We start from the raw sequence: 54,101 nt of genomic DNA, 5'->3' as shown, positions 1-54,101 counted from the left end.
ACACACACACACATAGAGGTTTTGATTTGACTACAAACCGAAGCTGAGATAGTGGGAAAGACAAGGGGAGCGGGAGATCGAGAGAAGATTGTGAGAATAAGAGAGAAAGGAGGGAGATCGATAAACAAAGGGAGTGGGAGAGAAACCAAAAACTTATTTTCGGTATAGGTTTTTTGCTGTGCCCAACATGGATTAAAATTCCCATGTTGGCAACAACCACATAAGCCTTTGATGACATGGCGGGGGTTTTTATAATTTGAAATGTAGATCCAGTTGTCAGAGTTTTGTTGGTTTTTGGACCAACATTCAAACTAATTTTAAATGTACAACCGACTTTGACTATAATTTCCCTTTAGGCTGAGTTTGGAAAAAGTACAAATGCAAATATGTAAAGTGCAAAACCTTATATTTTGTATTGTTTTGTATGTATTTGTGCTGTACATATTTGCATTTGTACTCTTTCCAAACTGAGCTTTAAATTATATATTTCATTTACATTATATAAAATATTTTTTACTTTTCACACTTAATTTTTATTTGTCTATGGTATCATTTGACTCAAACCACTAACCCACCATTTAAAAATAAAAATTGTTTGATTTCTAGGTTGACATTAAATTTTGTATTACATTTCCATCATTGATAAAATTATTTCTTATGTATAAAACTTATGTTTGTTTAATATAATGAATGCATAATATTAGAGATGCACCCAATATTTTATTTTTTATAAATATATAACATTAGATGTGTGCCCAAAATTTTCTCTATCTTTTTTTGTGATTCTTTGTATTTTTTATTATTAAAAAAATTATTATTTGACTATGACATCATTTAATTTCTAGGTAGATTTTGAATTTGGCATTCCATTTTTATCATTAACAAAAATACTTCTTACATTTCATAGTTATTTATTATTTAATTATGACATTATTTATTAATCCATTTGACCCCAAATGATCGAATTGCTTGCCCACCATCGGGGGGGAAGAAAATTGTTTTGTTTTCAAAATATTTATTTTTATACTATTAAAATTAATATTGTGAATTTAAATACAAGAATTTAATGATGAGAAAAATATATATTGAATACAGGATTTAATGAGAGAAAATAGGAAAACATTTTTATTTTCAATTGGTTTTAAATTTTACATTCCATTTCCGTCATTAATAAAAACATTTATTACTTATCATACTTATTATTATTTAATATGCATGTTAAAAATGTTTCCATTTTTTTTTTCATTTTATCTATTCTTTAATTTTATTATTTAGTTGTGGCAACATGGATTGGCCCATTTGACCACAAATTGTTTAATTTTTTACCATCACCTAGATGAAAATACTATTTTTTCTAGCTAGATTTTAAAAGTATAAGGTTTTATGATATTGGAATTATTAATTTATTAAGTACGAATTTAATTAGTAGAACTTAATGATGAGGAGAAACAAAAACGACTTAAATACATGATTCAATGCACATGAATGCATGTTAATAACTTAAATGTTGGACTTAATGAGAGAGAATTGAATATCTTTAAATTACCTATTTTCAACTCATTTAATATCAAGAACCAATTACCCTATTTGTCCTCATTTTTTATCAATAAATTTAAATATAGAGGGATAAATTTTATCCTTAAAAACTTCCAGAAATATTCTTGAGGCCATTTATGATTTTTAAATACTGTATAATCTAATACTGTCTCGCAACAAACCATGTTCATGGAAGATTGGAGGATAAAATAGTTTTTTGTGGATTAATTAGTGAATGAATTGTATTGGACCAAGTCCCCTAGGTATGAACCAGTAACCCCCCAAATGGGGTCAATTATTTTCTAATTCTATGGGAGAAATGCAAAAGACACACTTAAGACAGGGAGTTGACATAAAAAAGAGACCACGCATAGGCTGAGCTGGGTTGTCTCCTTTCTGATGGTGCACTACTTCTATGCTAGGCCTCCAATTTCAAATCTGTTAACGTCATACTTGAATGTTTTGTCTGTGGTTTCCTTCTCACTGAATCAATGAAATGGACGATACAACTTACAATTACAAATGCTGATTGATGAAGGCTGTTTAGTCATGTAATTACTAACATACCCACTCAATATTATACTAGATAGAATGTGAGGTTTGCAACTCAAACAAACTCCACATATGGGAATTGGGAGTCCCAAACACAAAGCTAAGGTAAAAATCTACTGGACGACTGTGCCTGGTTAAACCGACTGTACCCTACAAGGCTACAGGTTTGATTGGGGAATTGTACATATGTAAAGGTGTAAAACAACTGACGGCAACTGTTGCCTGGAAAATTAACATAGTACTTACTCTTCACTACTACTGCTGTCAATAGATCGGGTCCTGAGTCTCCTGAGTCCTGACCTGATAAGAAAACACACACAGTTCTGTGTTCTGACCTACACACTCTAGGGGTTGTAAGTAAATGATCAGAACCTACTCTATTGTTTATTGGGCTTGTGGGGTCTCACCTCATTATAATAATAGATATCCTCATATATAGCCATGCTCATGTTTGTTTTGATTCTAAATTAAACCTGCTAATTTTCTCTCTCTCTCTCTCTCACACATGTGAATCTGGTTTTCCCATGGGTAGGGCAATATTTGCAAGCCCCAATAGATTGTTTATTCATTTAATGGTACAATAGGCCCACAACTTGGCAATCCAAACCTGATGAAGTGGTGGAAACAAAAAGATATGGATTCCAAGTTCCAACAGGTTGGCCGGGTTTGGGTATAGAAATTCGAACTGTCAACCACCAGACCCACCTGGGTCCAAATCATTCATCACCCTTGTTAATGTTCTGACTCCACCCCTGCCCCCACTTCTCTCTCTCTCTGAAATAATTCTCCTTGGTGGGACCTTGCTCATGAGGCAGACAAGAGTAATAGTTATGCACCAAGAGACTCAATCATGCACCCTCCACAACACCCCCAGCAAGGCACCATGACTACAACCTACTTGTGCTGAGCTCCATTTATCATCGATGTGATATTCCACATTAATCTAACCATCGCTCCCTCTACCCAAACAAGCCCTGATATTGAAAAGCCATACAATTATAGTAGAGGCAGCACTTTAATTTGGATGATGGATCTTTTATTTATATCAAAAGATGAAACCTTTGACTGATCTTTAGGTCTAAATTTAAATTTCAATTAGTGGGGACATCAAAGTTGTTTATTAAGGAGATTAAAGTAAAGAAGCACCATCTTTTGAAACATCCATCCCGCCATATTACAGTAGATTGGCCAACTCTCTTGTCACAAACAAGCTGGAAATCAATCTCAGTCAGTCTGCACTCTCATTAGGGCATCAATATTTATTAAATTAATAACAAAACCTAAGCTTCCCAACTGATAGACGTGGCTACTGACCATCGTCTGATGAACCCCATACCCATAGGAATGATAGAGAGAGATGTCCAACTCCAATCAAACCCCAAATCCAGCTGCTGGCCACCAGAAGATAGGAAGCAAGTGTGTCGGCAGCCATGCTGAGTGTTCTGAAGTGGGTGTCTGTTTTTTTTTTCTAACTAATTTATTTATCAAAAGGGGGTGGGGTGCATAGTTAACACCCGGCGTCATTTATTAGAAGGGGGGGGGGGGACAAACCAAGGTCCCAAGGGTAGTTGTCCTCTAATAATATTCCTTTTTATCTTTGATGTTTCAAATTTCAAAAGTTCGAATTTGAGAACAACTCAACTGAACAACCATTTGTTTTGTATTGATGGAGCCAGGAGGGAGGAGGGAGGAGGGAGGGAACCCAAATCCCTGCCTGCCTCTCTGTCCTTCCTTCTGTCATGCACTCATGTTCACGCACAACAGCACAAGCCTCCTTGAAAAAGATGTCTTCTATTTTTGCTTCTCAAAATTGAAAAAAAAAAAAAGAAACCAAGAGTCAAGAGTAACATATTAAATAAATAATTGCTTATCTGCTTCCCAATTGCCAGTTTTGGATTAACATCTTACATGTGGAATCATTACGGAGAAACATGCAGATAATATTGAGTTTAATGTTTTCTTTTTGGCAACTCAAGAATATGTCTGAAATTCTAAACCAGAGTGCCCATCCAAAAATTAAAGGAAAAAAAAAAGGTTCTAAGCCAGGGAATCCTGTTCCAAACCAGCAAAATCCAATTAGAAAATGCCATCAGCAGCCTTTTTCTTTCAAGCTACTCAAGTTACATAAAAACCCTTATTCAGTGTTCACAAATTAAACACATTATTAGTAAATCTTTGAATTTTTACTCCTTACTGATCAAGATAAATTGATGGTGCTGCAGCCAAATCCTTTCAAGGCAAAAAAATGTTACCATCTAACAAATGAACCTGCTAACAGTTAATAAAAAGGGTAAAAAAATAGATTTTAGGCTAAGTTTGAAAAGAAAAAGAGTATAAATGCAAATATATATATAAAATACAAAGTTTCCAACTTAAGCCTTAGTTATGGGGCATTCCGAGAATTGAACTCGGGACCTCTCGCACCCTAAGCGAGAATCATACCACTAGACCAAATGCCCTTTCTACCTACCCTGCTCTTCATTACATCTAATAAACGGGCATGTGCCAAAATCACTTCCCACGAAATAATAAGTTCGAAATTCAAAATTCAAGACCCAAGATTTTAAATGCTATGCAAAACAATAAAAAAAAAGAAGTGACTCAATCTGGGGAGGCATTAGAGGTTTTTTTTCTTTCCTTCATTTTATTATTATTTTTTGCTGAAGATTTAAACTTTAACCGCTATTACCCGTTTGTCTTAGGCATAAAGTTGTTAACATAAACCGGGATTTGTCAAATTGTCATTCCTTGAAAAGTGCATGCCCTAAACAAGAAAGGATGGGCATTTGCCATTCAAAGAATTTGGGGGGTACTTTCAACAGTCTTCATAAAAGAAGAAGAGGACAAGAGTCAAAACACTACTGTTGTCCATTTTCATGGGAATCACAATTGCTGGAAGAATGAAAAACGATCACGTGCATGCAGATTGCAGAGGATTTAAAGTATAACTGCAACCCATCAACTCTCAAAAGAAGGGGCTAACAAGTCAAAACATAAAAGAATATCACCTCTCTTTATGATGCATTTCATCAATATCTTTTGACCACAAGTAAGTCGGCTTTTGGTGATGCTGTGAACTGTGCAGTGAATATCTCCATGGCTCGGTCAGTTAGTTTTCTAGAAAGAAAAAACCTTTCAACTGAAACAATATGCAACAAAGAGTAGAGGAAATTTGGAAATTTGAGAGAGAGAGAGAGAGAGAACCAAACGAAAGAAAGAAAAAACTTAATTTTGATAATCTAACTGTATTCTTTTCTGTGTATATAATTTCTGTTACCAAATAAAGATGAACAAACAAACCCTTTTTAATCTAACTGGTGGAGTGGAATAAACAACGATTCTGAGATGTGGGACTGTTTCTTTCCTTTCTGAATATTACATAGAATAAAAAACCAACCAAAGAATGAAATATCAACAAACATCCCTGACTAGCAAAGAGAAAGAAAATAGAAAAGAATCCCCCCAAAAGAATAAAAGAGGAAGCTCAATTCCATTTAAACACTAGTTACAAAATTGAAAAGAACCCACATTATGTATATATTATAGCAAAACCCCTCAAGTAGACTCTACACAGAGTTACAAATTTTCTCATTTTCTTTCTTCTTTTTTTCTCTACAAGGGTAGAATAAATTCAGAGTTTCTATTCACTAGAAACAGAAGAGAGCATTCTCATCTCCAGAACTTTCTTATGAGAGTTGGAGTGTTTATAGCTCACAAAAGTGGGGCTTTTGGCGGGCCTATACTCGGGAAGCAACCTGCCCGACTTGAATCTCACCCCACATGCATTGCACAGGGTTTTGGGACCCAAAGGTCCTGCCCTCCACTGTGGGGTCTTCTGTGATAGACAATGGGTGCACCTCCTGGGCTGTCCAATGCTACCCTCCACTACGCTGCTCGAGCTGCCTGTTCTGTCCTTGCCCACCATCTTCTCCTCTGCTTTTTCTTCTTCATTTCTGCTGCTGCTGCTGTTCTCTTTTTTGGGTACAATGAGCTCACTGTCGGCCAACCAGTAAGTCTGGTGGAGTAAAGGAGGGTCGGAGGTAGTCACATGGAGAGGTTGGTTTTGTGGGTCTTGGTGAGACCAACTAATTAAAGGGGTGGTTGTGCTCCTTTTTCTTTTGCTTCTGGCCTTGCCTGGAATCACAAACTCTTGTAGACATGGCGTTTGGTGGATCTTTTTTGAGGGTTTGGGTGCTTGGTTTTCTTGGTCTTGGATATTTGTGGGTAGTGGTACGCAGTTCCCAGTGCTGGATAAACAGTCTTCTACAAAGATTGACAGCCATTCCATGCTAACATCACCTTCCTGCATGTAAGAAGACCACACATTCTTCAACAGGCGGAATCACAAAGCAAAAACCTTTAAGAGCCAGCCGACGATAGAAGTTGATAAATAATCTAGACAAATAACGCAAATAGTAGAACATCTACTCTTTCCTTGATAGAAAGAACCAGAGGAAACGAACAGGAAATAAAACCCACTACAAAAGCTTACAAAAGGAAAACAACAGAAGATTCAAAATAACCAGCGAGCGAGAGAGAGAGAGCACTCACAAGTCACAAAAGAAAATTAGAAAACCCGTGTATGAAACGGAAAGGTTAAACCCACAAGTGAAACCTCAAGTAGCAAAAATGAGCTAGACGAAGAAAAACTACTCACTGTATTCTCGCAAGAAAAAAGGTCATCCAGAGAAGTAGAAAAGGCCCCAAGCTTAGGGCAGGCCGGCGAAATAACTTGCTCCGGCGGGAGCTCTGAGGGCAAGCCAGCGGAAACTGACACATTCGGGAAGAAATCCATAGTCAAAAAGATACTGAACTACCAGAAGGAGAAGAAAGAAGGAAGCGGAACAGAAAAACAAGTCCCTCCCACCTATCCAACGCTCTTTATGGCCTCGTTTTCTGTCGGCAGAGTATGCAAAAACAAAACTATCGAAATAATCGGTAAGGACTGCAACCCCACATCTCTCTCTCCCCAAAATTAATATATATATTATATATGCTTCAATTTATACATTTCTGACTTTCCCCAATTTATACATCCCCCCAAGCAATGCTAGTAGACAACGAGTTTATGCAGCTCTTATATTCCCTCACCTTCAGAATTCAAACATGGTGGGGACTGGGGACAGGCGTCACACCCAATTTTGTTTTCTAGTGGGTCCCATCATGTGTGTATTTGGGTGGGCGATGAATTCAAAAGTTGCATAAATTCGTCGTTTACTACAATTCTTTCGCCCCCCTCCCCCTCTCCTCTTCCCTTTGTTTATTATTATACCATGAAATGATTTCCCCCTCTTCATACATTACAATTTACACATATGGATTATGGAATACAAAAATGCGGGACCCACCTGAACTGATGCAACGTTCCAGATGAGCGGTTAACTATGAATTTCTAAGAGATATAAGCCAAAAAAAAAAAGGAAATTATGTGTTTTGGACCGTTGAAATTGAATAGGTGCGGAATTGGTTCAACTATGTGGCTGGCTTATTAGTGGATAACAGACTCCTCTAATGAACACGCAATTCAGCAATTAAGCATCTGACACCCTACTTAATTGCTTATTCACTAAAAAAAAGCTGAAAAGCATTTAGGCTCAGCCAATTCAGCCGTGATCAAATGAACCCATGCGGGATTGGGCAAAATCCCATGTTTTATTTGAGAAATGCCAATAAACAACCACTTCTATTATGCAACTCTCAGTTTTCTTTACCCTAAAACAAGGTGACATCCATTTGTAAATGTGTCTTTTTAAACATGAGCCTTGACTGATGATTAGGGAGTCTTCCTCCTTTATAAATGTGCCCAATCATTCCCATTCTTATCAGTTATCATCTTAGAAATAAATACAGAAATATTATAGAAAAGTGAGCCTGCTTTTGTAGGCTAGTAATTACTTCTCTTCCTCCGAGTCACACTTCTTCTACTGAGTCCCTTGATTGACCCTCTCTTGTATACAATGCTTGGGAGTATAGGTATTTGAGCACAAAAGGATGAATAAAAAAAACGCAAATACGTACGCAATAAGCACTTCTTTTGAGAAAGCCCAGATTTTTGGCTTCTACTTAATGTTTTCTTTTCTTTTTAGTCGGGCTTCTCTAAAATGGGTCTGTTTTGTTGAAAAAGCGTTTATTGGGTTTTTTTTTTCTTATTTTTTTTAACCAAATGCCTATATCGGCCTTTTCTGATGCTTTTGAAATTTTTTAAGCAAGGCTCAAAGTATTGATATATATCATGTCAATGAATTATCGATACAATCCTCCAGAGGTTGTATCGGGTCAGCCACTAGTTCAGAGGGTAACCGAGCTCTAAATCGATCATTCTGAACCAGTTTCGGAAAAAATAAATAAAACTTAAAAAAAATATACCAACACATGGCATATCAGCTTGTATTGATATTTAGAACCTTAATTAAGTGCCTTTCCCACTAAACACTCAAAAAGAGCACTCCCAAAACACGGGCTTACTAAAGAAGCAGCTAAATTGCAAGCACCCAAATTGGGTTTGTATTTCAATTTTCAAATCGCCAAAGTTTTAATCCATCATGAAAAAACAGGGGTGATCAAATGTTTAAACAAATGGTCCATTGATATGGATATCTGGTGTAGACGGTCTTAAAATGGGGTTGGAACTTGTAATGGAATGAAACAGACATTTAAAATGCTTACTGTGGTAGACAAGTGGGCAATGATCCATTGAAAGGAGGGACCCCTGATTGGGACTGGTCGCTTGATAACCATGTGCACTAATTGATCCGTAGTACTTGTTTGAAGAACAACAGTGCAAATTACAAAAAAAAAACAGGACATCACTTCATTCATCTCTTCACTGCACAGGTTGCGGCTAGGGATTGGTTCATCTCGGACACCACTTGATGCATGGTATCTACAGTTCTACTACCAGCTTGGCTTTTGAGAAAGGGGAAAGAAAAAGCTTGTGCGACCGGTAAAACTTTGGGCTGACAGGCTTGTCCACTTCATTTTAGAAATGCCCATATGGTTGAATTCAATTCCAATTCGTTTCTCAGGCTTCAAATGGCCGGGAACCTCTAAACATTTCACATTCTTGTATTTTTCAGGCGGTTCTTCTGATCTTGTCTGCACAAAGTGATGAGAATGAAGATTGGATTTTCCTTGTTGCCGTTGTTTTAATTCCAATAACTGAAATTGTACACGTGGCAACTTGTTTAGGTGCTGAACCCAAAAAAAATGTTGGGGTGTTCTTTCTCCTTCCCCTCCATTTTTAATCCTCGGTTCTTCACCGCATGTTTTCAGAGAAGCCCAAAGCCCTTGTAATAGTTCTACTCTTCTATCATCAATTCATCACCATTATATAAAGGGTAAATTATAAAGACCCCCCCGTGCTATGGGGTCTGTCACAAAGGGCCCCTGTACTATATTTCACAACCAAGACCCTGTTGTACTATGACAGAGACAAAGACCCCTTTAATTAACTTTTCGTTGAAATCTACCGTTATAATATTTTTTAATCTTCATATTACTCTTATCTTGAATCGATTTTTCAGTGGTAAAAATGGGATCCGGGTATCTGTTGTTGCAGTTGACTGGGGCTATTTTCAGATGAGTTTTGGCAGGAAAGCAGACCCCAAATCAGGGAGATGCAGGAGAACGGGTAGAAAGAAATGGAGATGCTCGAAAGAAGCATGCCCAGATTCAGATTCAAAGTACTACGAGAGACATATGCATAGGGGTAGAAACCGTTCAAGAAAATCTGTGGAAGTTATTACGGCGAACACCTCTACAATAATTTCATCAATACCCATAAACCCCTCCGCCATTACCAACAACTCCTCTGCAAATTCCTCTTCTTACTCCCTTCACTCTCTTCATCAGTTGCTGCTGAAACCAATCACCAACACCATTCCAAATCATCTCTTCCTTTATCCCCATTCGTCCTCTTCTAGACCTCCTAGCAATGGGTTCTCGCTTCAAAACAACTCCTGTACCCATTTGTTCTTGGACTCTGGATCTTACTCTCAGGCCAACAAAGATTACAGGTTTGAATAGAATAAAATTACAAAACTAACGGCTCAGTCATCTTGAAAACCCAACAATGGTATGCTAATTTTTCTCTGGTTATCTGAACAAAAAGAACAGGTATTTTCATGGATTGAAGGGGGAGGTGGATGAGCGTTCTTTCTCTTCAGAAACTTCTGGAACTGCTAGGAGTGCACCGGATCCATCGCTTAATAATTCGTGGCGATTTACACCGCTAGCTCAATCCAAACAGAGGAGCTGCGCTGCTTTACAAGGTAACTACTCTCAGCCGCAGTTGCAAAGCCTGACATTTCAAAACAGCAAAAACAGTAGCAAGAGCAGCACTACTTTGTTTTGGGTGCCGATTTCAAATCCGAAAGGCCGCAGAAGATGGAGAGAGAAGAGGAACCCCAACAACCTCTTCGCCACTTCTTCGACGAGTGACCACCAAAGAGCAGAAACTCGTGGCTCGATTTGGAGGACGACCGATCAAACCAGGCCTCATTCTCCACAACCCAGCTCTCGATCTCCACTCCTATGCCATCTCTCGACTTCACAATCTCTAGTTCCTGAACCCAGAATGGTAATTTGATTCCGCCAAGAGAATATTGTAGATATTGTTCCTTCGTATGTATACTATATGGTGAATAATTCATCTAAAATTTCAGAATCAGTTTGTGTCGTTTTACTTCAAAGAATCTTTCGGTTATTTGAGAAACCTATGCATGGGTTCCATGGCATAGTGATGAGGCCTTGGATTTATCATGGTCGAATAATAAGGTTAAGATGGCTCTTATAGAAGAAAGTGCATTTTCCTGTCTGTTGGTCTACTTTGTTACTATTAGCTGCTGTAATGAATGGCTGAGAGGAATGGAAAATAGAGGAAAGCGGGAACAAAAAAGGGAAAGGGGAAGAAGAAAAATCGAAAGAGAGATAGAAATGTAAAGGAATCTGAGGTAGAAGGGAAAATGAACAGTATTTATTTTCTTATAAGAGCCATCTTAACCTTATTGTTCTGTTCGTATGTCGTGAGGACAGGAAAAATGAACAGTATTTATTTTCTAATTTAAAAAATATTAGGGAAGATGGTGTTTACCTCACAGTCATAGTACAGGGAGTCTTGTTGCAAAACAAAGTACAAGGAGTCTTTGTCACAGACCCCAATAATACAGAGTGGTCTTTGTAATTTACCCTTATATAAAAACCGGGATAAGGGTCTTATTATAGACATATTATACTGAAAAAAGAAGAGAAATTTAAAAACCTCGCTGGATCATCACTGCTATGAATAATGCTATTATGTTGAAATTTGCCCATTAATGGAGAGAGGGTGGCAACTGGCATGAGTGGGGCTGTCTCTGTGATGGGGACCATGGGGTCTGGATTCATAATACAGAATCAGGATTCGTAATAGATGTTCTGTCTGTGACGACTAACTAAGACAGTTGGAAGTAAGAAAGAGATTACTTTTCGGTTTCTTCGGTAATCTCCTGCAACACTAAATACTGAAGAGCCGTGGAGAATTTTGCAGATCGCTTGTCAGAATGAAGGATCCCGATCCATCCCCTAAATCCAAAGACTCAATCTAATTACATTCTTTTATAAGTCAAACGAAGAAAAAAGAAACTGGGCGGAATTGGCGAAGTCTGGGAAAAGATTGAGAAGTTGCTAATAAACATGGATGGACTAAGAAAAAATGGGTTGGAGGGTTTTAGGGATTTGGGTTAGGGTTATTAATACATCTTGTAAACTAACCTTCGACGGTAAAAATGGAGGGAATCCATCTATTCTAGATGAACAATAACCTTGGAGTATCGCCATGGTGGGTATCAGATAACAAGAGCCTGCAAGGCTCTCCTGACGCCAAGCTCTCACTGTTACATATAAAGAGCTAAGAATCAGAAGAAAACAACCAAACAGCACTCCATGCATCGAAAATGTAGACTATGGGAACAGAACAGTTACTTGGCATGGGTGATGGCATCCCGGCACAAGGCCAGAGTTCGAACCATGGCAAGGTCTCTTCCTCTTGGATTACTCAGTCTCTCTTTACAATTCCTGCAAGTAGAAGTGTGGATTATTCATCATTTCCTCTATCTCTTAGAGTTTAGAGGTTGGAGCAAAAAAGGCAAAACCAAAACTGGGGTAGTTCGCAGTTCTGAGGAGCACAAACACAAACACATGACTGACTTGACTTGTCATCGAAGAAATCTCCGAAATCATCGATTACAACGGCTGCTGGGTAGGTTCCGAGTTGGTGCAGGTGAAATCCAGCCAAGTACTTGTTGATCCCCTCGTAATCTTCTACATACCTGGCAACGAACAGAAACGCTTGGATAGGTGTAAATTATTAGTAAGGAAAAGGGAATTTCTTGATATCCCAGTGGACAATGCTCTCAGTCACACTCACTTCATCCGTATTCAGTTAAACACATCCGACGAGGCATCGATGCCCTGCAAGCAGCATTCAAAAATGAATTACTGATTACATTACATACAGATACAGGTTAAAATGGAAAGAAAAACAGAGAGAGAGAGAGAGAGAGAGAGAGTAGTAATAAATGTAGAATACCTGGGATAAGTAAGGGGGTTTGGACTCTAACTTGCGGCGGTTGCAGATGAAGACGACATGACGATGGGCAGAGCTAGTGTAAGCGGAATTAAAAGCGAACTGGAAGAGGAGAGATGTCTTCCCGCAGGAGGGAGGCCCTGAAGTGAAAGGAGCATCATTTGGCTGCTGCTGCTGCTGCATTTCTTTTCCTTCTCGATTTGTTGTTTCTTGGATAAGAAAAAGAACCTCCCTACCATTCTCCCAGCAATTTGGTTGTGCACGTTAAGCAGGGTTTGGGGTTTGCCGAATTCACAGGAACTAAAGAACAAATGAACTCCGATTAAGTTACACTAATCTGATTCATTTCAAGTTTTCAACTGTACCAGTAGCACTAGGATTGCAATTTGCAACTTGGGCGGGAGGGAAGTGGTCTTAGTTTTAGAAATTCGTAAATTTTGAATGGGCCTGCATTCGATGTTGTTGAAGGGCCCGTTTGGGAGTGGGAGGTATGAGGGTTGAGCTGCTGATAAGCTCGGGATCAGCTAAGCTGCTTCAGCGGCTTTGAAGATTCTACTTTGGCTATCGGTTTTCGGGTCAGTAGTTAAACCATCCGGTCCAATGGACAGTACATTATACATAATTTTAAAAATAAAAAATGGCTAAAACTATTGTCCGGGTCAAATAGGTGAATGGATCAACCACCCAGGTCAGCAGGTCACTCACCAAGCCAACTGTTTTTTTGGCAAAAGAACAATTCAGGGGTGAAACAAAACCGGTTGCCAGAATACTTTTCAGGCCAAACGGTCCAACCTTTTGGGTCAGGAACGGTTGCCATTGTTCAGCTAGCTGAAGATCGTTTACATAGCAGAAAAAGGAAGACAGATGTCCGGGTCTGGGTCTAGTAGGCACAGCATAGTAATTACACTCAATTGCGGTGAACAGAAGTGGCAATGTAATTTTTCAGGCGAGGAATTGTTGGTGATTGAAAGAATCACTTGAACGAACCGCTAAGTGCTAAACCATGAACAGAAAATCAGTTGCTTTTCAGCTTTTCTGGGTTGGTTTTAATTTTGAAAACACTAGCAATTAACCCAACACCAGGCTTCAGCCATTAAGCAGCTCACAACCTTCCTCCTGGCCCCGGCCAAAAGACATACAGTTCAGCCACTTTAGCTCTCATTAGTCATTACTCATTAAAGGGCCCTCGGATCTGTAGTATGAAGCTTAAATTCATAAACATCTATTTGGGTTGAGACTTGAGATAAACAATGCATGCATTATTTCATTAATACACATTAGGATTTGAGTTGCTATACATGAACTTTGTATACAATTATTTTTGGTAATAAACTTTGTATACATTAGGAAACCAGAAATTTGCCAAGAGAAGTTTTAGTAAGATTTGCAACAGAATACATGACAACTTTTCAAGGCACCTTAGTGAGAAAGATTCATGATGGTGACCACAATATTACTATATACAGATTATATGAATGTAATGTAGTGCGTTGGAATTATGAGTTGTGTCATGGTTCTGAAGATGGCTTTGCTAGGTACTGGTGCCACTCCTCAGGGGTCCCCTTTTTCATCCTCAACATCTTTATAGCTGCTGTTGTCAGCGGTATGGTACGTATGTCATACTCTTTTGGGGCCTGCAAAATTAACAACTACTCACCTCTTTTGAAGTTCCACCCTATGTTGTCAGACTCTGCCCCTTCACAAACTGGGTTATGGCTTAAATGCACATTCAATCTTAGCTTAATGGGCATGCTATTGCTTGTAAATAGAATGCCATAGGCTTTAAATTTTTTCACCAATTGGGGTTATTAAAATCAGGACACTTTTCAACAGTTTGTCCTTATCATTAGTGGGTCACTCATATAAAATCTGGCATTCTAAAAAGTAAAAACCGGAAAGCTCACTGGTTCGGTTGGGGTTATAACGGTCTTGCTGTCTAGTCAGTTTTAGAGCCTGACAAATTCGGTTCTATCTATAGTAATTAAAGAAATAGCACAAATAGGGACAAGTATCCGAGACCTTTGGAACCTTGACCAGCTTCATATTTGCTTCTTCTAAAGTCTTCTGACCTTTTCTTGAATTGCATTTTGCACAAGCTGTAACCTGGAATCAGGAGAGTTTGCATTCTTATGGTATAAAGATTAAAGGGAGCATTCGGGAGGGCAATCATTCATATGCAAAGCTGAAAATATCAAGAATATGACATGCATGAGCATCTGGTAGCTTACTTGATGCATGTTTTAAGTGCAGGACTGTGCATTTTTGGCCATATATAACCACTTGATTTTGTATTCATCAGTTACTCCAAGTTGATAGCTGATACTAATAAATGGTTAAATAATAAACTACAGACTAAGAAATCCTTACCAAAGGAGTTAAACTCTCCAGGAACTCTCTAATCTGAACTAAACATGTTAAGTCCTTGACTATGTTTTTGGTAAAATTTTAATTTTATTTTGAGTGCTCTCAACAATGCCTTGTTCCCATCTTTTAGAGTCATCCAATCGAGTACTTTACAAGCAACAAACATAATTAAAGCGCAAGGGATTGTACAGCCTCAGCTGTGACTTGTGAAGCACATGGCAAGTCACGTGACTAAATGAACTAAGGTGCCACTCAAAAATAAAAAAAATAAAAAAGTAAAAAGTAAAAGAAAAACTTAATATATAACAATATACAAATCTAAATTCTGAAAGAAATAAAATCATGTTAATTTAATTGGCAATAAAACATCTCCCCACTATATCATTCTCATATAATGTTAAATAAATAACATCTTCTGGATGCTCTTACCAGATTTTCCCATTTCCACTCTCCACCTTTAGAAACTGGCAGAACATGATCAATTGTCAAGTTCTCACGTGAAGAACAATACCTGTTGACAAAAGAGACAAATACTTCCAATTATGTATATTACTACATGTAACTGGGAAAATCGGTTCACTCTTTCAGAGATAATAAATTTGAAAACTATAGGCGAGATCAGCTAGGCCAATATTTCAAAGCAAAAGCCTCATACTATATAGACATTCTTAATTTGGGCAATCCATAAAAAATAGAACCCCCAGGTATTCTAGTTTCAAGAGAAATGGATTCAAATTCCTTTAAAGTTCTCTTACCAGGGTAAAATCCTTTAAAATTTTGGTTATAGGAAACACAGCACGATAAATCCACCCACAATCTCAAAGACTGCTTAAATTTTTTGCAACACAACTAGGATTGGTAAAAGAAAAGATCGAAGTCATGCTTCAGTAGTTTGGAACCCATTTAGGGGATGCGTCAGTTAAGTGTAACTAGAAGAAAATTTTACATATTTCATTGACTACTTACTGACAAGTGAACATATCCCGGAAAAATATATTTTTACGGCTAAGGTGTTGTTTAATTCTTCTTCTCTTGACAACCTGCAATAAATGTGGAACCTGGGAGTAGGAAAAATCATAATCAGTTAAGTGAACTAAACCTAATTTGGAGGAAATAAACATACAAAATTGTCAGGAAAAAATAAATGAAATAGTTAGAGATCATTAGTAAGTAGAATTCCAAGTAGACAAATAAAATAATTCAATATCTTTTAACATACTCTAATTACATACCCTTAAAACAGCTGGTATATAGAAGGATCCACTGGGAGAATTTACTGTCTGATCATAATATTCTAAGACATCAGCCTGAGTGAGGAAAAAAAAAGTCAAGATCTAGCTTTACCAAAAAAAAATGTCAAGGTCTAAAATCAGAAAAAAGCATGCAACCTCATTACTCATTCTTAATTAAGCTAGGAATAATTTTCCACAGTGACAAAAATGAAAAATCAACTAATTTGTTTGGATTATCATGGATATTTATATCCCAGTAAAGACAACCTCAGGAAAATAAGTTTTCTGTTTAGGAAACAAGTCCAACATAGAAAGAAAGGGGTTTTTTCCTTATTTTTTATTCGCAACATAGGAAGATTTATCAAAAGACGGAGAAAAAGGTGAAAGAACAATATAGAAAGGAAAAGTGGAAAGCAACAAACAGAATTTCAACAAAAAAAATCCATATTCTGCAAATCTTTATTGCCATATGAACTATAAAGTAACTATATTTGTGTTGGCATCCTGTTAAGCAAGAAATCTTAAAAACATTGAACCTAGACCATCAGAAAACTTTTAAGAATGATTTGGAACAACCGGAGATGATCAAAGCCACTTCAAACTTTCAAGGATCCAATTTGAAGCATGAATGAAAGTCAGTCCCCAAAAGACACACAGTGGAACAATGCAAGCATTGTCCATTCACATCTAAGGATTGTTACATAGTTATCTAATTTGATGATTCATTTGATTCAGTTCTCAAGCAACCAAAGCATAAAAGTGCATATATTCATTGAAAATGTTGTTTTAATAAAATATTAGGAATAACTCTAACACAAGAACTACATCAGCAAAAATAGATAAATAAATAAATAAAAAGGATCTAAAACAGCAAAAAATGCATCAAACAATCGACTATCAATTGAACATTTGAAAAATCTCTATTTTATGGATATCAAGCTCTGCCAACCCTACCATCAATCTTGTATTGTGTTAAAGACCAGGCCACACTGTATAATCCCCATTTTCCATTCTCTTCACCATTCAAGTTCTCCAAATTTTCAAAACCCAAACCAGTGGATACCTCATATCAGGCACCTTCCGACATTTCTGAACCTTCCCTGCCAGCAACTCTTGAGCTGTGACCATAGTAATTTATATGTATATTCATGTTTTTTTTTTAAAGAAAACATCCTGAATCACAATTTTTTTTCAAATATATGCATAATATGTGTATTCTAATAATGCATACTTTAAATATATTATACACATATTTACATATATAAGATATGCCAAATTTTTTACTTCAAACTGTTAAAATGAAAATGTAGTAAACATGAACACGTATTTGACCGATCTTTTACCGTATTATGTTTATTTGACCAAATTTTTTGCTGTATTTTTTGTTCTTGGTCCCAAATTGTACACGAGTTTATCCCATATTACTTATACGAGACAATATTTACTAACTATAGCTGTGACATCTTTGGTCTTTTCATCAGTTTACTAATTTGGCACTTATACCTTCCCTTTGAATTATCAATGATGAGGAATGACAATATAGAAATGCAAGGCCAATATAAGTGAATGCAGTTGCTTGTAATAATTCTCCATGGAATTGGAGTAAAAAGGAGAATTTACTAAATAAAATAAAAGAGTTAAGAAATTTAACAAAGAGGTTTAGAGACAAAATGAAAGTGGAATTTAATAGATAAGAACATCAAGGTACATGGTGAGTTTCTCTAAACAAGTTTTGAATTTGCATTTAAGTTTTAACAAATTATAAAGTTTCTCGATAATGAATATGATTGTTGTTTTGACAATCAGGATTTATTTAAAAAGAATTTAAACTGTAGATCCATTGAAATTACGAATCATAAGAAATAAGATATAAATCTTATGGTATATGAAAAACTAAACTAATTATATATCTGAATAATCATACTGACAATTAATGAAGTATCTTAATGAGGACTTTTATAACAAAATCTGGAGTTCATTAGGAAGTTCAACCTCCATGATCCAAAGAAAGCAGGCTTTCGCACTGGTAACTTGGAAACAATTCTCAATTTTCCCTTCACCTAATAATATATGTAACTATGCTCCTAAGTCGTATTGATCAAATATGACTTGAAAAGAATCTCCATCCTGTTAGAGAAACAAATGTGGGACCAAAGTTGAGCAGGAAGGCTGGTCATAGGGCAAAGAGCTAAAAATATTGTGTTCTTGGCAAGCTGATTAGCAGTGAAAACTTGATCTCTTGGGCTGTGTTTGGTTTGAAAGAAAAGGTGGTGATGGGGCCGTAAATCAAGCACAGGTTGAACTTCCATGTGGACTGCTGGCGTGCAGACAATTGTCCGAATCGAAGACCGTGGCGTGTCCTGAACTTGGACAATCTAAAGAACACATGACATGCCTTTTCCCTGAAGGCTAACATTGGTGCATGCCACAGCCCTTAGATGAAGTGGGGACACGTGGTGAATGCCAGAAGAAGCCCGCGACTCCACCAAGATCGATACCAACATCTCCAAGTTCCTCATCCCTTCTCTTGCGTAGAACGTACAACATACGCCCTTAAAAACTCAGTTGAAGACAACCTCGGGACCTGACACATGTCCCACAAAAGAGTTGAAATTATCTACACAATTTTGCACTCTATGCTCTCTAGCTCCCCTGCCTTTTAAGCTCTTAAGATCGCTCGGCTACGACTAGCTTGTCTGAACTAGCTTGGCCTAGACAACCTCTTTATTCTATTCACTAACTTGAGCATTGGAGTGCTTCTCCTCAAGGAACCACCCCAAGGCCTCTGACCTTCTATGTACACAAGTAGTCGAATCCAGAACAGCTTGTCCATCTCATCAGGACATTTTCTGCTGCTCATCCACCTCAGCTCAGACAGCTCATCAGGACATTATCTATATGTGCAAGGTTTGTATAGGTTTCCCTACCTTTTATTTCATACCAAAGACAGACTTAGTGCAAGCAATGTAAAGAGCATTCCAACACCCCCCTCCAATCCAACAATCCATCCCTTGGAAAATAATGGGCAGGGAAAGAAGCATTGTTAATATCTACCATGTAAATCAGAATTAACATATCAAAGATTTCTAAGTTGTTCTCCTTTTCTTCTTTGTTGGTGAGCAACAGAAAATTTAATAAAACAAGAGGAAGAAAATGTTGCAAGAAAGAAAAGCCCTATAAGCAAAGAGGGTTGACTATTAAATACAAAAAACAAATTTGAAGAGAAATAATCCACTAAACATAATCACCCTGCCAAAATTTTCCATCTGTAATGTTGTTGGTCAATCTAGGCCTGCATCACAATGAATAATGCATTCTGGATGCAAATAGATGGACCTCCAAACACAGTTATACCGCCAACAGAACCATCTATCTTCAGTAGTTAAATGAACATCCAGTAATAGCCCCTCAATGCCCAAAAATTGGCAAACATAGGACACAGAAGTAGGTGTTAAGGGCTTAGCTCGGCACCAACAATAGCAGGCCCTCAAAACATAGATCGAAGTTCAATACCACATGTATTAGTCTAGAATCTAATTTTCCTCTACCTCCAAATCTAAACTAGCTCCATGAGCTCATCAAATTCCTCCTCACTCATACTCTTAAACAAGTATACCTCTTTTTAACTTGATCCATCTTTCCATTGGCCATAACTCCCATATAGGATTCTAAACCAACCTTCAAGGATATTCTCCTACCAATATTTGCCACAATAGAAACCAGACTTTATCCCATGACGGCATCTCCCCCTCCCAAAATGATCCTCCATAAAGAAAACATTTAAGTCTAATCTAAAAGGAAAATGATCGGACCACAGTACTGCTCGAAAGGTCAGCAGAAGATAAACAGAATGAGTAGGAACCGAAGCTTTAGCCTGGTGGCTGGCTTACAATGGACAGGTGACCGTTTAATTGGCTCACGCTGATCCACAAATTATGCTCTGAAAAGATGAACAACGAACCTTTCAGAGCTGGTATCAACTGAACGGAGTAACCCAGCTGATCGCTAAATAATAAGTAACAAATACAATAATACTAACATTAAAAAAACAACTTCAATAACTAAATAAGAATAGAATCACAAATAAATCAAATAGCTTACAAAAAGCTAGCACCTCTCAAAAAAAAAAGAAAAGAAAAGAGAAATGGAAGTAAGGAATACTAACCTGTAAGAGATGTCCAAAACCAAACCTCTGAAACAAGACAATTCATCATTCTCAAACTGATCATCTTCATAAAAAACCAGGTCAACTTCGCCACCATCATCAGCGACCAAGCGTTCCTCTGCACTGAAGCCGCTGGATTTCTTTCCCAGTGAACTGAAAACTCGGCTAGACCGATAGGATCTGGTATTGTTGTTGTGGGGTTGAATAGGACGGGCATCCACGAATCTGATCCTGCCAGCCCCTTTATAATGAAATGGGTCATTGGAATCGAACCGAAAAGAGACTCCCTTATCATTGAAGAACAGCTTCAGACCTCCCTGAGCAGTGAACTGCGCCATGAATGCGAGACTGCAGGTCCTCTTGCTGGTGGACGAATAAAGCTGTGGTAGTGAGGAGTTGGTGTGGAGAGAGACAGAAAAGTAGAGGAGAGGCTGGGATGTTGTTTTACTTTCTTGTAACTGTCTTTATGATTTATGAAGTCCATTACCATTTGCATTTGTGACGGTTGAAGGAGAAGGAGAGAAGCAAAATTTTCTACTTCCTTCACGGCAGGGATGGCAGCCACACGTTCTGACTTCTGAGCTTCTAATTTTTATGCCACTCGAATATCAAATATCTTTTCAATTTTTTCCTTCCCTGGGTCTGGGTTTGGTTGGGAAGGAAAAATTGAAAACCTTTTTCGTTTTTCAGGGTACAAAGTTCGAATCCAAGATCAAACTTGGACGCAATTCTTTATGTTTTGAGTCCAGTTCGGAATATACTTTTGGTATCATAGTTGAACCCCCACACCGGATTATCTAGTGGGAGTGATCTTACTTTGTCGGATTAGAATATATTTTTGTTGGATTTTAAGAGTCAGATAATAGGATCCGGTTGTAGATTCGGATCGAATTCAAATATTCAATCCAATTTGACATATTGTTTATTTATTTATATATAAATATATTTATATTATTTTATATTATTTATTTTTTATAAAAACAAATGCATATATATAATGAAAATAGTTGAAGAAAATACTTATATTTTCTATTTATATAAACTGTTATATTTTTTTTTTCTAATTTTCAAAAGTTAAAATCTGATTGAATCATATTCAGATATCTAACATTATTAACAAATTCAAATTTGTGAGATTCACTCGTATCTTTGTTTTGTTTGTACTATCGGATAAGATTATCCGATCCATTTACGACTCTAATTAATTTGTTATGATCATTTGATTCTATATTTCTATTGTTTGTAATATGTAGAGGGTAAATTCTGCTCCCTAATCCTTGGGTAGACGGTAGGCCTTGATGTAGTGGAGTAGAGGGTAAATTATAAACTTCAAAATATGTCACTAGTATCCCAATTCCCAAAAATTGTCAATTTAATACCACAGACCCGTATAATGTTATATGCAAGGTTTAAAGTATCGATATCGTATTTTTTGAAAACGATACAGTCCGAAACACCTGGTTCCTCAATTTTTTAATAATAAAAAACAAGTTATAAGTTTTCTAAAAAATCAAATTTAGAAAAAAAAAATCTAAAAAAAAATAGAGTTCTGGCCCTTTTTAAGTGTCAATACGATACAGCCGAAACTCGTATCGTATCGATACTTTCAACCTTAGTTATATGTGACTTGTAACATTTTAAAATTCCAAAATTATTCTTTTAAATAAGACACTATTGAGACTAAGCAAAGTAAAGTTAAATTTGGATTGTATCACTGTGTGTTAAGCAACCAACATTATGTTTCAAGCATTTTACAATGGATTCTTGAAAAAACTAGGCAAATTTACTTGATTAAGTGCTCTTGTCTTTAGTGTTAAGCAACCAACGTTATTGTTTTGAGAGTGTTTCTCACGTTCTTTGGCATATGGGTTTTGATCTGTGAGAGCCTGGGAGGAACTGCTGTTTGGCTTTATTTTGAAAATTAGAAGAATTATGAATGGCAAAATTGACTATAAAAGAGTAATTTTGAAATTAAAAAAAAAAATTATATCACTCACATAATATCACATGGGAACGAATTGTAATGGCATGCTAACAATAGAGGAAGATTTTGTCAACTGTCAAAAATGTTAGGAGTACTTGAAATAATTTCTTAAACAGTAGGGTAGGTTTGTATCCACTTCATAAGGATAGTTTAAGTATTTAACCCAATAAAAAATAGGGAAAATTCTCGATCAGTACCCTCTATTTTGGCTTGAGTAACAATTTAGTCATTGAACTTTAAAATGCAACAATCTAATACCCAAACTTTTCAAATGCGACAATCTAGTACCTACTATTAATCAGCCATTAAGTAACATATGAAAAGATATGAATGCCCTTCAAGTATCATCTAATTTTATTTATCAACCATTTGCTAAAATCATAACTCCGACGTATGAGTAACACCACCTCAACCACTCTGCCAACTGGTGAACCAACTCTGGCACATGCTTGTTGAAACCTTTGGCTTCGTGTTATGAGCGTTCACCACCCTCAACACCTTCACCCCCAACCTCTCCACCTGCACCTTGAAGCTCACATTCCCAACTCTCTGTCCGAGAATGAGAAAACCACCACCGGAACCGCTTGGCCGGCCTCCGTTACGTTTACGCTTGTCTCTTTTATGTCACAAGCACTCGACAGTTAGCATCGCTAGCACGCTACCCAGGTTGTGGCCAGTCATGTTTATGCTCAGTTCTTCATCTCGGTACTGATGCATCGGCTGCTTTGACTTTGCTCAAGATCTCATCTTGAGCCGAGTACTAGCAGAACCGAGACAGAAATGTTATTGTACCATATATCGAGATACCGCTTGGTAGAATTGTATAGACTGAAGAAGCCTAAGGCCAAGGCATCTGCTGCCAATACTAAAATCTGATTCTCACTTATCATATCCCTTGATTTAGTCTGATGCAAGCTGGCAAAATCAACGGCGAAAAGGAAATAATGATAGAACAAAGCACCCCATGAAAGTTCTTTTGATATTGAGATCTTATTTGTTCTATAGTTCTCTATTTTTTATTTTTCCATTTGGCCTGCCAAAATAGGGGTAAGCTACAATTGTTATTGATTGAGGGAGCAAAGTCTGAGTTTGAGAATAGAGAAGAGAACGTGATGGCCTTAGAATTTTTGTCCTAATGAAGAAGAAGATTCGCATGAAAGAAGAAGACAACCTCGTGTTTTGGGTTTGCCTTGTAGATCCAAAGCCACAATCACAAGAATACTTTATCTTCCCATTAATGGTTGGAGTTTTTTAAACAACAAATACAAGTTAACTCAAACAAACGTAGGAGAAAGATATCAGTTTGGGTTTCCAATCTCTTCCTTCGTATTCAATCTCGCCAATTTGTTCGTATTCAAGCCCATGATCATTGAGGTAATTCATAGTGATAACAATGTGAATTCAATTCATCAAACAAGAGCATTTTCGTCATCTGGACTATTGAGAGTTAGGGCTCCTTTCATCTTTTTGATATTTTCAAAAATTTTAAATTACAAATTAAGTCATGTGATATACATAACTGGATTCATTAACGGCAGATACCAGATTATCGCATTGAAAGTTTGAATATTAGATTATCACATTTAATACCAAATTATCACTCAACCAAAATACAAGGTACTTACTGATCACAAATTTTTCCTAAGAGCAAAGTAAAAAAATAGAACTGCAGTAACAGGAAATAATTTACGCTTTTCTGATTCATTCTTTTCGTGATTCTGTTCTACGCAAATAAAATTGCATTCCAGACAAAAGGAGCCTATACCGTAAAGTCTGATGTATTAATAATCGGTGCAAACACCTCAATCTCATCCACTCCGATCCAATCAGATACACATCTATCCACAATCCACATGATAATTAACATGTTTTTTTTTTTTCTCAGAAAAATCGTTTTGACCATTGTATTTTTTATTTAAGAGTAGACTCGTATGATTTTGAATGAGATATAGTTTAGAGTTAGGTACAAGGTTTGAATTTTAATTTTTGTCTATTTATTTAGATTAATTGGTGATAAAGAAAACACAGAGCCGTTTATAACTGTAATTCCAGACGGGGGTCTCGTATCTGTTATCTGTTGTTGTTACCTCTTCTTTGGGAAGTGGAATCCCCAAATAAGGATCGACTTCTCCTTACTTAACAGAGTTTCTCTATTTTTTCATGGCGACCTGTTTGAAGAGATTACGAAGATTTGCTTCGATTGGTAGGAAGGGCCAGGAATACTCAACCACCTGTGATGAACCACCCAAGCTCCAAAAAAGCGGGAAAACTGTCAATCTCTTTACTGCAATCAATCAAGCGCTTCGTATCGCGCTAGAAACCGATCCTCGGTACGCTAATCACTAACCCATGTTCACAAAATAACCCACATCGTGTTTTCTTCACTACCCAAGTTTCCCTAGTTTTAATGGCTTTCTGTGCACTGTGCTCTTGCCGTTTTAGAATTTTGATGAGTTATAAATGTTATCTTCTGTAATTCTCAAACAACATGTAACCTCCAAAAATAGGTCATGGAGATGGACTGCTGGGCTTTAAGAGGTTTCATTGATGATTTCTGTTTTCTTGACTCCCTACCCTCGCCCGCCCCTTTTCCCGTTAACTACCTGCTTATACTCTGTAGTTCAGACAAAACAGGCTAAAGCCATGTTTCTAAGACGAAGCCAATTTCTACTCTCTTCGGTTGATGCATGAGATTTTATACTTCAGTTCTTCTTCTTTTGATTGTTTTCTGGCTGACTTATTATATTGTCTTGAACACTATGAATTGTCTAGAACAATATGAACTTCAAAGAAAGATCAGTTTGATCTTATCATCCAAGGAAGTCCGGATGTAACAGTGTGTAATTCACCCTCGTAGTTCATTGATGGGAATTTCCGAGAAGGTAATCGAAGCTTTGTTTTCTGCAGTAGATAAACGGGTCATGAATTTGGGCTATATTGAGCAGGCCAAACACCTGCAAAGTGAAAACGGTACACAGTGGTTGTTTGAGGAGATCAACAAACAACCTAGTCGTATGATTGTATCTCCTTTGCTTGAGTATTTCCAAAATAGTGCAACAAATCCAGCTCATTATATTAACCTAGTGGATCAAGTTGAACTGTGGAGGAACTTGTAAACAGAAACCATGAATTGCATGCCACATGTAACTTGTAAACAGTAACTGTAACATATAACTCGGTAGAGATTGGTGTGAAATATGAGGTGTACATATTATGTCATTTATCAAGAACAAGATAGATCCTTTAGTTCTTCCTTTTTCATTAACTGTATGAAGAAATTGTTTTCTCATTTTTAAGTATGATAAGTATAATAGTATATACGTTATTATTTGTTTTCTTCTTGAATTCATTCATTGAAATAACCAAGATAAATTAGTCATCAGCAATACTTTGCTATCCAAATACTCTTTAATGGAAGCTTTCTGAAAATTTAAAACCATTCTTCCTCCTTAAATGATTACTTTTTTTTTTTTATTCATAGTGCTTATGTATTTGGAGAGGACGTTAGTTTTGGTGGGGTCTTTCGTTGCACGACAGGACTGGTTGAGCAATTTGGTAGAAATAGGGTCTTTAACACTCCCCTTTGTGAACAGGTAACTTGTTTTTGCATTGTTTACCTTTGTTTGGTGAACTTTAAAAAAAAAAAAAAAAAAAAACATTTTACCTGATCCTCTTGGCTCTATATATTTATAGATTGCTGTGGTTCTAGCACATGCACTTACTAATTCCAAGTTTATAACATATACCCATGCTTTGCTTATGCTGTTTTTTATATTTTAGTAATTTGCTTTTCAAGTTAACTTCTCATTAAATGCAGGGCATTGTTGGATTTGGTATTGGACTTGCGGCAATGGTAAATTTTTTTAATATGCTTAATTTGCTCCTTTTTTATTTTTCGATTAATTTAGATTTGGTTCTTACCCTGCTGGTTCCAATCTTTGCGGTTTGGTTTAATGTGCTAGGGGAATCGAGCTATTGCTGAGATACAGTTTGCTGATTATATTTATCCTGCTTTTGATCAGGCATGTTACCTCATCTATATTTTTTTTTTTCTTAAAATGTTTCTTGTAATAGGTGGTAATCCCTCGAAGCCCAAATCAAGCAAAAGGTTTGTTGTTGGCAAGCATACGGGATCCAAATCCTGTTATCTTTTTTGAGCCTAAGGTATTGGGCACCCTTATCATAAAATAGTATTGATCAATGATACGATAGTTCCAGGATCAGAAGTTCCTTTTTGTATCCCCAAAATTTGAACTTTTTGTTAACCACACGCTAAAACTGTCTTAGTCAATATCAATTTTTGAAGGGAAAGATGCTCACAAGAAATCTATGATCCATCTTGTCCATTGACTGAGAAGGATTATACTGTGCTTTAAATGGTTCTAAGTGCTGACGAATAAAACACAAATGAAAAGAGGAAATGCAACAGAGAGAAATCTGGGAAATAGAAATTCAAGTAGGTGTCAGGGAGTTGCATTACCATATAGAAAGCCCTGAATTTAAGCATTTAGTTTACCATTCAGCCATAACAATTTCATTTTTTCTTTCTTCCTTTTTGATTGTTTACAAACATGAAAAAGAGCTTTGTTAATAGCAGATAACAAACAGAAATGATAAGTGCATACATCAGTATCTCCAATAGGGAAATAAACAACATCCCTTTCCAGCCCAGCCAAACCACTAAAAACCCAGGGAAACCCTACTTTGGTAGGATTAAACCTTGTTACTATCACTCATAACTAGAGGATCAGCTTGCTTATTAGCCGATCTCCACATCCAACAGAATGAGATGTTTCATCCGTCTGCCAACATTGAAGTGCCATGGTTCAATCCCTCCAGCTCTCATCCAATCTACCATGACCTGTAATCCCCCTTCCATCCTGTTTTTCTATTCCATTCTGTTTAAAGCCATATCCATTGTTAAATTGTTGGCACTTAAATCATTTTTTACTATTTCTACCCATGTATTTTTTGGTCTACCCCTAGCCCTTCTAGCCCCTTCAACCTGCAACAAATCACTTATTCTTACGAGTGCTATTGATGGTATTCTGTGCATGTGACCAAACCATGCGAGTCTACTTTCTCTCATTTTATCACCTATTAGATCTACTCCTAAGTTCCCACAGATGACTTCATTTTTAATCCTATCCTTTCTAGTTTTTCCACACATCCCTTGTAGCATACGCTTTAGCTCTTGGATGGTTTATCATAATCAACCGATCTAGATGAAGGAACAATCTGTGTGCTGAAGAGGAATCTATAAAAGTCCAATCCTACTGTGTCATCTACAGAAAAGTATCTAATCTTATCCCTTCTAGGAACCCAGTGAGCCACCATATAGCTCTGTGGTTTGTGAGTGTTTCAGAGAACTGTTCCACACCAGTAAATACTCCACATTTCTTTATTTTCATGTTGTCTGTAGCACTTGTGCTCTCAAATATCTCCATGTGATAATCCTCCTGATAGCCAGGGTGGGAGACAGAATAGCACTGCAAGAGGTCTAGATCAGGTTTGGGGCAAATGCATTCCCAACCATAAAATTTGGTCCTCCAGAGTCCAGCCCAAGGCCTGGTATAGTGTAGATAATAGTGCACACATAATATATACACAGGGATATAACACATATGGTATATTGGCCAGGCTTTGGGTTCGGTTGAGCCAGGCTAGAGTGCTCAAGCCAAGATGAACCTGAGTTGGTTTCTGACTTTCCAAGGCTCAAAATTCCAAGCCCATGCAAAAGCTTCATTGGGCTTTGGTGTGTGCCCCTAGTCCCTAACACAAACTCCTCCCACAAACCGAATCCTGTCTTCTGATATCCACCTTCAGCAAATAATGAAAATAATTATTTCAAAAGCATAGAAACTTTTTTTTTTTTTTTTTGTGGTGGAAAAAATCATAGAAACAAACATAGAAAAGATTAAAAGGCAGTGGATGAAGTCACTGCAGTCCTGCACTAAAGCATATTTGATGTCGTAAATGTTAATTTGTCAATATCACAATTGTGGTGCTTTGGCTGTGCCTTAGATGTCCTTTCATTATCTGGGACTGGTGAAGTATCCCAAAGTGTAATGTCAAATTTTGAAATGTTAGATAACATCTTAATCTTAATTCGTGTACCTTATCTTCATTGACGATTTCTGCAATTTACAGTTTCATTGACTAATACACTAATCATTTTCAGTGGCTCTACCGCCTGGCAGTAGAAGAGGTTCCCGAGCATGATTACATGTTACCTCTTTCCCAAGCAGAGGTATGCAATTCTCTTGTATCATTGCAATTGTATTATCAAGTAATATAGTGATAGGATGGATCTTTCATTAACATTATGTCATATTATTAGAGGCAATATCTTTGGTACCAAGAATGAATATCTCAAAAAGATGTTAACAAAGATCAGCCAATGTCTAGCAGATTAACTCGCTATAAAAGGGTTAGGGAGGGATGAATTTATTTGGGGTTTAATTTTTGTTTCTACATTATTCCTTTGATAAAATCATTTGACCTTGCTACCAATCAAAAAGAGAAAAGCCATTTTTATAAGTAATCTAGATCATGAGAAACTACACTTGTATCTACCAGGTGATTTGCCATGGAAATGACATAACACTTGTTGGTTGGGGTGCTCAGCTTTCAATCATGGAACAGGCCTGCATTGATGCAGAGAAGGTAGATGGTTTCTGACTGTGGTAACTGTAATATCAAATGTGTTTGCAGTGATTCCATTCTACATATTGTTGTCCCTAAGACACTGAATTTAATTTTCCATGTGATATTCTCAGGATGGAATTTCTTGTGAACTGATAGACCTAAAAACTTTAATACCTTGGGACAAAGAAATAGTAGAAGCCTCAGTCAGAAAGACGGGAAGACTTCTTGTGAGTACAGTCTCCTGCAAAATATATCTTGATTAAGTATGCACGATAATTGCTAAGCAGTTGACACATTCCTATTGATAGGTTAGTCATGAGGCCCCTGTGACTGGAGGGTTTGGTGCTGAAATTTCTGCCTCTATTGCTGAACGCTGCTTCTTGAGGGTAATCAGTGGCGTCTGAAACATTTAATTTTATCATTTCTTTCTTCTAGACTCTGGAGTTCTCTTCAAAGGTTCAAAAAGATTAAATGAATTATATGTTATATGTCTTTCGGACCCATCTATGGTTCCAATGCTGGTTGAAAATGTTGATCGGTTTGTTGACATGCCCTACTGGTTAGACATACACTCTACAAATGTTGCATTTTAGGTCTATGATCAGACTAGCATATGTGTTCATCTTTGCTTTGTGCATCTTCAAAAGAATCAACAAAAGACACAAAAACCTGCAAAATGTCTAAAATCAATTGAGAACATGCCAAAAGTAGACTTGGTAGGAAACTATGGGTTTTGATAAAATCTCATACATCAGAAAACTCAAAGTAGAAACCCTAGTACAATCAGGGTTCTAGACTAAAGAAAGTGTTGAAAAGGCTAGATGCCAAGTGTTTGACTCAAAATAGAAACACTTGGCATGTAGTAGTAGAAACCCTACTACATGCCAAGTGTTTGACTCATGAATATGGACTCACAGACATGAGAAAGTGTTGAAAAGGCTAGAAGCGCTAAGAGCAGGCCAAAAAGGACATGGGTCAAAGATGTTGTTTTTGTTACCATAGATGGGTCAAAGAAGTGCCCATTATTTGACTATAGATATGGCACAGAACAAATCACCAAAACAGGATTTATGTAGCCGACTATAGTTGGGATAAGGCTTAGATGATGATGAGACATGTCTGCAAAAAAGTATAAACCATTAACATAGTTCTTATTTGTTTGAATTTTAATATTTTATACCTACAAAAAGATGTTGCTTTTGTTACTAATAATTTGTATGAAAAATGGCATTTGTCTTGCACATTAGCTGTTCTATTATGTCAAATAAGCAGCGGTAGAGTCCCCTCAAGAGTCTGTAGAGGGTTGAATTCACAATGCTCTTCTGACAGACACGTTGTCCATATAGGAGGGTCCATGCAACATTGCTTAAAATGCACCGGGATAAACAGAGGTAGAAACTTAAGAATCACAAGATGTTGGGTAGCATAACATGAGTTTCTGGAGATCCATACGCTGTCCAGAAGCTTTTTCTTTGATTCTTCTTTGCAGATTGCAGTATATCTCCATTATAGTATAAAATGGTTTTTTTTCTTCTCCTGGGGTGCCAGCTAGAAGCTCCGGTCGCTAGAGTTTGTGGTCTTGACACACCATTCCCGCTGGTTTTCGAACCCTTCTTTATGCCCACCAAAAACAAGGTTTGTTGATTTTAATCTTTACATATACTTTATCTTTACTTTGAGGTGTTGTAATAACATTGCAATCTTTTACTGCAGATCTTGGACGCAATCAAAGCAACCGTGAATTATTAGAGGATAAGTTGTATTGTCGTCCCATTTAACTGTCATTTTCTTCATGCGAAGACATCTTCCAATGGAGAACATCCCTTCTCACCCCCATGAAAAAAGAAAGGATAAAAAGCCTTAATTATTGTATTTGAATTGTTATTCCACTTGTCTTTTTATGGAATATTTACTTTACATCATGGGTCATGCCCATATTGTGTGAAGAGATTGAGACACATAGATGGTGTTTGGTTTCATTAGAAAACGGTGATGCAATGGTATAAAAATGATAATGTTCTTTGTTTAGTTCCATAGCTACCACGAGTCCGGATCTGCTCCTTACACCAACCTCAGAGCATAAACCAGCTGCACATCGGGAACATCTCCCATATTTGTATGTTATTATTCATGGGAGATGTTCTCAATACACAGTAGGATGTGGCTGTGAGGAGCAGATCCCAATTGAGCTGCTACTTAAAAAGAATTTTTATAGGAAAAGTAGACTGCAGCTCACTGTAGAATTCTGAATTCCGCTGCGAACCTATAATAATTCATAATGTCAAATACCCCCACCCTATTCACCAATATCCACCTGCGAATTGACATCAATTTCAATTTTCATTGCCATGTCAGATAATTGTTGCTTGGAATGGTATAAAAAAAGAAAAGCATAGGAAATAACCCTTTTTAATGCTTTCCTGGACACACCTTCCCATGGTCGTTTTGGCTATTAGTTTTTGGGTTGATGGTTCAACCGTCCAATTTGAATTGATTCTAACAAAAAAAGAAAAATAATTAAAAATAAAAATGGTCAAAAAACATTGAATGGGTCAAATGAGTCAACGGTTCAACCACCCAGGTCAATGGGTTATCGATCGATTCAGCAATTTTTTTTCCAAGGATTAGGTTTAGGGTAAAATGGAACTGGTTGCCTAGACAATTCACAGGCCAAATGGTTCAATCATCTGGGTCAATGGTGGTTCGAAAAAAATTTTCAAAACGTCAATATGGTGCTGATATGTAACCACTTTTTAGGAAAATGGCATGTGTCTCAAACATCAAGTTCAACTTATAGAATATAGGCTCGGCATCCATGAAGGGATATGTTTCATCCAAGTTTCCAAATGCATGTCCATGTACCTTGCCCAAGATTTGATTGTTGAAGTATAGCTTGGTAAAAAAAATCAAGGTTTTTAAAATCGAACCAGACAATGAACCGCTCAGGGGTCCAGTTCCCAGGTTGAACAGTTCGACCATTCGAACCAAACAAACAACCCATTCTGACAAAAACATTTTAAAAAATAAAAAAAGGATAAAAACTGTTGGACAGTTCAAACAGTTCAATCGCCCAAGTCAGTGGTTTGGGGACCAAATCAACAGCCTTTGGCCAAAATGACAGTTCTAGGATAAAACGAAACCGGTCAAGTGACTGTTCCTGGTTTTTCCGGTCTAACCGTCTGGTCCGATCCAGTTTTAAAAACCATGAAAAAAATTATGAGAGGATTGCTGAGCCAAGCTGCAGGATGATTATTCAATTACCACTTGGTCCACTTTCTAATTTAACTTCGTTACTTAATTTAATACCATTAGATAAACGTTCTTTCTTCCCATTCTCTCGTGTGATCCATTTTTATCGATTTATAGAAGAATAACAAGGACATTCAACCAAGTAGGCGCAAACCAATCTGAACCGCGATGTCCAAATTTATATTGGTTATAGGGTTTTTTACATAAAAAATGAAGTTTGGTCATTTAACAAAATCAGATACATTTAAAAAAGGGTTAAAAAATAGTCAAAACAACGAGCGGGAGAAGTTATGCTTTTTTCTGAACTAAAATACCCCCAACTAAATTATTAGCCCGCAGACCTATATTTCTTTCATATTATTCCTCCTCTCATTCTCCCCCAATTTCCCCTATCAAGCCAGAATCTTAGGCTTTTAGCAGTTAACCCCAATTTCATGGTTAATCTCAACGTTAATGGTTCGGACTTAAGTAAAAAAATTAATTAATTAATTTCATTTAGATTGGATTCATTTGAGTTACTGAAATGATCATTAGCACTGAAGCCTTGATTGCCAATTACCACAAACAGGGCTACTTTACTAGGTCTCTGTTGAAAATTGGAAATTAATCAAGAAAATCTTCATGTACACATTCTCTATTCCATTTTCACAGAAATGTAGAGTTTAAGATTTTACAAGTTGTAGACATGCATTTATACTAACAGAAACAAAATACCTTTTGAGGATGTGTTGTTAGAGCAAATAAGATTACGTAATGATCTCAAAATTACAGCTTGCCTTTAGCGCTTGATTAGTACTGAGAAATGAAAATCCCAATTTATCAAAAAAAAGAAAAAGCTATGTTTCCCAATTTGTTAAGGGGAGTCCTTGTTATGTTTCTTTGAAATTTTGATACATTTTCTCAAAGTTGCAGGATCTTAATTTGGAATTGAATCAAGACGTTCAGAATTCGATTCCAGAACCGTAGAACTAGGGTTTCTAAAGTTGGAGCCTGGAGGATTTTCTCTCTGTGGACTGGAGTGAAGAGTGGCTGTAGCCATTGTCCGTCGTTCCTCATTACTGTCATACTGTGGTTGTCGGACTGGAGTGAAGTGAATGAGATAGGGGCGAAGTTGCATATTTGTCTCTCGAGTTAGGTGGTTAGCATAAAGAAGTGAAGTAGCATATTTGTCTCTTAGATGGAACCCAAAAAGACTAGAGTTGCATATTTGTCTTAGGGTTAAAAGTCAAAACAAACCAAAGTGAAGAGCGGCTGTAGCCATCGTTCGTCGTCCTTCATTACTGTAGTTGCCGGACTGGAGTGAAATAAATGGGGTAGGGGTGGAGTTGCATATTTGTCTCTTGGGTTAGGCAGTTAGGAGAGAGGAGTGAACAACGGATAGATTTATATCTTAGATGGAACCCAAACAGACTAGAGTTACATATTTGTCTCAGGGTTAAAAGTCAAAACAAACCAGAAATCAGCGTTCTGGAGGAGAAAGAAAATGAATAGTAAGCTCTGCATCCCTTCTCAATTCAATTAAAAGGGACAATTTGGTAAAAAAAGCCCAACTTACCGTTTTCATAACATATTTCAAAACGTTATCAGAATTTATAAATTCATAATAATTTTATTAATTTCTTTTGTAAAAACAAAAAAAAACAAACCCGTAAATTTTCTCCCGGTGGAGGGCCATCACAAATTTATTAATTCAAAAGAAATAAACGTAGAAGGGGGACATAAAAACCTTACCCTCGAGAAAATCTATACAAAATGGCTAACGGGAACCAAATCGAAACCAAAAAAGAAACAAAAATCTCAACGGATGTGTAAGAACGGGTGACAAGAAAAATCTTCCTTAATCAGCGATTGGATATTTGCAGGACAGTCCAAGATGGATGAAAATGTGGAACCGTGAAGATCGCAGGCAAAATTCGCCAAGGAGTCCGCAACTCTATTCCTTTCTCTGTAATTACGGCGAATAGAAAAGTGGATAGGAATAGTTCTCACTGCCATCAGAACATACCAGGTCGACCAAGGAGGAAAAACAACCCCATTAATGCAGTCAACTAAACACTGGGAATAGGAGTAAACCCGTGCTGGCCGTGCAATCCATCCTTGTCGCAAGGATTAAGCCATCAAGAAAAGCTTTTGCACCATCTACCCGGAGAATCCAAGTATCAGGGAGTGGTCGTGACGGGAAAACTAAAAACATGTTTTTTACTCGGGTAGGTAAAATACAAAGGCCCAGATTGCTAAATTTCAAGAATCCACTGTAAAGTGCCCTGAGATCGGAAAAAAATAGACAAACCTTATCAAATGATCAAATCAGCACACAAACATGATCAACATACAAGGGAATTAGAAATTTAGGAGTGAAATTGATTCTATTACACAGCGCCCAAAATTTAGGCAATGGGAGGCATGTCGAAGTACAACTAATTTCTTATTAAACGATTTGAGTTAACATTAAAGAACAAAACTCTGTTTTCCTGTCTCCAAGCATGTGCTTCTCTTTCACCCACAGAAAAAGCAAAGACGTGAATGCATACATTTGATTTGTGTCTCCCGACGACAGCCAATAGGTTTCGCAAGTGAACCCAAGCTCGAGAGGTGGGATAAGGATGGAAGACATGAAACAAGGAAAACCCTCCCAAGACTATTTAAATTATGAATTTATGAGACCATCCAAAGCCGCTGCCCTACTCGCTTGTCACCCTATTATTTACAATTGAATGCGCCGTCTCAAACACAGACCATGAGACCAACATATTCTTCCCAGAGACATCTGCACACCGAAACAAAAATACGAGTTTACTAAGGTTACAATCATAATCACAACAATTGTTGCTATAAAGAAAATAATGGTATATCGGGAATAGTCAAGTACAATTGAACCAATCTACTGAACTAGCTAAAATGGTAGATCCGTCCCATTTGTTTTTTTTTCTCCTTGGTATTTTCTCTGTATGCTATCATGAAGACCCAATATAATATTTACAACTTGCTGAATTTGGACGTTGGACAAACTAACAGTGTAATTTCTAAAATAGAAAACTAAATTCAAATACTAGCAGAAAAAATTCAAATATAATATGATAGTCGTCAACAGTGAAACCATGGACTTAACCTTACCAAAGACGTGCGAAAATGGAATATAAGAGTTCAATTGGAAGTGGCTTCATTTGGCCAGAAGGAAACCGGAATCGAGAAGAAAATTATGATAAGAGATCTGGCTAAGACACTGGATATGAAAAACTTATAACCAATCGACTAGTATGGCAGTATCATAAAAGTGGTAACCAAAAAGTCGGTGTTTATCAAAATTCACGCAGGGGGGGAGGGGGTGAAAGTGAGATGAGGCAAACCCTTTCTCACAAAAAGAAAACATTTCTTTTATATTTTTCATTTTCTTTGCAACCAAAGCAGCATAAACGTCAGTCAAATATATACACATACTACATACATACTATTGCTGGCTTTTCCTGAACTCTGTAAGGACTGGGTAAATGTTCTCAAAAGCTGTGTACGTTTCATCCCTCACCTAAAAATTTTCAGCACACACAAGATTGCGGGTTAGAATGGCCATCAAAAACATCATATAATAATAGATTACATGATAGAAGCACAAAAAGTTGGAAGGAAAAATTATTGCAGTCGTATGTAATCACCTTAGCTCCCGTCAAAACAATTTTCCCAGACACGAAGATGAGGAGGACAATCTTTGGTTGCTTCATCCGATAGATCAGGCCTGGGAATAATTCTGGTTCATACTGCACCAACATGATGCAGCTGCGTTCAAAATAAGAAAGCCCACTTGGAAAGCCCGAAAAATACATGATAACCATTTTCACTACTATGGTAAGCATTTTCAGTCTTGCACAAAAATGAAATTTGTGCAAGACTTCATTACCTGAATACCATAAAAATCTATTAAGGGCATTATGGTGCACGCCCTACAAATTTTTGTTTGCACTGGGGTTGCTCATTATATATTATAGCTTCTACAATTAAAGAAATCTATGTGCATGGACATACATAACAAGAAAAAAGCAGTAAAATGACCATATTGTGCATCAATGACGGATCTGATGGTGATATAACTTGTACTGGAATATTCCTTGCAAAACAATCAAACTGAAAACTTGAAGGACAGAAAACAACCACTTACACTTGAAAAGAAATCTATGTGCATGGACATACATAACAAGAAAAAAGCAGTAAAATGACCATATTGTGCATCAATGACGGATCTGATGGTGATATAACTTGTACTGGAATATTCCTTGCAAAACAATCAAACTGAAAACTTGAAGGACAGAAAACAACCACTTACACTTGAAAAGGCACCATGGGAATATGCAAGACCTTCAAGCCTGATAGGAAATTTCACATCACAAGAACCAACTATGTTCTGAATCTTGAAGTCCTGCAAAGAAAAAAGAAAGATGATGTGATAGGGTGTAACCAGTGGGTGTGCACGCATGTGTGTGTGTGTGGAGAGAGAGAGGGAGAGAGAGAGAGAGAGAGAGAGAGCACCTTAAACTTAGCAGGAAAACCAAGCTTCTGAATAATTCGAGCATACTGAGAACAGAAAACTACCATGTCAGAACTAAGATTTTTTTAAGTGAAAAAAGGCCATGTGATATTTGGTGAAACAATAAGGCCCTGTAACTGATCAAAAAAACAATAAGGCCCTGTTCAAACACACTATCTTTTCTAAGTAACCATAATTCCTAGTAGATGTTTATCTCAGATACAGTTGATATATCATAAGTAACCATAATCCCTAGTAGATGTTTATCTCAGATACAGTTGATATATCATCTTACCTTCCTTGCAGCCAGTTTTGACTGTTGTTCACTCTTGGCTCCAGTACAAACCTAAACAGCAAGGTTAACAACTCAGGATACAACAAACATGCTAAAATGCCCATTAACATGATCTTAATTTCTTCAAGATAATATTCTGCATAGGTACAACAAATGGCTGATTACCAATCGCAATGCACATAAGCATGAAGCCATGAAGGGAAGGAGAATATACAAGCACCCAAAAGGAGATAGCAAAAATGTCACCTCATTTTTTAACCGAGTCTTTTATATATGGGCAAATGGATTTTGTTTAGAAGACCGATTGTGGCTATTTAGTGTATACATCATGTTTCCTTCTTGATTGCTTCAACACTTTTACATTGGTAGTTTGGTAAATTAAAATTCGAGGCAAGGTTTAGATTATTCATTGTATTAATTGACCAAAAAGTAGTAAAAAATGCATAGTTTAAACATCATGCCAACAACAAACATTAGTTGGTGTTGACAACAAGCACCTCCAAAGGCTCCAAGGGATATCAAATGGAGAAGAAAGTGGGAATTCTTAGCAGTTAAAATTTTCTTAATGGACACAACCTAAAGCACAATCCTATGAAGCAGTAAAAAACAAGAAATTATAATAACAGTCAACCAACTCAATCGCCACCCACCAATAACAAGTTCTGCTTAATTTCTACCTACAGTAATGTTGTAACACAAGGCTAAAACAGAGAATCATGGCCTTCCGTTATTACTGTGCCCCCACCACCGAGTCACTTCATTTAATTCATGGTGGGGCCACAGCAAAACATCAAGGCTTTTGACTGCACTGAAAGAGGAGAAACAACACCATTGTCACTTCAGAATTTAAGCAGGCCATTTACATCTTCCTCCATTGGAAATTTTAGAACTAAGTTCAAGTGATTATAGGTGGATGTGGCTCCAAACTGATCGAGACCACTACCAATCAAGGTTCAAAGTATAGCTCCAGTATTGGTCCTTTTTTTTTTACTTTTACTTTTTTTTTTCCGATTTTGGTTCAGAGGGGCTGGTTTACGTCCCGGCTATACCCTCTGAACCAGGCCCTGACCCAATACAACCACTGTAGAGGCGTATCGGGAAGGGCCCGATACAATACGTATCGGCCCATATCGGCCGATATGTAACGATTTTTTGAACCTTTCTACCAATATCCAACATATTCAACCTATTCAACAAAGATAGAGTTTTCCCTAGCTCCCCAAAAGATGGTCATATTAAAGAACTAAGAAGTCCTCAAAGGTGCAAGAGAATTTTCTGACTTAACTGGATTAGCAGGAAAAATTTAACAAGCAAATATCTAAAAAAATTAACAGAACCCGACATGGTCAAGTAAAGAGAGAATCAACTCACCATCTTTCCAGATGCAAAGATCAATGCTGTAGTCTTAGGTTCTCTGATTCTCATTATAACAGCAGCAAAACGCTGTTACAAAACAAAACATATGAGATGTTAGTTATTGTAAGTTGTAAGATCCCAACAAAGAAGAAAAAACATAATGCACAGTTAGCACAAGAGTGCATGAATTCCACAAGTCAACATTATATCTAGTGGTATGAATATGATTGGCAATGTAAGCAACATACAAAGCAACCAAGTTTCACATAATTTTAGGCATTGACCATTTTTATATGTTTCTGGGCTAAACTCATATTGTTGGCTTAAAATATTTTATGTTGTTAACAAAACGGTACTACTGACATGGTGGTTGGCCTGGACAAGGCCTAAAAATTCTGGCTTGGAACAAGGATCCCACCTTACTCAAAACTGACATTTTAATTTTTAACCATAGTATAGTATTTATATGAGTCAGTTTTAAAGAAGTCTTCTAGGGAAGATGAACCCCCTTCCATTGACAGAACAACAGGAAAACAAGGTGAATGGTGACGATGATCGGGTGACACTAAACCAGCGGTAGCAGCAGCGGCAAGCTGGCAACACTAAATCGTCACCGACTCGGCAATCTCTGAGAAAAAAAACTTCACTTCCTTCTAAATGATGACAACCATCTTGGGGAAAAGCTTCGTTCAGATCAAAGCCAAGTTTTTTGAGTTTGAAGGCTCCCGCGATGAGAAAGGTAATCCATCCTGTTCTATCTATCACAAAGAGAATTAGGGGTTTCTGGACTCGCTTAACCCTTAGAGAAGAAGTTCTTTCTAAGCTCTTTAGATTTCTCTCTATCCTCCTAGGGAGAGATCGTGAAGGTCCACAGTTAAGGAAGTTGTTCCTGAATGGTCGCCACCAGACCATTCAACTAAGATCAAATGTTCATGGTCATTTTGTCTGCCTAGCTTCTTGGGTGGGCGAGGAGAGAACAAGGGACATTTGCATCTCAAGAGGTTTGTTTCGAGGTGGTTGGGCTGCCTTTTCGAATTCTCTAAAACCCTCCATCCCTCGATCTAAGTCGCATTCAACTACCAAACTGGACTCTTTGAGCTCCACTCCCCCTCCAAAAATGATTAGCCACGTTGTTCATGTAGGTGGCAGCAATTTCATCAACATTTGTCATCCTTCAAATCGTTTCGGAATATGGAAGCCAGCCTTTGTGTGCAAAAATCTTGGAGATTCGGACTAGTATGATGAGAAGAGAGGTCTTTCTACCAACTTCCATTCCTCAACCCTGATCACGTTGAAACCCTTAGGGGAGAAGCTGGCAATTGGTTTTTCTGAATCTGAAGATCAAATCAATCAGTGGGTTCAACAGGGTTCACTTTTGTTGTATGAGGAAAGGATTATAATCAAGAGATGGTGGCCCTTATTCAACTCGGTAGAGAGATCCCTAGCTTTTGATGGTTGGATTGAAATCAGAGGTCCTCCTTTTCATTTGTGGTCCAGGACAACTTTTGAACTGGTAGGAAGTCTGTGTGGAGGCCTCAAGAGTAAACACAATGCTTATCAAATATCTGTCTCGTGCCAAAATTAGAGTTAGGAGTAGAAGTCTTTGTGTGATCCCTCGTTCTATTCTAGTGCTGGAGCAGAATGAGTGGTTCAATATCGTGGTTTCGTCAAAGAAGACTAAGTCAAACTCGGTGACTCAGGATTGGCCTGATTCCCCTCACCCTTGAAGTCACATGTGGGAGGTCAAAAGAATTAGAATAGAGATAAACATGACAAAATTTTCAGCCGATCTAAACCCCTTTTGGGCTTCTCTCCCACACTAAATGAAAGGGTTTCAAATTTGAATGAAGTGGGCTTGGTGCGATCAGCCCAATCAAGTGACACAGGGGGTAAAGCCGGCCTACCTCACCCATCTCACTCAACCCTAGAGGGTGGGTCAGCCTCCTCCAAACCTTTTCCCTAGGCCTCCCCTTCTCAACCCCAAGTTCTTCTTAGGAATAAATTTGATAGCTTGCAACAAATCAAGGACTAGTATCAGGAGGAAGACGACTCCCAAGTCACTCCCCTGTATCCTCTAGGAGTCTCAGCAGCAAACCCAATCAATCTAGTCAGATGGGAAGGCAAGCATCCACTGTCCCCCCTTCTTCATCGACAACCTCTTTAGTTGATAGTGAAGGTTCAGAGGAAGACATCTCAATCTCCTACCATCCAGAGCCAAGCTTAGATGATTTAGAAACAAGGTTACAAAATGTAGCAGATTTGTTCACAGATGAGGCTTCCTTAGGAAGTAGAGGGATGAAGACAACAGAGCCAAATCAAGCAATTGACATAAATTCAGCTTCAGCTAATCCCCCCAGATCTCCTCAAGGTCTTCAATCTCATAGTTGAGGTAACCACCATTCTTCCGTTTTGAACCCTCATGTTCAGTTTCCATCTTCAACCAGTATAGTTCCTTGTGCATTTGCATCTTCTTCCATTTCAGAGACAGGTTGGTCCCCCCACCATTCCTCTCCTTCCGCTCTTGCTAAGAAGGGGTTAATTTCAAAACCAAAGAGATTGAAAGTAGATTGCTCAATTGAAAATGATTCTGGCAAGGGCACAGATGAGTTGGCGAAGATATTGAGGATTTCAAAGACAGACAAGAAAATGAAGCAATAGAAAATAGGACAATTCCTTTCCGAGGAAGGGGAAATTCTTAATCCTAAATCCATTAGGATGGAAGCAAGAAAAGAATTCAGGGAAGGGTCTCAAGCTGTCAAGCGGTTTTCAATGAAGATTATTTCTTGGAATGTGAGAGAGCTTGGTGTTGTGAACAAAAGGGTCTTGGTGAAGGAGACTCTAAGAAGACCAAATCCAAACATTGTGGTAATTCAGGAAACCAAAAAGGAGATAATAAATAGGAAATTTGTTGGAGCGATTTAGGGCATTAGAAACAAAAATTGGGCTTATGTTCCTTCTATTGGAGCATTTGGTGTTCTTTTGATTATCTGGGATGAAAGCCTCCTGTCTAGGTTGGAAATTGATAGAAGCCAGTACTCTCTTTCAATTCTTTTCTCAAACATGATGGTTTTACCTGAATTTTTATAGGTGTGTATGGTCCAAATAATCCTAGATTAAGAGAAAGATTTTGGGAGGAATTAGAGGCAGTAGGATCAAATGGGATATTCCCGTGGTGTGTTGGTGGAGATTTTAATGTAACCAGGTTCCCTAATGAGAAGTCCAATGGGAGTAGAATCACTTGTAGCATGAGAAAGTTTTCAAATTTTATCCAAGACCACTCCCTTGTTGATCTCCCCCTCCAAAATGCATACTACACCTGATCAAACTTGCAAGCGCAAGTGATCTGTAGCAGATTGGATAGATTCTTAATCCCCCCTGATTGGGAGGACCATTTCCTTCAAGTCTCTCAAGAAACTGTTCCCTGATGCACTTCAGACCATTGGCCTCTAGTACCAGATACAGAAAGAGTACGTAGAGCTAAAGCCCCTTTCAGATTTGAAAAACAATGGATTCTTCACCAGATTTCAGGAAAGAGATTGCAGCTTGGTGGGCGGATTGCTCGGTGGAGGGCTGGGCTGGCTTTAAATTCTCTTTGAAACTTCAATACATAAAAGGGAAGTTAAAGCAATGGAGCAAAAGAAATTTTAAGTCTTTCGTGGAAGAAAAAAACAATATACTGGGCGGTTTACCAAGGCTGGATCCTATAGAAGCACCAGGAAGTTGAGTATAGATGATTTGGAGGAAAGGAAGAAGTTAAGGGCTGATTGGGAACTATTAGTTCGACATGAGGAAATTTTCTGGAGACAAAGATCTAGGGTTCAGTGGCTAAAGGAGGGGGGCAACAATACAAGTTTCTTTCATAAGATTGCAAACAAAAGGAGAAGAGTTAACTCCAATTCCAAGTTGCTGATAAATGGTAGAGAGACTGAAGATCCTTTACAAATTAAGGAGGAGATAATAGTTTTTTTTTTTTTTTTTTTTTTGAAACTCTCTATTCCTCTGAAAGAATTTGGACACCTTCCCTAAGAGTTTGGTCTGGCCACCTCATCCCTTTAGAGAAGAAGCCTTGGTTGGAAAGGAGATTCAAAGAGGAAGAAATTAAAGATGTAGTTTTCTCCTCAAATGAAGATAAAGCCCCAGGGCCTGATGGTTTTCATTGGGCATCTATCATGAGTGTTGGGATACTTTGAAATCTGACTTGTTAGAGGTTTTTGAGGACTTCTTCAAATCGGGGAAGATAAATAGAAGAATAAATGCAACAGTTATCAAGCTGATAAAGTCTTTGAACATCCCTTTAGTTGTGGTAGAAGGCGATTCAAAGGTGGTCATTAGCTGGATGATAAATCAACAGGAGGGCCCTTGGAGATTTTCTCATATGATAAATGAGATCAGGACTATTCAATCTCAGATTCATTGTGTCTTCAGGTGGATTCCTAGGAATCTTGAATTCAGTAGCAGATGCTCTTGCGAAATCTGGGGTGGGCAGGGATTTGTTGTACATCAATATAGAACTTCCTGTTTAATGTTTAGGGAAGGATTTTTGTTGCTTTTTGTTTTGATCATCCTCATATACATCTTGTATATCTTCCCCTTCTTTAATGAAAGTTTCCTTTTCTCAAAAAAAAAAAAAAAGAGTTAAATATTGATACAAGAAAAAATGAAGCATTAATAAGCTACTATAATTCTACAAAATTCTCTCGAACTTAGATCTCCTAAAAGCAAAAAGTGTGCAAACATGCTGATGATACAACATCCAGGTACACATCGGGAATATCTCCCATACTTGCATGTTAAATTCATGGGAAGATGTCCACGATGTGGGGCTGGATGCCATGCTCACACACTTTTTGCTTTCAGGAAATCCCATCTCATTTTTGTCTCCCCTTTCCCAAAATTTTCTCAACTTTTTCATATCTCTTGTCTTGCTTTTGGCACTGTAATGGGTCCCCCCCCATCCTCTACTAGATCCGGCACAAGACTAAAAGCGAGACAATCCCAAGAATATTTAAACCCATGTAATTGATCGAGCTCAAGATTATACCCAATCTGTAATTCCTACCAAAACAATATGGACGAAAATTTGTTGAATTGACTTTCATTTTGTGATGTACCTTTGGATTATACTCTGCATTTCGAGCTTGAAGTGCAATGGCCTTAAGATCCAGCTTGCAATCCAAGTTGACAGTTGACACAATGTTCCTAAATGTGCAACGAAAACAAATGAGATATTAACAACAACATTGAGAAAAGAGGCCATGTACATACTCCCAAGATCCACATGCATGTTGCATTTTACAAACTTCTACATGCAAGATTATTCTAAACTCTAAAGCAATCCAATTTCAGAAACATGGCGAGGGGTGAAAATGCATCAGAGACATTTTCAAGTGTCCAACGTAGGCATACAACCCACTTGAAGTGACCATGAAAGACAGTTAAAAATCTTTCCTTAACAGCTCAGTACAAAAGAATAGTTCATTCAAGTTTAATTGTTCAAATTCCATCCTACAGTCGATAGAAACCCTGAACTTCACATGTTATGTTGTTTGGGGAACTGGATGAAGTAGATATCGAGTTCACTGACAAAACCTACAATGGGAACCAAAGAGTCGAATAAATATGTAAGTGAACGTGTGCAACAAGAAGATTAAGGCTCAATAGGAAGAAAACTAGCCGTTCCCACCGAAATGATTGCATTAAAAGCTCCAGTTTTGATAATAAGATATACAAATGCTGCAAGAAACTACTACCAAGAAAATCCCATCTTATAATATACTGCAACAAATGGCACTTCTTCCATCATCTGCGACATTCAGCTAAGGCATGACTTCTTTTACGGCCAGTTGGAGTTGCAGGAAACCCCACAGGAATACTTCAGCATTTGACAAAATTAGATAAAGGATCAAGGTTGTGCTTCATTCGAAGATATATCGATGTCATAAAAAAATAATAATAAAGAAGCTAGGTTTACAACATTTTCTCTCTATTTTCTCTTCCGTACAGGAAAAGAGATAACAGTGCCAATTTCTTGGGCATATAGCTCCATATTAGAGAACCACCGTCATCATATCAATTAATGGCGTTACATTCACCGGTAAATCTTACTTAACAATTATATATCAGTCTAACCTTCTGAGATAAGACAGAAGGAAGAAAGAACTTACTGCAGCGTAGGAACAATGCCAGAGGGATGCTTGGAAAGATCCACCGGTTGGCTCCCTTCCAAGACTTGATCAGCCATGATACCTTCTAATTCAGATACCTCCTGCCCTTAATCAAACCCCGGTGAGAACACGAGAAAATAATTCGCCTACCGATTTCTCCTGCTTATAGGATTTCGACCCTACGCCCAGATAATAATGTTCCGGTTTTATCCAAAACTGAGAAACCGAAGAAGACAGATATCGAGGATTATCTATTATCGTTCTCTTCTCCCACCCGTTTAGATTAGCTTATTCCGTCAGTGTTAGAGTTTTATAGGCGAGGATTATTCGAAACTACGATATCCGAGCGAAACGAATAACTGATTTTATAAAAGAAAAAAAAAAAGACTAGATTGCTTGGAATCTTGATTTTTCAAGTGATCTGAACTAAGAATCTCATAATTTTTTGTCAGAAACGAAGAGAAAGCCGACCGCGAAAGAGGATCAGGCGATTCTCCTTTCTCTGAAATGCGAAATCAAATGTTTCTCTTCAAAATCTAGGGATTTGAGAAGAATCCGAACCAGATATCTACGAAATTTCGGTTGAAATCGAATGAGAAAATGGATGAAAGCGGCAAAATTTTGAAAATAGGTGTCTTTTATAGGTTTTAGAAGAGAGGATCTGGAGCCCGATGGAGATTTTTAGGGTTTGGTTGGTTTGGAAGCGATGTAAGAGAGTAGGGAGGAAGGACGATAGAAAAAGCAGGGATGGGCGGACGAGAGCCGATGCCTTTTCTATCCTCCCCCTGGTATATATAGCCTCTTACCGGTTAGGGCAATCTTCGTCCGGTAACCCAAAAACCTAACCGGATATTCCCGGTTTTACAAATTTCCCTTTTATACAATCAGCCATCTTCTAGATTCATTCTATTTCTACCTTACGCAGACAATGAAATTACCTCATTAACCTAACTAACCTGAGGTGTATGTTGGCAAAGCTTTTCCGTCTGTCTGTACCATACACGTGGGAGGTTTTCAGAAGTCGGATCATCGAATTAGTTTGACCAACGTAGATGGATTTTAAACGTTTGATCTATCAAATTCCTCTAAATCAACCGTTAGATGCATGACCGTTTTACGCCGCTGTGCCCGAACAACTAGTGGCAAAAAAGTAATTTGGACGCAATCCCTTTAATTATTTATTGACCTCTTTTGTCCTTTTCTTTTCTCTCTCCTTCTATATATAAAATAAAAAATATTCCTGATTTTTATGCTCCGTCTTACCTTTTACAAAATTCAAAGAACACAAGTGCATTTCCTCCGCCAATAATCAGAGGTTTGCGGGCAGACGATACGGGCAACGGGCAGATGCGAACCTTCTGATTCGACCAGAGATGGTGGTGGTTGCACAAACACATCCTTAAAACCCTAATCCTTACCCAAAACCAGAGAAGATTTCCCCCCTTCTCTTTTCCTCTCTCTCTCTCTGTGTAAATCTATCAAACGATAAGCAATTTCCAAAACTAGGTCAGCTCTTTATTGCTCTGTATCTCTGGATTTAGGTTCTTTGTTTCGTTTCTTAATCTGGTTTTTTCGCCTTTTATTGGTTATGGAGTTGTTGGGTTTTTACCTTTTTATATATTTTTTCCTGTAAATCTGTTGCGGCTGAGGGATAAAATTATCGCTTTAATTACGTTGATTTTGTTGTATGCTTGATTGTTTATATACTCTTTTTAGGGCTTCTTTTTTTAAGAAATTACATGGTAATTAGGAATTATGATTCTTAGGATTCTTTCTCGAAAGATCGGATCAATTTGGATTCTGTTTTATTCGAAGAAAAAGGAAAATCTTGGGTACTATTACATTAAAGCGGACTCTGATCTCTTTTATTGATTGGCTTCTCAAGTTCTAATGGATTGTTGGGTAATTAGAAATCCATGTCTAATCCTTTTTAAGGATCTGCAATCTTGATTATCGTTCTGGGAATTTAATGGTGGGAGAGACCATTGGGGATTTCCTGTCTATCCCTGCTTTTATTAATCGGGGAGGGAGGGGAGCAGCGTTTGTAAATTTAGGCCTCGATTAAATGTTTGGAGCTTTGGAGTCTGTATTGTTATTTTAGATATACGTCTCATGGATGTCACATTTTGGCTGGAATTTTTATACTGTAATTGGAAACTCTGATTTCGCATTCTGTGCTCTGATCATTTTCATATTGTTGAGTATCTATATAATTTTTTTTTTTTTTGCTAGAAATGTCTAATACTGTTGAAACTCATAAAAAATGAGTGAGAATTGACTCCTTTTCCTTGTATGTTGAGGATCGCATTTTCAATCGCAGTTTCCATTATCTGGTTGCAGTTGGGTAATGTTTTATAAGCAGTTCTGTTAGCTTCTTCTTTTTTTTATTTCTGGGTGTTTGGTTTTGAATTCAGGTTCCCTGTCCTGACAATGAGGAAAATGAGATTGGGATGTAACAGCTGAATTGTTACTCTTAACTCTCGTGCCGAGTCCTTCAGCAGGCCACTAAATGTGATTTCTGAAGAATAACGTATAAGATTGAACTTATCAGGTGTTTATAATTTCCAAGATTGGCACTTCCATGGTGCTGGACAGAAGAGGAAAAGACTGAGAGGCTTAGAAACCTCTGTGTTACTGCCACAAAGGTGGGAAAGTTTTTTCTCTTTTTTGAAAACAGAATTGGTGAAGCTTCAGGGCTTTTGTTTTGGTCAGATTCCAGGTTCTAAATTTTGTGTTGTGCCATTGTTCTATCTGTTGGAATTTGCTTCTCAACTTTGTGAGAATGGCTCAAGAAAGCTGGAAGATGGAAACTGACGAGACTGAATGCCAGACACCAGAAGGCCCCATCTTGTGTGCAAACAATTGTGGCTTCTTTGGAAGTGCTGCAACTAATAACCTATGTTCTAAGTGCTACAGGGATATGTTCGTGAAGCAGCAGCAACAATTCAAGGCATCTACGGTCACTCCAGTTGCTGAAAAGGTGCAAGCCACATCCACATTTGTACAACTTGAGCCCGTTGTTGGAAGGGTGAACAATAACAATATAGAGGAAAAACTTACTTTGCAAGAGGGTTCCTCATCATCTGAGACTAACAAACAGCCTTCAAACCGTTGCCTGGCCTGCCAAAAACGAGTTGGGTTGACTGGGTTCAAGTGCAGGTGTGGGGGGATATTCTGCCGTGTTCATCGGTACTCCGAGAAGCATGGCTGCTCTTACGATTACCGTAGTGCTGGTCGGGATGCCATAGCCAAGGCAAATCCTGTTGTGAAGGCTGAGAAGATTGAGAAGATATAAGGGAGGTCATGATCCTTGATGATGGATGGATGTTCAGAAAACAAAGATAATGCTGCTATCTCTCTGATGTGAGTTTGCAATATCAAATCTCTTAGTCTACTTTATAGAGGGAAGCACTTCAAAATGAAGATTAGGGCAGAAAAAGAACGAGGAGGTGGAGATAGAAAGAAAACCAGGTCTAAGTTGCGATTTGTTGCCTCAAAGATCGTGAACCAGATGCTTCTAAGTTTGATATTTTCTGGGTGTTTGTTGCATGTAACCTCCATTCTCCACAAATGTGAATAATTAAAATTTGCAGATCTGGTTAGATGTTATGTTAAAATTTAAACATGACCTGTGTTTGCAGTTTGCCTGTTGGGGCTTACAGGTTACAGCATATATCTAATTAATGAGAAGGGTGTGATGATTTCGTAGTGATTGGAAGTTGCCGATTATTTTGTTTATCATTTTTAGCAGCTTTTCCAGTTTTCCTGTCCTGTCCTGCTAGATAAATCATATCCTGTGCGAAACAATTACCCATATTCATTATCAACACTCTGAATCTGATTTTTCTTCTTCAGGATTAACACTAAAAAATAAAATGAGATGACGGAACTCCACTTCCGCGCCAAGGAGAGCCTGCGGTTTATACGTGTTTGATTCCATGCCTTAATTTTTTGGAGGAAGTCGAAGGATTGGCTGAACGCGGTAACTCCTTTTCTTTAGGAAGTATTAGCTGAACGCGATAACGTGAATATGTGATGGGCCTGATGACTGTTCAGCAGGCTGCGGATGATAATTTTTCAACTCATGCCATGTTTTTTTTCGGAAAAAAACATTTATGTGGGTAAATGCACTTAATACTTACTAACTCTTGTTTTTTTGCAACACCCACTTTCATGGGTAAGTTGTTATTTTTTTCACCTCCACCAATTTTACCCTTTCAGTTTTAGCTTTTTTAGAAGGGGAAAGAACATTTTCTGGTATATGTGAATCACTCAAAAATTTTTTTTGAGATGAGAACCACTCAAAATTTTTGATGTCCGGGTGTGACACATTTGGATAAAGATCTTTTTTTTTTTGCAAATTTTCACCATTATCTTGCTGCTAACTATAGTTGAAATTGTTGGTCAGAATCTAATTGAACAACATCTTTCAAGTTTGGGCTAATGGCATTCACATCATCTTCACAAACGTTAAAACAACCTCTGCATTCAACAATCAGAATCTAACTGAACAATAGCTCTGGTTGGATATGGTTACTGCACATCATCTCTCCTATACAACAGTTCTGCAACTCTACTCCAAAATTGTTGTTGGATATGATCACTATACATCTCTCCTATCCTATGCACGTCTGGAGCAAATAAAACAAGAATCAAATGAAATATCATAATCTAAACCATACATTTGCATATGGATGGAACACTCATGGAAATCAAACATGACTAGCATGGGCAAATGGAAAACATAAGCAAGCATTATGGCATTATGATATAATGTAATGGGATAATTTGTTCATATTGGCATTAGCTTCTTTTTTTTCTCTTTGTTAGGTTCTATTTTTTTTATCTTTTTATGTATAATCTCTTCTAGGGGGGCTTTGCTTGATTTAGTAGTAAAATCTCAGGCTGACAACCATGAAAATGCAGCTTTGAATCTAAGCAGTCACGTCATGCAATAAACAAATAAATAAAAATAATGCCAAAAGTAATCTGGCACCAACATTGGGTAATGACCTTTCATTCCTCATCTCTTCTCTTTATTGTTAACAAAGTGTTTTTTCCTAATGAGAAAATGAGAAAATACTATCAAACTTAGTCGCCCCCTGCATGTCATCTACCTAGACAATTTTACAAAATGTTATATCTTTATGTTTTTTATTTTTCTTTATTTTCCTATCTTGAGAAATTTTATTTAAACCTATCTATCTCGAGTTCATCTTCACCTCCCTAGAACCCAAAATTGACCCTACAAGCATTTATTAACTAATTTTCTAAAACTGGATAATACCTATTTTGTCAACAACTTTTTTAAATCCCAAATAAATGGATGAAAACTAATATTGAGGAGAAATTTTAGGATTGACTAACAATGATTTCTTTCCCCTTTATTTTATGTAGTTTACAACCTTAGCAACTATTAAACTATGAGAATTTATGGCCCCTTTGCCTTTAACCCTCAAGCAAACATAAAGAGGTATTCTCATGGAGAAGGTGAAGTGTGAATTATAATACAATCTAATGGGCTAGAATAATAATATTAGCTCCCATGCCCCCCCCCCCCAAAAAAAAAAAAAAAAAACACCCAAAAATTGATGGAGGTATAATGAAGCATTATACTATGGAGATCAACCATTGCAGCTAAGTACAGAACAAGAAATTTTGGATGGGAGTGTGTTCATGGTAAATGATAGGATTGATAAATCCCATACCTCTTTCATAACAGGGCTTATATATAAAGTGGGGGATGTTGCCAGTTGTCTTTATGAAGAGATCCATTGTGTGTTGAAAAACCTCCTATTAAGCTCTATCCATCTCCTTTCATTGCTGCAGAGAATAGAGATACATTTGCGTGGAACTTCAAAGAAGAGGGAACAAGTGTAGTAGTTTGGCATCCAATATTCATAGGAAACCTCAAGGGTTGCTGCTACTTATCTTACTTAAGCTCTTCCTCATCATCTCATGAATATCCATATATTTTCCTTTTAGCTATTCCATCTATTTTCCCTCTATCTACTTGCTTGACATGCCTTTGTGTATCTAAGCCTATTTGTTTCTTTACAATTTTTTACTTTTTCCCTAAACTTATGTTCTATTTTTTGAAAGAAATTGCACATCTAGTTAGAAAGCAGGGTGTGTGTGCACATCAACCATGAGAAAATCCTAGTTCCTCAACTTTTTGCCCTTAATTCCACTAGTATTGCTACATTATATCTTATGGTGTCTTTATGTACTCAATACACTCCACAAAGCTTGCTACTTGTGATATATAGTTTACTTATATCATCTATAAGTAACAAGGGATGAAAAACTTCCAATGCCATAACCTGACAAAATGTCCAGCACCTTCATGCTGACTAGTATGCTAATCCTGCTCTTTTAGGATGGTCGTATAAATATTTTCTTAGTGGCCTCTTCTCTATTGTTGTTTTTCATCAAACCAATCAAATCAGAGTAAGACAAAGAAAAAAATAAAACATGGAAACCAAATATGCTTCAAACCTGAAAATGTAAACATGATGGCAAAACCAAGAACTGGACAAATATTGTAAATTGCAATAAATGATACATTTCTATGGAAGACTTTGGTGATGCATTAAACAGTCAAATCTCATTCTAGATTGTGCTCTATAAAAGAAGGGTAGTAAACTGAACCAATACATTATGTTGTTTAAGGTTAAATGGCTGGCTAATGTTTCATTCTGATTTGTGTTGCGAGTAATCTATTAATTGTTTCAATGTTTATTTGATGTCATGTGCTTTTACACATTATAGCTTTTCTAAAACTCCGGTGTGCCAAATTACTTGAGTTCTTTTACCACCCAATCGAGCTATCTAAACAAAGAGTCAACTTCATGTGCTTTCAAGTACTCAAACAAACTATTAAACAAGGATTCATGAATATTAAGAAATGGTTCAAATTTCCAATATTCCTTCCACAACAACCACATGATGAATATTAAGAAATGGTTCAAATCTCTAGTATTCCTCCCCACCACACCGAAAAAGCAAAGAAAAAGAGCATTAGCTTCATTTGAAAAACCCAATAAATAGCATTAAATTATTTCTCTATAATGCAAATGGATTTTCAACAATCATTTCCAGAGACAAACAAAATTGTTTATATCCCTAGAGTTAACAATCTAGATCACACAAAAGGCAAACATATAACCAAAAAATAAAACAAAATAAGAGTAGTATCAGTTCAAGTGAACAAGGGAAGTGGCAAGAAAAGCTAAAGGTCTAACCATTGAGAGATGTATCCTGAGCCTCACATATGATCCTTCCTCCTCATCGAGAAATCCATTTATTCCTCATGCTTACCAATGCAAACGTGCGCCTCAAAGGATGCGATTGAATCCTTAAACCCTTAAATTTTGGCAAGCTGTAGACTTTCCCGATGTTCAGGGAAGTAGTAACCAAAGAAGCCATCGGTGACAACGATAGGGCCATACGGAATCCAGGACGAGGAACAGTCACCAATTCCAATACCGCAGCCATGTAAATTCGGCCGATTTTACAGAAGTGCCGCTGTATAAGGAAAGATCTAAGAGATGAATATATGTGAGAAACTACTTAAATAAATCTCCTATGATGAGTGAGTGAGAGAGATAGAGAGATTTCATGAGACTAGAGCAAACATCGAAGAGAAAGAGAAAAAAAGATGCATCTGTGCATCACATAGGAACATTAGAGTAGGAACAACGATTCTTACCAGGAAAAAATAATGAGCAGCCAGCGGTGACTAGTGCAGTAGTAGTGACAAGTAAAAGGATGGCGACGGCGAGAAAGATGAAGATGATGGAACAATAGATGTGGAGAAACTCTCGAATGGGCAAAGCCTTATGTTTTGGGGGCATCTTTGACATTTTCATCTTTATTGTATTTACCTTCTACTTAGAAAATAACTTGTTCCTGAAATCCGAACATGGGAAAGTTTTTTTTTTCTTTGGTAATGAAGATTACAAACAAAGAGAAGAAACAAGAGGGAAACAGAAACTAAAAGAAACTAAACTAAACTAATTACCAGAACTTTGCAAACGATCTTCCTGGATCAAAATTAAAAGCCAATCCAAAGGGATCGACCAACTCTCCTCCAACTAGGCGGCACCCTTTGCAGCCAGCTCATGTGCTGGGCCATTAGATCACCTGTGAACAAAAGAGAAAGTGCATCCCCTAGGCAAAAGTTTATAAATATCGTGAAGTTCCACACCTAAGGATGAATGTCAAAATATCTTTCTTCCAAAGTTTTGATAACAAACTGGTTGTCACTTTCTACCACTAGAGCTTGGAAGCTCAATTGTCTTGTTGATAGACAACACTGTCTTATAGCATAAACTTCACAAAAAATGAATGCGCCCTCAGTAGTAAAATACATGTATTCAGCACCTCTCACAGTGGCTCATGAATTTAGGGTCTGTTTGGTTTGAGGGAATAGGACCCTAGAATTGGAATCAGAATAGGCCTTTCCATTTCTGGATGTTTGGTCGAACGAAATGGGAATGAGTAAGTGGAATGTGATACCCTCATACGGGGAATGGCCATTTCCGACCTCTCCCCTGGAATGCCATTTTCATTCCTCTATTTATATTTTTTTGGACAAATGACAAACACCTAGTTCAGAGGTTTTTTTCGACAAAATTCTAATATCTTAGCAGTTAGTACCGACATAGATACATAAATGCTCTCTCTCTCCCAGGATTTCAATCTGCTTGCTGAAGTCTTCAAGCATGCAACTCATCCGGAGAAGTTCCACATTTCCATAGTTCAGATCTGGTCGAGTAAACTCAAGCTTGAAGAATCCCAGGTTATAGGTAGAAGGTTTGAATTTTGCTCTGCTTTACTCTTCCCAAATCTATTTATCCTTGTTCTAGAAGCAATGGATTTTTCTTTCTTTTCCGATACAATTTTTGAGGTTTAGGGGTCTCCAATTCTGTAGTCGGCATCGAGTTTTCATAGGACAATCCCATTAAAGTTGGGATTTAGCTGCTCCTGATATAATATATTGTTCTATAGATTTCATCATTTTAATTGAGACTAAACAAATTGGGGCTATTTTCATTGGAAAAGGGGAAAATTCTTTATCAGTATCTTATATTTTGGCTCGAGTGACAATTTAGTCCTCAAACTTTAAAATGTGATAATCCAGTACCCGAACTTTGAAAATGTAACAATACAGTACCTGCCATTAACAAGTCATTTAATCAGCCGTTAAGTAACATTTGAAAAGTAAAAAATGCCCTAAGAATGCCATTTCTCCTTATCAACCATCCAAACATTGACAATAAAATGAACAGTCCCAAATTCTAGATTCTTCTAAACATCATCAACTTTTTTGTATAGAAGAGACTAGGATTTTGGATTGTTTAGCTTTTTGTCAATGTTTGGATGGTCGATAAAGAGAATTAGATAGCATTCAAAAGGTATTTTTGACTTTTTAAATGTCATTTAACGGCTGATTAACGGACTGGCAGGTTAGA

At 37.4% G+C, this 54,101-nt stretch overlaps 5 protein-coding genes, 3 long non-coding RNA genes, 1 other non-coding gene and 1 pseudogene across 13 annotated transcripts; 4 read left to right on the top strand and 6 right to left on the bottom strand.

Moving 5' to 3' along the window:
• Positions 1-4,475: 4,475 nt before the first annotated feature.
• TRNAP-AGG (transfer RNA proline (anticodon AGG)) lies at positions 4,476-4,547 on the bottom strand. Its single transcript has one exon. It is a non-coding gene; the product is annotated as a tRNA-Pro (tRNA).
• Positions 4,548-5,416: 869 nt separating this feature from the next.
• LOC148844498 (GATA transcription factor 7-like) lies at positions 5,417-7,037 on the bottom strand. Its single transcript, XM_088953561.1, has 2 exons — positions 6,746-7,037; positions 5,417-6,391 (listed from the first exon to the last, which is right to left on the bottom strand). The coding sequence occupies exons 1-2, from the start codon at positions 6,881-6,883 to the stop codon at positions 5,729-5,731; spliced, it is 801 nt and encodes a 266-aa protein (XP_088809687.1). The 5' UTR covers positions 6,884-7,037; the 3' UTR covers positions 5,417-5,728.
• A 2,348-nt stretch (positions 7,038-9,385) lies between these two features.
• LOC148844497 (uncharacterized) lies at positions 9,386-10,756 on the top strand. Its single transcript, XM_088953560.1, has 2 exons — positions 9,386-10,103; positions 10,204-10,756. The coding sequence occupies exons 1-2, from the start codon at positions 9,511-9,513 to the stop codon at positions 10,673-10,675; spliced, it is 1,065 nt and encodes a 354-aa protein (XP_088809686.1). The 5' UTR covers positions 9,386-9,510; the 3' UTR covers positions 10,676-10,756.
• Positions 10,757-11,342: 586 nt separating this feature from the next.
• LOC148844496 (uncharacterized) lies at positions 11,343-12,986 on the bottom strand. Of its 2 annotated transcripts, XR_016101956.1 has the most exons (7): positions 12,656-12,868; positions 12,494-12,537; positions 12,274-12,395; positions 12,049-12,141; positions 11,839-11,957; positions 11,551-11,649; positions 11,343-11,462 (listed from the first exon to the last, which is right to left on the bottom strand). It is a non-coding gene; the product is annotated as an uncharacterized LOC148844496 (long non-coding RNA). The 2 variants fall into 2 exon arrangements; XR_016101955.1 differs by lacking the exon at positions 11,343-11,462 and having other exon boundaries at positions 11,607-11,649; positions 12,257-12,395; positions 12,656-12,986.
• A 904-nt stretch (positions 12,987-13,890) lies between these two features.
• LOC148844495 (uncharacterized) lies at positions 13,891-21,121 on the bottom strand. Its single transcript, XM_088956377.1, has 6 exons — positions 20,414-21,121; positions 16,249-16,323; positions 15,983-16,074; positions 15,446-15,527; positions 14,672-14,755; positions 13,891-14,286 (listed from the first exon to the last, which is right to left on the bottom strand). The coding sequence occupies exons 3-6, from the start codon at positions 15,994-15,996 to the stop codon at positions 14,161-14,163; spliced, it is 306 nt and encodes a 101-aa protein (XP_088812503.1). The 5' UTR covers positions 15,997-16,074; positions 16,249-16,323; positions 20,414-21,121; the 3' UTR covers positions 13,891-14,160.
• A 3,069-nt stretch (positions 21,122-24,190) lies between these two features.
• LOC148844494 (2-oxoisovalerate dehydrogenase subunit beta 1, mitochondrial-like) lies at positions 24,191-31,073 on the top strand (annotated as a pseudogene). The gene is made up of 10 exons (XR_016102158.1): positions 24,191-24,727; positions 25,879-25,990; positions 26,215-26,250; positions 26,360-26,561; positions 28,579-28,647; positions 28,977-29,063; positions 29,177-29,272; positions 29,354-29,431; positions 30,594-30,680; positions 30,759-31,073. The product of XR_016102158.1 is annotated as a 2-oxoisovalerate dehydrogenase subunit beta 1, mitochondrial-like (transcript).
• A 3,568-nt stretch (positions 31,074-34,641) lies between these two features.
• Positions 34,642-45,515, bottom strand: LOC148844493 (TATA-box-binding protein-like). Of its 2 annotated transcripts, none has more exons than XM_088953652.1 (9): positions 44,626-45,515; positions 43,573-43,660; positions 38,477-38,548; positions 37,106-37,156; positions 36,813-36,857; positions 36,610-36,702; positions 35,945-36,046; positions 35,744-35,817; positions 34,642-35,061 (listed from the first exon to the last, which is right to left on the bottom strand). In XM_088953652.1, coding segments are annotated over exons 1-9 (603 nt in total). In that variant the 5' UTR covers positions 44,703-45,515; the 3' UTR covers positions 34,642-35,060. The 2 variants fall into 2 exon arrangements, with proteins under 2 accessions (XP_088809778.1, XP_088809779.1); XM_088953653.1 differs by having other exon boundaries at positions 35,740-35,817; positions 44,626-45,507.
• A 359-nt stretch (positions 45,516-45,874) lies between these two features.
• On the top strand, positions 45,875-48,986 carry LOC148844491 (uncharacterized). Its single transcript, XR_016101981.1, has 2 exons — positions 45,875-46,131; positions 48,481-48,986. It is a non-coding gene; the product is annotated as an uncharacterized LOC148844491 (long non-coding RNA).
• On the top strand, positions 47,275-48,337 carry LOC148844492 (zinc finger A20 and AN1 domain-containing stress-associated protein 6-like). The gene has a single exon (XM_088953651.1). It carries the CDS (start codon positions 47,408-47,410, stop codon positions 47,918-47,920), a length of 513 nt encoding a protein of 170 aa, XP_088809777.1. The 5' UTR covers positions 47,275-47,407; the 3' UTR covers positions 47,921-48,337.
• A 21-nt stretch (positions 48,987-49,007) lies between the features above and the next one.
• Positions 49,008-53,589, bottom strand: LOC148844490 (uncharacterized). Of its 2 annotated transcripts, none has more exons than XR_016101983.1 (4): positions 52,649-53,589; positions 52,337-52,536; positions 51,870-52,152; positions 49,008-49,256 (listed from the first exon to the last, which is right to left on the bottom strand). It is a non-coding gene; the product is annotated as an uncharacterized LOC148844490 (long non-coding RNA). The 2 variants fall into 2 exon arrangements; XR_016101982.1 differs by having other exon boundaries at positions 51,870-52,168; positions 52,649-53,181.
• Between the last annotated feature and the right edge of the window lie 512 nt (positions 53,590-54,101).

Source organism: Nelumbo lutea, chromosome 7 (assembly GCF_056320005.1).
Source record: "Nelumbo lutea isolate HS-2025 chromosome 7, American lotus-T2T, whole genome shotgun sequence".
Lineage (NCBI taxonomy): Eukaryota > Viridiplantae > Streptophyta > Magnoliopsida > Proteales > Nelumbonaceae > Nelumbo > Nelumbo lutea.
The sequence above is the reverse complement of the archived record's forward strand: the minus strand, read 5'-3'. Positions and strand labels throughout refer to the sequence as shown.

Coding starts and splice junctions, on each gene's coding strand:
- LOC148844498 (XM_088953561.1), bottom strand. CDS start 6,883: ATGGATTTCTTCCCGAATGTGTCAGTTTCCGCTGGCTTGCCCTCAGAG. Junction 6,392..6,745: donor TTTTTTCTTGCGAGAATACA/GTGAGTAGTTTT, acceptor TCTTACATGCAG/GAAGGTGATGTTAGCATGGA.
- LOC148844497 (XM_088953560.1), top strand. CDS start 9,511: ATGACAGAGACAAAGACCCCTTTAATTAACTTTTCGTTGAAATCTACC. Junction 10,104..10,203: donor CAGGCCAACAAAGATTACAG/GTTTGAATAGAA, acceptor CAAAAAGAACAG/GTATTTTCATGGATTGAAGG.
- LOC148844495 (XM_088956377.1), bottom strand. Junction 14,756..15,445: donor AGTGGAAATGGGAAAATCTG/GTAAGAGCATCC, acceptor TCCTGATTCCAG/GTTACAGCTTGTGCAAAATG. Junction 14,287..14,671: donor AGCTGGTCAAGGTTCCAAAG/GTCTCGGATACT, acceptor TTAATTTTGCAG/GCCCCAAAAGAGTATGACAT.
- LOC148844493 (XM_088953652.1), bottom strand. CDS start 44,702: ATGGCTGATCAAGTCTTGGAAGGGAGCCAACCGGTGGATCTTTCCAAG. Junction 38,549..43,572: donor ATGCAGAGTATAATCCAAAG/GTACATCACAAA, acceptor GTTTTGTAACAG/CGTTTTGCTGCTGTTATAAT. Junction 35,818..35,944: donor TTGTTTTGACGGGAGCTAAG/GTGATTACATAC, acceptor GAAAATTTTTAG/GTGAGGGATGAAACGTACAC.
- LOC148844492 (XM_088953651.1), top strand. CDS start 47,408: ATGGCTCAAGAAAGCTGGAAGATGGAAACTGACGAGACTGAATGCCAG.